At 37.0% G+C, this 72089-nt stretch overlaps 1 pseudogene; it reads left to right on the top strand.

Moving 5' to 3' along the window:
• The first annotated feature begins 59427 nt into the window (after positions 1-59427).
• On the top strand, positions 59428-60622 carry LOC133242884 (actin-related protein T2-like; annotated as a pseudogene).
• Positions 60623-72089: the final 11467 nt, after the last annotated feature.

The raw sequence follows: 72089 nt of genomic DNA, 5'->3' as shown, positions 1-72089 counted from the left end.
AATTTGATCTCTGATTCCTCTGCTTTTTCTAAAACCAGCTTGAACATCTGGAATTTCATGGTTCATGTGTTGCTGAAGCCTGGCTTGGAGAATTTTCAGCATTATTTTATGAGCATGTAAGATGAGTGCAGTTGTGTGGTGGTCTGAACATTCTTTGGCATTGTCTTTCTTTGGGATTGGAATGAAAATTGACCTTTTCCAGTCCTGTGGCCACTACTGAGTTTTCCAAATTTGCTGACATATTGAGTGCATCACTTCCACAGCATCATCTCTTAGGATTTGAAATAGCTCAACTGGAATTCCATCACCTCCACTAGCTTTGTTCGTAATGATGCTTCCAAAGTCCCACTTGACTTCACATTCCAGGGTGTCTGGCTCTAGGTGAATGATCATACCGTCATGATTACCTGGGTTGTGAAGATGTTTTTTGTACAGTTCTTCTGTGTATTCTTGCCACCTCTTCTTAACATATTCTGCTTCTGTTAGGTCCATACCATTTCTGTCCTTTATTGTGCCCATCTTTGCATGAAATATTCCCTGGTATCTCTAATTTTCCTGAAGAGATATGTAGTCTTTCCCATTCTATTGTTCTCCTCTATTTCTTTTTAGGTATATGCTAACACTATTTCAGTAACTCTGTGAGATAGGTATTATTCCCTTTTTATAGATAACAAAAAATGAGGCTCTCAGAAATGTCAGCAAATAGTTCATGACCAAACATCTAGTAAATGACGTTGATAGAATTCAAAACCAAACTTGGCCATCGTTCACTCTGTCCTTTGATTTTCACATACTAATAATTATTCTGCCATTAACTCAGTATTTTTGTGTAAGGTACTCTCCCACTTCCAATCCTTTATTTTTTATATGACAATATAAGTTTGAATTGCATCACTGATATCCTACTTTCTAAAAATTGCATAGAAACCCCAATTTTATTTAAAATCTTACACAAAACTATTATACATATAAATAGTAGAAAAAATAATTAAACAAGCTCTCATTGAAGGAAACCTCTAAGATTTTGCTCATGTTTTTCTCTATTACTTGGCTGCCTTTCTCCATATCCATATGTCTATAAGTTCCCCTCATTCCTCAAAGCCATGTTTAAATGCCACCTCTCTTAGTCTTTCTTGATCTACTGAACCATAAGTAATCATTTAGTTTTCTGAAAGTTTATAGCATTTAATTTGCAGTTTCTTATGCTTGTGTTATTTTCTACCTTATTGTTATTTGTATAAATGTGTTAACTTCTGTGGTTAACCCGCCATTCCTAGAGGGCAGGAACTCTCTCACATTCATTTTTGTATCCTTCATACAATCTAGTATAGTGTCTGACATACTAAATTCAGGGATAAAAAATAAGTTGCAGTTTCTATGCCAACTGTAATTAATTGACAGTTACACTGTGGTGAATAAAGATTCCAACACTGTGCAAGGGTTCATAAAGAATAGTAATAATGCAAAAAAAAAAAAAAAAAGAATAGTAATAATGTAATGCAAGGGAAGCAGGTTCAATCCCTGGGTCAGGAAGATCCCCTGGAGAAGGAAATGGCAACCTAATCCAGGCCTGGAAAATCCCAGGGACAGAGGTGCCTGGCAGGCTATAGTCCATGGGGTAGCAAAGAGACAGACATGACTGAGCAACTGAACACACACACACATGCAATGTGAATTATCATTTAGGAATTTTTATTTGACAAGGGTTTCTTGATGTCCACATGTCTTCTTACTGGTGATGTTAACATTGCTAACTTGATTAAGTTGGTGTCCATTTAGTTTTTCCAGTGTACAGTGATTATCTTTTATTATAGTTGATCAGTATCTTGGGGATGATATTTTGAGACTTAGCAAATTCATATTTTCTTCACACTTGTACCGACTAATTTTAATGTCCATTGGTGAAGCATATCTGCAGAGTCTGTAACTGTGCTGTTTGCCTAATACAGATTCTCTTATCTTTCTCTTTACATGTATTAACTTAATATCTATTGTATGGAAGAATGCTCTCTTGTCTAGCATGTTCAGATGTATTTGTATTAGTGTGAACTAATGGTTACTTAATTTATTCTGTAGGTTAAAATTCAATACTGTAATTATTTTGTTTCTCAATTTGTTCTGTGTTTAGCCATTAGTTTATTTTCTGCTTGTTGCTTGTATTTTGTTTTGCTCTTTTAAATTTAAATATTTATTTTGGAAAAATTATAGGTTCATCCACATGCAATTTTATGAAATAATGTACAGAAATTCCATGGATCCCTCACCCAGTTAACGCCAATGGTAGCATCTTGGAAAAAATATATTACAGTATTATAACCAGGATATTGACATTGAGTTTATTCAGGTTTATGTGTTCTTATTTCAATGACTATATATTTGTATGTTTGTGTACTTTAATTCCATGACATTTTCTCACATGTTTAGGTTTTTGTATTGAGAGTAAAGATACAGGACAGTTATATAATCGTTAAGTTTTCATACATTGCCCTTTTAAGACCTCTCCTGTACATCCAAACATCCTCTCTCAGTAATGCCTATCTACCACTGCTCTGTTTCTATAATTCTGCCATTTCAAGGATGTTAAATAAATAGAATCAAACAGTATGATTTATTTATCTCACCATGCTGCTGCTTATTTATCCCACCGTGCTTTAAGTTGCTTCAGTCGTGTCCAACTCTGTGCAACCCCGTAGACAGCAGCCCACCAGGCTCCTCTGTCCCTGGGATTCTCCAGGCAAGAATACTGGAGTGGATTGCCATTTCCTTCCCCAATGCAAATTGCTTCAGTCGTGTCCAACTCTGTGTGACCCTATGGACAGCAGCCCACCAGGCTCCTCCATCCACAGGATTCTCTAGGCAAGAGTACTGGAGTGCATTGCCATTTCCTTCTCCGTATCTCACCATAGTTTTGTGATTATTCATCTAAGTTGATATATGCATCAGTAATAGTTCCTGCCCCTTTTTTGTTGAAAAGTGTTCTGTGGTATATTAGCCAGAGTTCTTAGTAAACCTACCTATATCAATAATTTCAGCCTGATCCAAATTTATGTTCCTTCCACAGTTATCTCAAACTGCTAACGTCTATCCCTATACATGTTCCCCAGACCTCTGTCTGTAGAAATTAGAAAACTTACATACTTCTTTGGGAATATAGTGCACTTCTTCATGGGTCACACTTTATACCTCACCCTTAGAGACCTGGTAGGAGTTTAGTCTAGTTATCAATCTAGAAGCAAAAAGGAATGTTGCAGATAGGTCCTAAGGAGACACAGCATTATCTTGCATGCTAACTGCTTTTGATAGCCATTAAAGTTTCTTCAGGTGATTCAGGGTTAATCCTATCAGAAGGCAGCAAAAAGGATGCTACTTCTGGGGATAGAGAGGCCTTTCCCACTGGCAGAGAAGACATCAGTATTGAGAGCCTCAGTGTCTCCAGCTTCATCACAAACTTCCCATACATTCTTATCCCACCTCCCAGGATCCTACTCCTCCCAAATCAATGCCCTCACTGTAACAGTAGACAACCTGTGAGGCTGGGAGTTCAACTTCCCTTTTAATTCAGCCAGTCATAGGGTGAGTTTCTGCATTTGATTTTTCGGCAATCTCAGACCTGCAGCTGAAGGAGATATGTGTCGTTTTCAGGGTACATATAGAAGATTTCAAGTAATTTATACAGCACATAAGCTAAGAGTTTAAATCCCCAGCTCATCCTCTTCTTTCCTCACATTATCTAGCAACATTAGGAGAAAACGGCAGTCTTATCATATCCATTAGTTTAAGAAAATTGTCCAAAAGTATCATATACACAGTTATGCAGATCCTTTTGTAATTTATAAGTGGTTGATTAGGAGTATCCAAAGGTGATATTTTGCATGCCTCCATTGCTAGAGTACATCATGGACTATCAGTATTTTCTTAACTACTGGAAATTGTTATTATCATCTTATAGTTAATGAAATTAGAATGACAATTCCAGAACCGCAGAACCAATTTAGGGAGCTCATTCTTAAAATTATCTTCCTCTGGAACCACTCTTCATACTAAAATGTATATTAGTCAAAGCTCACCAGAGAAACAAAAACAATAGGATATACTTACCTATTACATACTTACTTATTATAAAGGATTGGCTAATGCAGTTAAAGGAGTTAAAAAGTATCAAAATGTGAAGTCCACAAGCTCATCCAAGTTTGAAGACCTATAAACTCAGAGGCGTAATGACATAGTTTCAGTCTGAAGCCCTGTGTCCTGGAGAACCATGAAGAGTCAATGTTTCTGTCTAATTCCAAAGGCAGGAAAAAATCACTATTACATCTCAAATACAGTCAGGCAAGAAGAATTGCCCCTTACTTGTGGGAAGGTGAGCCTTTTTGTTTTACTCAGGTTTTCAATTGGTAAGATGGGCTCAACCACATTAGAGTGGGCAACCTGCTTTAATTAATCTGTTTATTGAATGCTTAATCTTATTCAGAAACATCTTTATTTAAACTCAGAATAAGGTTTGAACAAACATAATCAACATTTTTGGTTTTCTTTTATATTTTTTTAATTTTTATTTTTTTATTAATTTATTTATTTGAATTGAAGGCTAATTACTTTGCAATATTGTAGAGGTTTTTGCCATACATTGACATGAATCAGCCATGGCTGTACATGTGTTCCCCGTCCTGAAACCCCCTTCCACCTCCCTCCCAACCCCATCCTTCAGGGTCATCCCAGTGTGCCAGCCCTGATCACCCTGTCTCATGCATCGATTTTGGACTGGTGATCTGTTTCACATATGATAATATACAAGTTTCAATGCTATTCTCTCAAATCATCCCACCTTCACCTTCTCCTACAGAGTCCAAAAGACTGTTCTTTACATCTGTGACTCTTTTGCTGTCTCGCATATAGGGTTATTGTTACCATCTTTCTAAATTCCAAATATATGCGTTAGTATACTGTATTGGAGTTTTCTTTCTGACTTGCTTCACTCTGTATAATAGGCTCCAGTTTCATCCACCTCATTAGAACTAATTCAAATGCATGCTTTTAAATGGCTAAGTAATATTCCATTGTGTATACGTACCACAGCTTTCTTATCCATTCATAGGCCAATGGACATCTAGGTTGCTTCCATATGCCAGCTATTGTAAACAGTGCTGCAATGAACATTGGGGTACATGTGTCTTTTTCAATTCTGGTTTCCTCAGTGTGTATGCCCAGAAGTGGGATTGCTGGATCATATGGCACTTCTACTTCCAGTTTTTAAGGCATCTCCACACTGTTCTTCATAGTGGCTGTACTAGTTTGCATTCCCACCAACAGTGTAAAAGGTTTCCCTTTTCCCGCACCCTCTCCAGCATTTATTACTTGTAGACTTTTGAATAGCAGCCATTGTGACTGGCGTGAAATGGTACCTCATTGTGGTTTTGATGTGCATTTCTCTGATAATGAGTGATGTTGAGCATCTTTTCATGTGTTTGTTAGCCATCTGTATGTCTTCTTTGGAGAAATGTCTGTTTAGTTCTTTGGCCCATTTTTTGATTGGGTCGTTTATTTTTCTGGAATTGAGCTTCAGGAGCTGCTTGTATATTTTGAGATGAATTTTTTGTCAGTCGCTTCATTTGCTATTATTTTATCCCATTCTGAAGGCAGTCTTTTCACCTTGCTTATAGTTTCCTTCATTGTGCAAAATCTTTTAATTTTAATTAGGTCCCATTTGTTTATTTTTGCTTTTATTTCCATTATTCTGACAGGTGGGTCATAGAGGATCCTGCTGTGATTTATGTCAGAGAGTGTTTTGCCTATGTTTTCCTCTAGGAGTTTTATAGTTTCTGATCTTACATTTAGATCTTTAATCCATTTTGAGTTTATTTTTGTGTATGCTGTTAGAAAGCATGTTGATGTATGGCAAAACCAATACAATATTTTTTTTTTTTTTTTTTTTTTTTTTTTTTATTATTCAAATTTTATTTTATTTTTAAACTTTACATAATTGTATTAGTTTTGCCAAATATCAAAATGAATCCGCCACAGGTATACATGTGTTCCCCATCCCGAACCCTCCTCCCTCCTCCCTCCCCATACCATCCCTCTGGGCCGTCCCAGTGCACCAGCCCCAAGCATCCAGCATCATGCATCGAACCTGGACTGGCAACTCGTTTCCTACATGATATTTTACATGTTTCATTGCCATTCTCCCACATCTTCCCACCCTCTCCCTCTCCCACAGAGTCCATAAGACTGTTCTATACATCAGTGTCTCTTTTGCTGTCTCGTACACCGGGTTATTGTTACCATCTTTCTAAATTCCATATATATGCGTTAGTATACTGTATTTATGTTTTTCCTTCTGGCTTACTTCACTCTGTATAATAGGCTCCAGTTTCATCCACCTCATTAGAACTGATTCAAATGTATTCTTTTTAATGGCTGAGTAATACTCCATTGTGTATATGTACCACAGCTTTCTTATCCATTCATCTGCTGATGGACATCTAGGTTGCTTCCACGTCTTGGCTATTATAAACAGTGCTGCGATGAACATTGGAGTACACGTGTCTCTTTCCCTTCTGGTTTCCTCAGTGTGTATGCCCAGCAGTGGGATTGCTGGGTCATAAGGCAGTTCTATTTCCAGTTTTTTAAGGAATCTCCACACTGTTCTCCATAGTGGCTGTACTAGTTTGCATTCCCACCAACAGTGTAAGAGGGTTCCCTTTTCTCCACACCCTCTCCAGCATTTATTATTTGTAGACTTTTGGATCGCAGCCATTCTGACTGGTGTGAAATGGTACCTCATAGTGGTTTTGATTTGCATTTCTCTGATAATGAGTGATGTTGAGCATCTTTTCATGTGTTTGTTAGCCATCTGTATGTCTTTTTTGGAAAAATGTCTATTTAGTTCTTTGGCCCATTTTTTGATTGGGTCGTTTATTTTTCTGGAGTTGAGCTGTAGGAGTTGCTTGTATATTTTTGAGATTAGTTGTTTGTCGGTTGCTTCATTTGCTATTATTTTCTCCCATTCTGAAGGCTGTCTTTTCACCTTGCTAATAGTTTCCTTTGATGTGCAGAAGCTTTTAAGGTTAATTAGGTCCCATTTGTTTATTTTTGCTTTTATTTCCAATATTCTGGGAGGTGGGTCATAGAGGATCCTGCTGTGATGTATGTCGGAGAGTGTTTTACCTATGTTCTCCTCTAGGAGTTTTATAGTTTCTGGTCTTACGTTTAGATCTTTAATCCATTTTGAGTTTATTTTTGTGTATGGTGTTAGAAAGTGGTCCAGTTTCATTCTTTTACACGTGGTTGACCAGATTTCCCAGCACCACTTGTTAAAGAGATTGTCTTTAATCCATTGTATATTCTTGCCTCCTTTGTCGAAGATAAGGTGTCCATATGTGCGTGGATTTATCTCTGGGCTTTCTATTTTATTCCATTGATCAATATTTCTGTCTTTGTGCCAGTACCATACTGTCTTGATAACTGTGGCTTTGTAGTAGAGCCTGAAGTCAGGTAGGTTGATTCCTCCAGTTCCATTCTTCTTTCTCAAGATCGCTTTGGCTATTCGAGGTTTTTTGTATTTCCATACAAATTGTGAAATTATTTGTTCTAGCTCTGTGAAGAATACTGTTGGTAGCTTGATAGGGATTGCGTTGAATCTATAAATTGCTTTGGGTAGTATACTCATTTTCACTATATTGATTCTTCCAATCCATGAACATGGTATATTTCTCCATCTATTAGTGTCCTCTTTGATTTCTTTCACCAGTGTTTTATAGTTTTCTATATATAGGTCTTTAGTTTCTTTAGGTAGATATATTCCTAAGTATTTTATTCTTTCCGTTGCAATGGTGAATGGAATTGTTTCCTTAATTTCTCTTTCTGTTTTCTCATTATTAGTGTATAGGAATGCAAGGGATTTCTGTGTGTTGATTTTATATCCTGCAACTTTACTGTAGTCATTGATTATTTCTAGTAATTTTCTGGTGGACTCTTTAGGGTTTTCTATGTAGAGGATCATGTCATCTGCAAATAGTGAGAGTTTTACTTCTTCTTTTCCAATTTGGATTCCTTTTATTTCTTTTTCTGCTCTGATTGCTGTGGCCAAAACTTCCAAAACTATGTTGAATAGTAATGGTGAAAGTGGGCACCCTTGTCTTGTTCCTGACTTTAGAGGAAATGCTTTCAATTTTTCACCATTGAGGATAATGTTTGCAGTGGGTTTGTCATATATAGCTTTTATTATGTTGAGGTATGTTCCTTCTATTCCTGCTTTCTGGAGAGTTTTTATCATAAATGGATGTTGAATTTTGTCAAAGGCTTTCTCTGCATCTATTGAGATAATCATATGGTTTTTATTTTTCAATTTGTTAATGTGGTGTACAATATTGTAAAGTAAAATAATAATAATAATAATAAATTTTAAAAAAGAAAGTGTTCTAGTTTCATTCTTTTATAAGTGGTTGACCAGTTTTCCCAGCACCACTTGTTAAAGAGATTATCTTTTCTCAATAGTATATTCTTGCCTCCTTTGTCAAAGATAAGGTGTCCATAGGTGTGTGGGTTTATCTCTGGGCTTTCTACTTTGTTCCAAAGATCTATGTTTCTGTCTTTGTGCCAGTACCATACTGTCTTGATGATTGTGGCTTTGTAGTAGAGCCTGAAGTCAGGCAGGTTGATTCCTCCAGTTCCATTCTTCTTTCTCAAGATTGCTTTGACTATTCGAGGTTTTTTTATTTCCAAACAAATCATGAAATTGTTTGTTCTAGTTCTCTGAAAAATAGCATTGGTAGCTTGATAGGGATTGCATTGAATCTATAGATTGCTTTGGGTAGTATGCTCATTTTCACTTTATTTATTCTTCCAATCCATGAACATGGTATATATCTCCATCTATTTGTGTCATCTTTGATTTTTTTTCATCAGTGTTTTATAGTTGTCTATATATAGGTCTTTTGTTTCTTCAGGTAGATTTATTCTTAAGTATTTTATTTTTTCCATCACAATGGTGAATGAAAGTGTTTCCTTAATTTCTCTTTCTGTTTTCTCATTGTTAGTGTATAGGAATGCAAGGGATTTCTCTGTGTTAATTTTATATCCTGCAGCTTTGCTATATTCATTGATTAGCTCTAATAATTTTCTGGTGGAGTCTTTAGGGTTTTCTATATAGAGGATCATGTCATCAGCAAACAGTGAAAGTTTTACTTCTTCTTTTCCAATCTGGATTCCTTTTATTTTCTTTTCTTCTCTGATTGCTGTGGCTAAAACTTTCAAAAGTATGTTGAATGGTAGTGGTGAGAGTGGGCACCCTTGTCTTGTTCTTGACTTTAAGGGAAATGCTTTCAATTTTTTCACCATTGAGGATAATGTTTGCTGTGGGTTTATCACATATGGCTTTTATTATGTTGAGGTATGTTCCTTCTATACCTGTTTTCTGGAGAGTTTTTATCATAAATTGATGTTGAATTTTGTCACAGGATTTCTCTGCATATATTGAGATAATCATATGGTTTTTATCTTTCAATTTGTTAGTGTCTTGTATCACATTGATTGATTTGCAAATATTGAAAAATCCTTGCATCCCTGGGATAAAGCCCACTTGGTCATGATGTATGAGCTTTTTAATATGTTGTTGGATTCTGTTTGCTAGAATTTGTTAAGGATTTTTCATCTATGTTCATCATTGATATTGGCCTGTAGTTTTCTTTTTATGTGGCATTTTTGGTTTTGGTGTTAGGGTGATGGTGGCCTCATAGAATCAGTTTGGACGTTTACTTTCCTCTGCAATTTTCTGGAAGAATTTGAGTAGGATAGGTGTTAGTTCTCTAATTTTTGGTAGAATTCAGCTGTGAATCCATCTGGTCCTAGGCTTTTGTTTGCTTGAAGATTTCTGGTTACAGTTTTAATTTCCATGCTTGTGATGGGTTAAAATTTTCTGTTTCTTCCTGGTTCAGTTTTGAAAAGTTATACTTTTCTAAGAATTTGTCCATTTCTTCCAAGTTATCGATTTTATTTGCATATAGTTGTTGATAGTAGACTCTTGTGATCCTTTGTACATCAGTGTTGTCTGTTGTGATTTCTTCATTTTTATTTCTAATTTTACTGATTTGATTCTTCTCCCTTTTTTTCTTGATGAGTCTTGTTAGTGGTTTGTCTATTTAATTTATTTTCTCAAAAAACAGCTTTTCACTTTGTTGATTTTTGCTGTGGTCTTCTTTGTTTCTTTTTCATTTATTTCTGCCCTAATTTTTATGATTTATTTCCTTCTACTAACACTGGGGTTCTTCATTTCTTCTTTTTCTAGTTGCTTTAGGTGTAGAGTTAGGCTATTTATTTTATTTCTCTTCTGTTTCTTGACATAAGCTTGTATTGCTATGAACCTCAGCTTAGCACTGCTTTTACTGAATCCCATAGGTTTTGGGTTGTTGTGTTTTCATCTTCATTCATTTCTATGCATATTTTGATTTCTTCTGTGATTTATTGGTTATTCAGAAGTGTGTTGTTTAGCCTCCATATGTTTGTATTGTTAACAGGTTTTTTTTTTTTTAATCTGTAATTGACATCTAATCTTACCACACTGTGATAAGAAAAGATGCCTAGGATTATTTCAATTTTTAAAAAATATACCAAGGCTATTATGGCCCAGGATGTGATCTGTCCTGGAGAAGGTTCTGTGTGTGCTTGAAAAAAAGGTGAAATTCATTGTTTTAGGGTGAAATGTCCTATAGATATCAATTAGGTGTAACTGGTCCATTATATCAGTTAAAGTTTCTGTTTCTTCGCTAATTTTCTGTTTAGTGATCTATCCATAGGTGTGAGTGGGGTATTAAAGTCTCTCACTATTATTGTGTTATTGTTAATTTCCTCTTTCATACATGTTAGCATTTGCCTTACATGTTGGGTGCATATATATTTATATTTGTTATGTCTTCTTATTGGATTGATCCTTTGATCATTATGTAGTGTCCTTCTTTGTCTCTTTTCACAACATTTATTTCAAAGTCTATTTATCTTATATGAGTATTGCTACTCCTGCTTTCTTTTTGTCTCCATTTGTGTGAAATATCTTTTTCCAGCCCTTCACTTTTCTGTATGTGTCCCTTGTTTTGAGGTGGGTCTCTTGTAGACAGTGTATATAGGGTTTTGTTTTTGTATCCTTTCAACCAGTCTTTGTCTTTTGGTTGGGGCATTCAACCCATTTACATTTAAAGGAATAAGAGCAGATCAGATACTGCAGAAGAAAAGGTTAGTAAATGTGATAACACAGCAATTCATTAAGGCATTTATTCAAAAATTAACCTTTGAGGCTTTACTTTACTTAAATATTCAATTCCTTCTTCTCCTGACCACTTAACTCCATGTCCCTGCCTAAGCTGTTTTTTTTTTTCTTTAGTACTTACCCCTACCTAACATATCACATAGTATACTGATCTTTATTTTTTATCTCCCACTAATGTAAGTTGAATGAGGGTAGAAATTATGCCTTCTTTTTCCATCAATGCATGCAGGGCCTAGGAAAATGCCTGGTACAATCAAATATTTGTTGAAGAAAGAACGAAATATATAATAAAGATAACTAAAAGGGACAGATTAAAAGATTAGTCACAAGATTAAATAATTTCTTAAGAAATTTTTAATAAATATGTAATAATGAGAAAAAAAAATAAAGTAATTATAGATATGTATGATCCCGTTGCCATTTACTTTGTTGTTTTCGGTTCAAGTTTATACACCTTTTCTGTGTTTCCTTTCTAGAAAAGAACCTTTAGCATTTGTTAAAGACTGGTTTTTCAGAGAAGGCAATGGCACCCCACTCCAGTACTCTTGCCTGGAAAATCCAATGGATGGAGGAGCCTGGTAGGCTGCAGTCCATGGGGTTGCTAAGAGTCGGACACGACTGAGCAACTTCACTTTCACTTTTCACTTTCATGGATTGGAGAAGGAAACCCACTCCAGTGTTCTTGCCTGGAGAATCCCAGGGATGGGGGAGCCTGGTGGGCTGCCGTCTATGGGGTCACACAGAGTCAGACACGACTGAAGTGACTTAGCATTAGCAAAAGACTGGTTTGGTGATGCTGAATTCTCTCAGATTTTCTTGTCTGTAAAGCTTTTGATTTCTCCTTTATGCTTGAATGAGGTCCTTGCTGGGTACAGTAATCTGGGTTTTAGGTTTTTCTTTTTCATCACTTGAAGTATGTGATGAAATGTGAAGGAAATATCAGCTGTTATCCTTATCGGAATCCCCTTGTGTGTTACTTGTTATTTTTCCCTTGCTGCTTTTAATATTTGTTCTTTTTCTTTGATCTTCATTAATTTGATTAATATGTTTCTTGGGTGTTTCACCTTGGGTTATCCTGTTTGGGACTCTCTGGGTTTCTTGGACTTGGGTGGCTATTTCTTATCCCATTTTAGGGAATTTTTCAACTATTATCTCTTCAAGTATTTTTTCATGGCCTTTCTTTTGTCTTCTTCTTCTGGGACTCCTATGATTCGAATGTTGGGGTGCTTGAAATTGTCCTAGAGGTCTCTGAGATTGTCCTAATTTCTTTTAATTATTTTTTTCTTTTTTCCTCTGTGCTTCATTTATTTCCACCATTCTGTCTTCCACCTCACTTATCCTATCTTCTGCCTCAGTTATTCTACTGTTAGTTCCCTCCAGAGTGTTTTTGATCTCAGTTACTACATTATTCATTATTGATTGACTCCTTTTTATTTCTTCTAGGTCTTTGTTAAACATTTCTTGCATCTTCTCAATCCTTGTCTCCAGGCTGTTTATCTGTAACTCCATTTTGTTTTCACGATTTTGGATCATTTTTACTATCATTATTCTGAATTCTTTTTCAGGTAGACTCCCTCTCTATTCCTCTTTTGTTTGGTTTGGTGGGCATTTATCATGTTCCTTTACCTGCTGAATATTTCTCTGCCTTTTCATCTTACTTAGATTGCTGTGTTTGGGGTGGCCTTTCTGTATGCTGTAAGTTTGTACTTCCTCTTTATTGTGGAAGTTCCTCCCTGTTGGTGGATTTGGATGAGTGGCTTGTTAAGTTTTCTTGGTTAGGGAAGCTTGCATTGGTGTTCTGGTGGGTGGAGCTGTATCTCTTCTCTCTGGAGTGCAATGAAGTGTCCAGTAGTGAGTTTTGAGGTGTCTATGGTTTTGGTGTGACTTTTGGCCACCTGTATTTTAATGCTTAGGTTTATGTTCCTGCATTGTTGGAGAATTAGCTTGGTATATCCTGCTCTGGAACCTGTTGACTCTTGGGTGGAGCTTGGTTTCAGTGTAGTTATGGAGGGTTTTGAATGAGCTCTTATTGATTAATGTTCACTGGAGTCAGGAGTTTTCTGAAGTTCTCTAGTTTTGGACTTAAGCCTCTTGCCTCTGGTTTTCAGTGTTATCCTTACAGTAGCTTCAAGACTTCTCCATCCATACTGCACCAATGATAAAACATCTAGATTAATGGAAAAATGATTCTCCACAGTGAGGGACACCCAGAGAGGATTGCAGAGTTACCTGGAGAAGAGAAGTGGGAGGAGGGAGATAGAAGTGACCAGGAGGAGAAGAGGGGCAATCAAAAGGGGAGAGAGCAATCTAGCCAGTAATCAATTCCCTATGTGCTCTTCACAGTCTGGAACACCCAGAGAGGTTCACAGAGTTCCATAAAGAAGAGAAGAGGGACGAAGGATATAGAGTGACCAGGAGAGGAAGAGAAGAGGGGAAATCAAAAGGAGAGAGGCAGATCTAGCCAGCAATCAGTTCCCTAAGTGTTCTCCACAGCCTGGAATACCCGAAGAGATTCATAGATTTGGGTAGAGAAGAGAAGAGGGAGGGAGGAAACAGAGGTGACCTGGGGGAGAAAAAGGAGAGTCAAAAGGGGGAGAGGGCAATCAAGCCAGTAATCACACTAGTAAGTAAAAATGGGTACTGAAGATTGGATTCTTAAGGGTACAAAATTGATAACAAATACCAAAAAGCAAAGATTAAAAATCTAGAATTTAGACTCTCAAAAATACAATATTAAACAAACAAAACAAAATCACAATAGTTATAAAAAACATGCAGACATTTTTCTTTAAAAATAGGTTCTTTTTTGCAAGGTAATATTAGGTTACAAAAATGAAAATAAAATTAGTAATAAAGAACTTAAAAATAAAAAGAAATTTTAAAAATTTAAAAATGGTAATAGTAAAATATATCTCGGAATTTCTCTGGAGCTGTTGAGGGCAGTGTGGGGTCAGTTCAGTTTCAGATATATCCTTGTTTCAGCTTATACTCCTTCTTAAGGTCTGTAGGCCCCTTCCAATTTAGTTGGTGCTAACTACAGTGTTTTAATCTGTTGCACCTGTCACTTCCAAAGCAGTTCCCTCTTCTTTGTTTATTTTGGCTTCCTCTGTTTGCAAGTCTCTTCAGTGTCTAATTTCCACCCTGACAAAAGGGGGCAAGGGTGGTCACTTATTTAGGCTCACTTGTTCAGTCGTGCTGTGTGGAGGGAGGAACCCTGCAAACTAATATCACTGGCCTGTGTGGGGAGTGTTCCCAGTGTCTCAGCCACACTGGGTTTTCCCCCGCTCATGGCGTGTGTGCTTTCCTGGTCTACCCTGCTCAGGCTCCAGGTTGCTCTCAGGGGAACTGTCTAACACAGGCCCTGGGTTGTGTGCACTTCCCAGGTCTAAGCCGCTCAGGTTCAGGTTCTCAGGTACTCCCCAAAGGCACAGAATCAGTTGGGCCTGAGTTTTGTGCCCTTCCCAGGTCTGAGCAGCTCAGTTGACCAGGTGCTTGGTGAGCTCACTCTCCCTAGGTGGGTGGTGAGTTATCACCTCCCTGGTCCCAGCCACTTGGTTTCCTGTGTGCACAGCAGGAGCACCATCTCAGGTGTGCCATGTATCTCCTCTGGGGAGCTGATCTCTGGCTGTGGCCCGCCTGGTGATGTCAACCACCCAGTATCCCAGGAAGACTTGGTTAGCAACTGGGAGCCTGCTCGCAGTTTGGTGGAGGATGCCATCTCTGGGGCCAAGATTGCCCCTTGCCTTCTAGCTCTGGCTGTTGCCCACCTGCCTCCCTGCCTCTGGCGGGGGATGGGCTGGTCCACAGCTGGCTAGCTCTCTTCTGGTATTCACTCAGTCCTTTGTTCTGTGAGCAGGCCTGGCAGTGCCTTAGGTTAGAGCTTTTCCTGGGAATGTGCTCTCTATCTTTCTCTCTATCTCTTTTTTTTTCTGTCTCTGGCTACCCCACAGTTTGGGTTGCTATCTCATGTTAGCTCCCTCAGATTGTCCTCCGGGCATTCAGGCCCAGTCCTTACCCTAAGCAATGCAGCCCGCGCCTCCCTGTTCAGCCCCCGCTTGCTGATGATGGATGCGAGAGTCTGGGCTACTTCTCTGCTGGGAGTTGTGGTTAGGAATGTAATCTGTGGGCTTTTATTTTTTTCTTCCCTGTTGTGCTACCCTCTGAGATTCCAAAACTTCCCACAGACCCGCTGGTGAGAGGGTTTCCTGATGTTTGGAAACTTCTCCGCCTTCACGACTCCCTCCCCTGGACAAGTCTCTGTTCCTAACTCTTTTGTCTCTCTTTTTATCTTTTGTATTTTGTCCTACCTCCTTTCAAAGACAATGGGCTACTTTTCTGGGTGCCTGGTGTCCTCCACCAGCATTCAAAATTTGTTTTGTGGAATTTGCTCAGTGTTCAAATGATCTTTCAATGAATTTGTGGGGGAGGAAGTGGTCTCCCTATCCTATTCCTCCACCATCTTAGGACCGCCCCCCACTATTTTTTTGATTGAGCCATTCTCATAAATATTTACTGGAGTCTAATTTTTGTTTTAATTTGCACTTTCTTTTACCAATGATATTAGAAATCTTTTCATCTTATTTGCCACCTGTAAATCTTTTTTGGTAGAATATGTTTTTATGCCTTCTGCCCATTTTCTAATTAGTTCATTTGCTTACTGTTTATGCCATTCTTTATATATTCTGATTATTAAATAATTCCTTTATTGAATATGTAATTTGAAAATAATGCTCCCAGTATTCCGCTTGTCTTTTCATCTTCTGTACAGATTCTTTCACAGAGGAAAATTAATTAATCTTGATGAGTTCCAAGCTATCATTTTTTTCCATTTTAAAGGCCATATTTTTGCTGTCAAATCTAAGAAGTCTTAACAAAGCTCTAGTTCCCTGAGATATTTCTCCTATGCTTTTTACTAAAAGTATTTTTATTTCAGCCAATGGATGGCCATAATCATTTTGCTAAAAAGGTCATCCTTTATTCACTTAATGCATTTTTCCTTTTTTTCCAAAATTGGTTGGACATATTTTTGTGGGTAAATTTCTGTTTTTTGTTGTTTCATTTATTTATGTTTTATTCCTCTATAATATACCACACTGTTTTAGTTTCTGTAGCTATACAGTAAGCCTTAATATTGGGGAGAGTTATTCCTCCCATATTATTCTTTATCAAGATTATTTTAGTTATTCTAGCTTCCTATATAAATTTTAGATTAGTTTGTCTATATCTACAAAGGCCCTGCTAAATTTTGATAGTTGCTTAATTCAACATATCGATTTATTTGGAGCGAATTCACATGTTCCAATCCAATAATATGGTATGTTAGTCATATTATTTTAGTATTCTTTGGTTTCTTTATTGTGTCTTCAGCGGCTCAGTTGTGTCCAACTCTGCAGCCCCATTGACTGTAGCCCACCAAGCTCATCTGTGCATGGGATTTCCCAGGCAACAATATTGGAGAGGGTTGCTATTTCCTGTTCCAGGGGATCTCCCTGACCCAGGGACGGAAACTGTGTCTCTTGCATCCCCTGCATTGGCAGGCAGATTCTTTACCACTAGTGCTGCATAGGAAGGCCAGTTTTTTATTATCAGTTTACAATTTTTAGCATGTATATTCTTTGCATGTTTTGTGTTGTTTAAAGCTATTAACTTGCTTCTGGAAATTATAAATAGTATAATATTTTAAATTCTTATTTTTATATGCTAATTGTGGATACATGGAAGTGCAATTGATTTTTGCTTGTTGATCTTGTATCTTATTACATTGTTGTATTCACTTGTTAGTTCTAAGAACTTTTCATAATTTGAGATTTTCTACGTAGATAATCATGTCAAATACAAACATAATAGTTTTGTTTCTTTACAATCTGTGTGCTTTTCATTTATTTTTCTTACTGTATTGCTGTGGCTAGATAAAATTGGTGAAAGGGCATGATTGGCAGTGGTGGCACAGCTATTTCTTCCAAACATACATCAAGTGTTGAAATAAGAAGAACATTGAGAATTCTATTTAAACCTGTAGTTGCTGCTAAGAAAATAAAGATGCAGACTCAAAATCAGTGGTTTATACATTCTTCATGCAATAGTAATTCACTGGAGGGGAGTCTCAAGCTGTGTTAATCAGTGACTTTGGTAAACACTGAGAAAGCTGCAACAAATTTGCAGATGATACACAACTGCTTAGCTTAGACAATGTGATGAAAATATATCATTTATAGGTTGAAAAGTCTAAAATAAATAATAGATACATTGATAGTATGCTTCACAAGAATACCAACTAGCAACCAAAAGGTGTGTATAGAATGAAATGCCTCAAAATCATAAAGGCCCTATATGACAAGGCAACAGCTAACATCATACTCAGTGCTCCTCTGTCATGAGATTCTCCAGGCAATAATACTGGAGTAGGTAGCCATTCCCTTCTACAGCAGCACTTCCCTACCCAGGGATCGAACCTGAGTTTCCCGCATTGCAGGCAGATTCTTTACCATCTGAGCCACTAGAGAAGCCCCAAAATATTGAAATCTTTCCCTCAAAGATCAGAAATAAGATAAGAGTGCCCACTCTTACTACTTCTATTTAACACAGTACTGAAATTCCTACCCAGGGTAATCAGACAAGAAAAAGAAATATAAGGCATTTAAATTGAAAAGTTAGAAGTAAAATTGTCTCTATTTGCAGATGATGTGATACTTTATTGAGAAAATTCTAAAGACACCACCAAAACAATTTAAATTAAACAAATTCAATAAAATTTCATGATACAAGATTCATATACGAAAATCAATTTCATTTCTATATGACAATGATGAACTATCTGAAAAATTTAAAAAAGCCCTTCAAAGGTGAAGAAATAATTTGGAATAAAATTAACCAAGCAGGTGAAAGATTTATACACTGAAAACAAAAGACTTTTATAAAAGAAGCTGAAGACACAAATAAGTGGAAAAGTATTATGTGTTCATGGGTCACAAAAATTCATATTAATAAAATATCCTTTAAACTCAAACCATGTATATGTTCAATGAAACCTCTATCAAAATTTCTATGGTTGAATAAGTGTCATGTGATCATAGTATATATTTCTTTTCTCCATTGAGGAATTCAATTAACTGATTTTTTTGAACATTTTTGGAATAAAGGATGTAAGAGATATTGATTTGTATTTTTATATTTTTGTATTGTTTGTGTCATTTTGCTATTGGAGTAATACTGGTTTCATAAAATGAGCCAAAAAGTGTCCTCTTCTATACTCTGGGATAGATTATGTAAAATTGGTGCTAATTTTTCTTCAGATGTTTAGCAGAATTCTCTATAGAAACTGAGTCTCTAGATTTCATTTATATGAGATACTTGCTGCTAAGTAGCTTCAGTCATGTCTGACTCTGTGCGACCCCATAGACGGCAGCCCACCAGGCTCCCCCGTCCCTGGGATTCTCCAGGCAAGAACACTAGAGTGGGTTGCCATTTCCTTCTTCTCCAATGCATGAAAGTGAAAAGTGAAAGTGAAGTCGCTCAGTTGTGTCCGACTCTTAGCGACCTCATGGACTGCAGCCCACCAGGCTCCTTTGTCCATGGAATTTTCCAGGCAAGAGTACTGGAGTGGGGTGCCATTGCCTTCTCCTATGAGATATTTCGTTTTTAACTCAAAATTATGAATGATAATAGGACTACTCATAAAATTCATCTTGCTTGTATTTTGGCAGTTTGATATGTTGGGATAATTGGTTTATTTCTTCTAAGTTGTTGAATTTATGAACACATTGCTGTTCACAATATTCACTTATACTTTCAATGAGTACAACATCTATCATGATATCTTCTATTTAATTCTTGATATTGATATTTTTGGTCTTTTTTTTGTGAATTTTTTTCAGTTTTTCTGCAGGTTTATTCATTGTATTAATTTTTACAACTTACATTTTGTTTTATTGATTTCCCCTATTATTTTCCTAATTTGAGTATCATTGATTTTTACTCTATTCTTTATTTCCTCCCTTTTGATTGTATTGGGTTAATGTTCCCCTTCTTATTCTAATGTTTTGAGGAAGATTACTGATTTGAGGACCTTCCTCTTTTAATATAAGCATTTAATGCTAAAAAGAATTCCGTTACCACTGCTTTAGCTGTATCCCACATATTTTAATATTTTATATTTTAAAATGCATTTAGTTCTGTATATTTATTTTTAATTTCATTTGATACTTGCTCCTTGACCCATAAATAATTTAAAAATGTTAATTTCCAAGTGTTTCATGATTTTCCAGTGCCCTTCTGCTATTGATTTCCTATTGGATTTCTTTATGCCAGAGAACATTTTGTATAATTTAAATACACACACACACACACACACACACAGACAGACGCAGTATGGTTTATATTTGTGAATGTTCCACGGGCATGTAAAAAGTTTAATTATCTGTTCTTGTTGGGTAGAGCGCCCTATATTTCAATTATATCATGTTGGTTGATGCCATTTTTCATATCTTCTATAACTTTGTGTGGTAAGTTAGAGAATTTCAGAGTAGATCAGGATGGAGATACAACCATGAGCAACAGTGGCACATAGGAAGATTTATTATGCAATACTTGGACAAGGTTCAACAAGAAACTACATAAACAGTGGTGCAAGGCTACCATACAGAAGGGGGGTGGTACAAAGGATTTCTCAGGAGAGAACAAAAGATCGGAGAGGGGACTTTTGCTAGTTCATGCCACTCAACTGTAAATAGAACATCTCTGGGCTAGAGAGCTGCAAAAGGCAACAATAGTTTGGATTTTTTTTTTTAAACAAATATAATGTTTTTCTTATCTATGGTTAGCAGATGTTTTGTGTAATCCACAAGGACTACAAAGTAGGTAAGCTCTAAAAGGGGCTTCCTTGGTGGCTCAGTGGTAAAGAATCTGCCTGCCAGTGTATGAGATAAGGGCTTGATCTCTAAGGTCCGGAAGATCCCATGGAGAAGGAAATTGACAACCCACACCAGTATTTCTGCCAAGGAAATCTCATGGATAGAGGAGCCTGGCGGGCTGCAGTCCATGGGGTCACAAATGAGTCAGACATGACTTGACAACTAAAACAACAACAACAAGCTCTAAGTAAATAAAACTATATTTATTTAGTTATATTTAAAGCAATTGGATATGTAGAAATTTAAGTCTGGCATTGGTGGACTTTGTGCTATCTTATATAGAGGTAAGCAGCATAGTGGCCATTTTGAGCCAATACACAGAAGACAATTCTTGCCCATTGATTTAACACTTTGCTGATTATCTAACTAGTAGTTCTTTCACTTTCTTTGAGTGTATTTTGAAGTTCCCAACTACAATTGAGTATTTCTCTATTGCTTCTTTCAACTCTAATAGATTTTGCTTCATTTATTTTGAGGTTCTATGGTGCATACACAGCATGATAATCATAGCTTCCTGGTGGATCCAAACCTTCATCTTTATGTAATGTCTCTATCTCTAATAAATTCCTTTGTATTGTATTCTACAGTTTTCAACTGTTATATTAGGGGGCTTTCTGTGGCTCAGTGGTAAAGAATCTGCCTGAAATTCAGGAGCCACAGGAGATGCAGGTTCAATCCCTGGGTCAGGAAGATCCTCTGGAGCAGGGCCTGGAAATCCACGCCAGTATACTTGCTTCAAGAATCCCATGGACAGAGGAGCCTGATAGGCTATAGTCCATAGGGTCACAAAGAGTCAGACACGATTGAAGCAACTTAGCACACATGCACTGGGTCATATTTGAATCTTTAGTTTAGCAAGCAGTTTAGGTTTAGAACATGGGTTATTATTTATTTGGTGGGCTGTGGTTCTAGTGAAAATTAATCTTTTTGTTGTTAGTCGCTAAGTTGTGTCTGACTCTTCTGTGACCCCATGGATTGTAGCCTGCCAGGATCCTCTATCCATGGGATTTCCCAGGCAAGAATACTGGAATGAGTTGCCATTTCCTTCTCCAAGGGATCTTCCTGACCCAGGAACTGAACTCACATCTCCTCTATTGGCAGGTGGATTCTTTAGCACTGAGCCACCAGGGAAGCCTACTACTCATTGTTACAGGGATTTAATTATCTGCAATCTCTATTTCCTTATTATAGTTACATCACTTACTTTCTACTCCAGTTCCTTAAGTGTGATTATATAATTTATAAATAATCATTTATTTTAATTTGTGGGTGTTTGAATTCTATTTGAATACCACCTCATAATCCTGGTTGGTTTTAATATTTTTCATATGTTTAGCATAGGAAGTGTATTTGAAGCATTAATATTGTGGCAAGATTCAGAGTTTCTAAAAAGTGCCATTTATCCTAATATCTGCTACACAATTCCAATCCCTTCTTGCCACTTATTTCCCACCTTCCATGTGAAGGTAACCAATTTATTTAGTTTCTAGTATCTTTCTTAAACAAATGACCAGATATACGTTCATTTTTATATCCCCTATTTTTTACACAGAGTAAGATCCTTTTTCAGAGAAGGCAATGGCACCCCACTCCAGTACTCTTGCCTGGAAAATCCCATGGATGGAGGAGCCTCGAAGGCTGCAGTCCATGGGGTCGCTGAGGGTCAGACACGACTGAGCGACTTCACTTTCGCTTTTCACTCTCATGGATTGGAGAGGGAAATGGCAACCCACTCCAGTGTTCTTGCCTGGAGAATCCCAGGGACGGGGGAGCCTGGTGGGCTGCCGTCTATGGGGTCGCACAGAGTTGGACACGACTGAAGTGACTTAGAAGTAGTAGCAAGATCCTTTTTGAGCTTGGATATTTTCATGTTATGTTCTGGAAATCACTCCATATTAGTTTATAGATTTTTTTCATAGTTAGAAAAACTTTCCCTGCGTATAACTTAAAGGATAGCTTACTCATTTTCTAGTAGCATTTGTTTTAATTTTTTTTACATTTAGATCTCTACTACATTTTGAATTTATACTTGTACGTATTGTAAGATATGATGTCACTTGTCTCTGCACTATTTATTTAAAAGCCTGTCTGCAGTAATTTGAGATGTGGTAGCTCATTTTGAAGAGCTGGTAAGTAGCTTGTGACTTGAAAACCAATGAACCATATTATCTCAAAATGATGCAGAGTGCACACACACACACACACACACACACAGAACTCTAAATTATGTGACCACAGGAGGGAGTAGGAAGTCAGAGTTATAAGTTGTGATCTGGTTAAGTCTAAAATTTGAAGTCCGAGACATGAACCTAAGAAGATTTGGTTTGAGGAAGTGACATAGGCAAGAGATTGAAGGAAATGGCTCTAGGAGTGATTTTATTAATAGCAATGTTTTAAAGCCTCCATGAAATTAAAAAGATATATAGTTGTATGAACATTTTTGTGCATGTGGACATCATTGTTGTAAGTTTTTTGAAGTAGAGAACATGAATAAGAGAGCAAGATATATGATGTAATTTTGCTTTGTAAACTCTGAATTTGTGATTTTATTTCATGAACTTCCATTACATGGCACTTTATGATCATAATAATCATGTAGCTAATGTTCTATAATTCAATTATTGCACTGTTGTGAACATTAACAATCATGTAGCAGATCTGAAGAGTAGTGGTACAAACAGGCAATATTCATCTTTCAGTTAGTTACAGCCTATTGCATAATTACTTAAGTTGCCATTTGCACAACACATAACATTGGCATTGAAATGCAACAATTAATTATTTGACTAGTGCATAGTCTTGGAGATTGTAGGAGGCAACTAATGGGAATTTATGGAACAAATGAAGATATATATCTTGCCAGCAATCATCACAAAACAAACAAAAAAAAATAGTGTTTGCAAAATTTTAAGGTAAAATTATATCTCTTTCTTGACTATATTTACAATTCTGCTGCAATGTGTATATTAACTCTGTATTTCAGGGATGGTTTGTTGTAATCTAGAGTGCCGGGAGCCAGCACAGGAGTTCCCACCCATGACAAGGTCATGTGGGAGAGCCCTGACGGGCAAGGTGAGTCAGGGCTCAAGGGCACCACCACCCCCCCCCCGGATCTGCCTGAGCATCTACCCCAAAACAGAATCTGTCTGTTTTACTATTTTATGACTTTCACAAACTCTTCTGAAATTAACGGGGGGCTATCCCCGACCACCTTTCTCTGTAAGAAAATCAACTTAAAACTCTAGTTAATAAGTCTCTTGGGCGTAATAGGAGTGTTTCAATTCAAACCCCTCTGATGACTTTCTAGCTTGCCTGACAGGTTTGTTCAGATTCACAGCCTCCCAACCACGAGAGGCACGGGAAGCTTAGGATATTCTAACAGTGCAGAGCTTCTCAGAGAGTTAAAATTGTTAAAATAGAACTAGTAGAGGATTTTTTTGTTGAGCTAATGTTTGCTGCCAAGTTTCCATATCCCTTACCTACTGTGTCCCTGGGAGTGTATTGATCAATATAGTTGGTGTATAGAAATGTAAGTAGTAGCTTTAATGTTTGTAATCTTGGACCCTTGAGTTAATTCTTTTCTTGTTATAACCCACCACACTTTTGCCCTATAGGAATGCAACTTTATCTAATGCTTTCAGAGGGTGGCACCTGACTTTAGAATAATCACCTTTAGAGAAAAATAAGTTTTCTGAAGAAAGGGTCATAAAATGTTAACAGGCCTCCTGGCCAGAAGATGATGTAAATCACCTAACACTTTTGCATATGATAAGTTTGCAGAAAGAAAGCCTGGCTTCGATAAGGATCAAGGACTGCTGACCTTGCATGACTCTACCCCTTCCCCCATTATCCTCTATGCACAACTTAAGGTATAAAAACTACTTTGGAAAATAAAGTGTGGGCCTTGCTCACTGAAGCTTGGTCTCCCCATGTCGTTCTTTCTCTTTCCTTTTCCTTTTCAGGCTGATCCCCTGGAGCGCAGGGGCCCTCTGCATTCACTTTCCTGCCTGGGCTTCTAAGACCCACTCGAGAAGGTGCCCAGGGTGGGGCACCTTCCTCAATTTGAGAGGGTGCCTGCAGCCTATGTGAACAGAGCAAGTCCCGTGCTGGGGCTTTATTGGCTTTCGGAGTAAGCCAAGGAATATCAGCCTCTTTTCTCTCCTCTATTTTCTTAACTGCAAAATTCTTTCCTTATCTCTTTCACTATTTCTATACTTTTCACCAACGCGGTCCTCCCGAGGGAATCCCTGGATCCAGCCGGGACTGGACCCCAGTACTAGAGTAAAATATCATCCACTCTGACATATGGTTATCATGATAGACCTAGAGGATACTCTTCTTCCTTAATTCATATAATATTTAGCTGGAGAAAGCTATGTTTACTTTAAATGAGCTTGTGAACTAAGCATTAGTTGTTAAAGGAATCTGTTTTTTCCACTAAGATTTTTTTAAAAATTTAAATTAATATCTTTTAGAAAACATTAAGCTTTAATTGTGTTGAGAAATGATGTATAGTAAATTTCTGAAATAAACTTGAATATATTAGCTATATAATCTACAAAGTTTGTATTTCATTAATGCACCTTTTGATGTACTGTTAGGTGTGCATATTTAATTCCAGAAAAAGATAACTTTGTTGTCTAGATATTTATTCACTCCAGTTCAGTTCAGTCGCTCAGTCGTGTCCGACTCTTTGTGACTCTGTGAACCACAACACACCAGGCCTCCCTGTCCATCACCAACTCCCGGAGTCCACCCAAACCCATGTCCATTGAGTCAGTGATGCCATCCAACCATCTCATCCTCTGTCATCCCCTTCTCCTGCCCTCAATCTTTCCCAGCATCAGGGTCTTTTCAAATGAGTCAGCTCTTCGCATTAGGTGGTCAAAGTACTGGAGTTTCAGCTTCAACATCAGTCTTTCCAATGAACACCCAGGACCCATCTCCTTTAGGATGGACTGGTTGGATCTCTTTGCAGTCCAAGGGACTCTCAAGAGTCTTCTCCAACACCACAGTTCAAAAGCATCAATTCTTCTGTGCTCAGCTTTCTTTATAATCCAACTCTCACATCCACACATGACCACTGGAAAAACCATAGCCTTGACTAGATGGACCTTAGGAAAATATAAGTTGCATTGAACCATTATAATCTCTTATTTTTATATTATATATTTCCAGCTACTAAATGTGGATATATTTTTATAAATGTGTTGAATTACTCTGAAAGTGTAATTCTAGTTTTATCCTGAAAAGTATATAGATAATAAACTTCCATGAAAGATGGTTTTTCTCTTGTTAGTCCAGAATCAAAAGTAGTCCCAATTGAGTCATAGTTAAGTTATAATAGAGAATGGTCTATTGGTCACACAATATCACTTGAATGACTGTCTCCTATTAGTATGGATTTTAGTATTATATTCATACTTTTTTATAACACCCAGAGCACCTAACACAATGCAGTGTACACAGCAGATTCTCATTAAATTCTTATTGGTTGATTATGGGGTAAATCTGCATTAGATGACTTGAGGTTGTTATAAGGAAGATGAGAATAGATAAAAGCACTTTGTAAAAGGTCTAAGTGCACCTCAATAAAAAGTATCATTACAATAACAATACTCCTGATAGAATGTTAAAGAAAAGTAAAGGTTATTCTTTATATTTTGTCTTCATGTAATTTGATGCCTTAATGATTTTTTAATATTGGTCCAATGATAATTGGAAAGAACCGATGTATCATATAAAAAAATTAAAGCTCCAATCATAATGGCTCCATTAGTGATCTTATCTGACCTCTTCTGTTTGAGTTAACCATAAGGTATTGTGAACATTGCTTACAATGCGTTTGGAAGGGATCTTATGACACCACTTCAGAGAAAGTTATTTAAATTCATATATAACCATGGTTCATTACTCATTGAGACATGTACCTTCTCACCCACTTTGGAATCCTCTGGAAATAAAGATAATTGAAAGATTGACATAGCAGGCTGTTTATAAATAAATGTGCATTATTAAAATTTTAAATTAATATTCATATTTTAAAATAAACCTGGAGAATGTATAGGGGCTTAGGAAGAAACTCCTAAGGTAATAAAATTGAAGTTAGATTTATTAGACTAAAATCCAAATGTAGATGCTACATTATGCTAAAGGGTAAACTGAGTAAAATTTGTTTAAGTACTTTCTCTATATTGCTTGTTTTTGTTGGATGAAACACATAAAAATAATTTTACAACTAAGGTGGTTGTTCCAGGACAACCTGATTGTTAGTCTTCCTGGAATCATTGGTTAACAGAGCTCACTACCTAATAACTAACTATAAATATTAATTATATCATTAAATTATGCTTTCCATTTTATATTAAGAAACATTTTATGTTTTGAATATCCTAACCCCTAGCCTAAGAGTCAATTCCTATGACTGAAATCGTGAATAAAGAGAGAAAGAAAATCACAAAGCTTACCCCCTTTTATTGGGGCTTTAGTATAGAATTAAAAAAACATTTATTCAGCAATTGTTTCATAAAAACTTCATATATTTTGACCCTGAGCTTGTATTTGAATATACAGAAATAGAAATCACATGCCTTTGCTAGGGAAGAGAGATGCTAAAACAATAAGCAAGATATGCAATGGAATGACACAGAGGACCTTGAAAACATTTTGAAGTCTAAAATGTTTGCAAAATGTCTTTCTAAGAAAAGATTGTTACATTCTGTCAAATTTAGTAATACCTTTCCAAGCACTTGATGTGGTCCTCTTGTTTGGGTACCTACCTTCGCACTAAATCATTCAGCTGTTGGCTTTGCTGAAGTAATGTTTAAATTTATAGATGAGTGTTTTGCTTGGCTCCACCTTATCCACCTATTATGCCCGCCATGAAAATCCATGAAGTAACACTTATTGAGGTGAAAGAATGCATAATAGCCTGTAGGAAGTCAGCCCTGATCATATTTCTTGAGAAGCTAAGGGAGAAAAAAATCACTAATTAAATGCAAGGTTTTATTAGAAATGAATACCAGCATTTCAATCCCTATTGGAATGTGTCCATAGAGTCTAGGCTTGATTAGAGATATAGCACAGGGGGCAATCATATGGGAAAATATCAGAGGACACCATACTCAAATTCCTCACTCTTGAAAACTATAGAAGGAGAAATTTAGACTTGTTACTATCTCTGTGTTAAATATCACACAGGGTATAAGATAAGTTTGGAGACTGTAGGCTTGGAGCAACTATTGCAGTATGAAGCAAAGGAACACACCACAATGCTCTGAAATGTAGATAAAGCACTCAAGAGAATAATTCTGTGTCAAATGCCAATTCCCGCCCATATCAAACCCTAAAATCTAGACAACAAGCCTGAGTGGCATTTTGATTAAGAATATTACTGCAAGCTTTCAGAGCAGACATCTCAGGGGTGGTTGTTTTCAGTCAATAAGTCATGTCTGACTCTTTGTAACCCCATGAGCTGCAGCATGCCAGACTTCCCTGTCCTTTCCCATCTCTTGGAGTTTGCTCAAACTTATATCCACTGAGTTGATGATGCCATCTAAACATCTCAGGCTCTGTTGCCCCATTTTCCTCCTGCCCTCGATTTTTTTCCAGCATCAGGCTCCTTGGTGTTTCTTCTTTCTGACTTACTTTGCTCTGTATAATAGTCTCCAGTTTCATACACCTCATTAGAACTGATTCAAATGCATTCTTTTTAATAGCTGAGTAATACTCCATCTTGTATATGTACCACTGCTTTCTTATCCATTCATCTGCTGACGGACATCTATGCTTCCATGTCCTGGCTATTGTAAACAGTGCTGTGATGAACACTGGGGTACATGTGTCTCTTTAAATTCTGGTTTCCTCCATGTGTATGCCCAGCAATGGGATTGCTGTGTCTTATGACTGTGTGGATCACAATAAACTGTGGAAAATTCTGAAAGAGATGGGAATACTATACCAGCTGACATTCCCCTTGAGAAACCTGTATGCAGGTCAGGAAGCAACAGTTAGAACTGGACATGGAACAACAGACTGGCTCCAAATAGGAAAAGGAGTACGTCAAAGCTGTATATTGTCACCCTGCTTATTTAACTTCTATGCCGAGTACATCATGAGAAACACTGGGCTGGAAGGAGCACAAGCTGGAATGAAGATTGCTGGGAGAAATATCAATAACCTCAGATATGCAGATGACACCACCCTTATGGCAGAAAGTGAAGAGGAACTAAAAAGCCTCTTGATGAAAGTGAAAGTGGAGAGTGAAAAGGTTGGCTTAAAGCTCAACATTCAGAAAATGAAGATCACAGCATCTGGTCCCATCATTTTATGGGAAATAGATGGGGAAACAGTGGAAACAGTGTCAGACTTTATTTTGGGGAGGCCCCAAAATCACTGCAGATGGTGACTGCAGCCATGAAATTAAAAGATGTTTACTCCTTGGAAGGAAAGTTATGAACAACCAAGATAGCATACTGAAAAGCAGAGACATTACTTTGCCAACAAAGGTCCGTCTAGTCAAGGCTATGGTTTTTCCTGTGGTCACATATGGATGTGAAAGTTGGACTGTGACGAAAGCTGAGCACCAAAGAATTGATGCTTTTGAACTGTGGTGTTGGAGAAGACTCTTGAGAGTCCCTTGGACTGCAAGGAGATCCAACCAGTCCATTCTGAAGGCGATCAGCCCTGGGATTTCTTTGGAAGGAATGATGCTAAGCTGAAACTCCAGTACTTTGGCCACCTCATGTTAAGAGTTGACTCATTGGAAAGATTCTGATGCTGAGAGGGATTGGGGGCAGGAGGAGAAGGGGACAACAGAGGATGAGATGGCTGGATGGCATCACTGACTCGATGGACATGAGTCTGAGTGAACTCTGGGAGTTGGTGATGGACAGGGAGGCCTGGTATGCTGCAGTTCATGGCATCACAAAGAGTCAGACATGACTGAGCAAATGAACTGAACTGAACTGATGGCAATTCTATTTCCAGTTTTTTAATGAATCTTCGCACTGTTCTCCATAGTGGCTGTACTAGCTTCCATTACCACCAACAGTGTAAGAGCGTTCCTTTTTCTCCCCACCCTCTCCAGTATTTATTGTTTGTAGACTTTTTGATAGCTGCCATTCTGACTGCGTGAAATGGTACCTCATTGTGGTTTTGATTTGCATTTCTCTGATAATGAGTGATGTTGAGCATCTTTTCATGTGTTTGTTAGCCATCTGCATGTCTTCTTTGGAGAAATGTCTGTTTAGTTCTTTGGCCCATTTTTTGATTGGGTCATTTATTTCTCTGGAATTGAGCTGCAGGAGCTGCTTGTATATTTTTGAGATGATTTCTTTGTCAGTTGCTTTGTTTGCTATTATTTTCTCCTATTCTGACAGCTATCTTTTCACCTTGCTTATAGTTTCCTTCATTGTGCAAAAGCTTTTAAGTTTAATTAGGGCCCATTTGTTTATTTTTGCATTTATTTTCATTACTATGGGACGTGGGTCATAGAGGATCCTGCTGTGATTTACGGTAGAGAGTTTTTGCCTATGCTATCCTCTAGGAGTTTTATAGTTTCTGGTCTTACATTTAGATCTTTAATCCACTTTGAGTTTATGTTTGTTTATGGTGTTATAAACTGTTCTAGTTTCATTCTTTTACAAGTGGTTGACTAGTTTTCCCAGCACCACTTGTTAAAGAGAATGTCTTTTCTCCATTGTATATTCTTGCTTCCTTTGTTAAAGATAAGGTGTCCAGAGGTATGTGGATTTATCTCTGGGCTTTCTATTTTGTTCCATTGATCTATGTTTCTTTCATTATGCCAGTACTATACTGTCTTGATGACTACTACAGAGCCACTCTGTAGTAGAGCCTGAAGTCAGGCAGGTTGATTCCTCCAGTTCCATTTTTCTTCCTCAAGATTGCATTGGCTATTTGAGGATTTTTGTATTTCCATACAAATTATGAAATTATTTGCTCTAGTTCTCTGAAAAATACTGTTGGTAGCTGGATAGGGATTGCATTGAATCTATAGATTGCTTTGGGTATATATGAGTAATATATATATAGTATAGTAATATATATATAGATTACTCATTTTGGGTATAAATGAGTAGATTACTCATTTTCACTATATTAATTCTACTGATCCATGAACATGGTATATTTCTCCATCTATTTGTGTCATCTTTGATTTTTTTCACCAGTGTTTTATAGTTTTCTATATATAGGTCTTTTGTTTCTTTAGGTAGATTTATTCCTAAGTATTTTATTCTTTTCCTGACAATTGTGAATTGAATTTTTTTCTCAATTTCTCTTTCTGTTTTCTCATTGTTAGTGTATAGGAATGCAAGGGATTTCTGTGTGCTAATTTTATATCCTGCAAATTTACTATATTCATTGATTAGCTCTAGTAATTTCCTGGTGGAGTCTTTAGGGTTTTCTATGTAGAGGATAATGTCATCTGCAAACAGTGAGAGTTTTACTTCTTCTTTCCCAATCTGGATTCCTTTTGTTTCTTTTTCTTCTCTGATTGCTGTGGCTAAAACTTCCAAAAATATGTTGAATAGTAGTGGTGAGAGTGGGAACCCTTGTATTGTTCCTGACTTTAGGGGAATTGCTTTCAATTTTTCACCATTGAGGATAATATTTGCTGTTGGTTTATCTTATATGGCTTTTATTATGTTGAAAGTGAAGTTGCTCAGTCATGTCTGACTCTTTGCAACCCCATAGACTTAGCCTACGAGGCTTCTCCATCCATGGGATTTTCCAGGCAAGAATACTGGAATGAGTTGCCATTTCCTTCTCTAGGAGATCTTCCCAACCCAGGGATTGATCCAGAGTCTCCCATATTGTAGGCAGATGCTTTACCATCTGAGCAACCAGGGAAGTCCAACATTATTATGTTGAGGTATGTTCATTCTATTCCTGCTTTCTGGAGGATTTTTATTGTAAATGGATGTTGAATTTTGTCAAAGGATTTCTCTGCATCTATTGAGATAATCATATGATTTTTATCTTTCAACTTGTTAATGTGGTATATCACATTGTTTGATTTGCGGATATTGAAGAATCCTTGCATCCCTGGGTTAAAGCCCACTTGGTCATGATGTATGATCTTTTTAATGTTGTTGGATTCTGTTTGCTAGAATTTTGTTAAGGATTTTTGCATCTATGTTAATCAGTGATATTGGCCTATAGTTTTCTTTCTTGTGTGTGGCATCTTTGTCTGGTTTTGGTATTAGGGTGATGGTGGCCTCATAGAATGAGTTTGGAAGTTTACTTTCCTCTGCAATTTTCTGGAAGAGTTTGAGTAGGATAGGTGTTAGCTCTTCTCTAAAGTTTTGGTGGAATTCAGCTGTGAAGCCGTCTGGACCTGGGCTTTTGTTTGCTGGAAGATTTCTGATTACAGTTTCAATTTCCGTGCTTGTGATGGGTCTGTTAAGATTTTCTATTTCTTCCTGGTCCAGTTTTGGAAAGCTGTACTTTTCTAAGAATTTGTCCATTTCTTCCAAGTTGTTCATTTTATTGGCATATAGTTGCTGATAGTAGTCTCTTATGATCCTTTGTATTTCTGTGTCATCTGTTGTGATTTCTCCATTTTCATTTCTAATTTTGTTTATTTGATTCTTTTTCCTTTCTTTCTTGATTAATCTGGCTAATGGTTTGTCTATTTAATTTATCTTTTCAAAGAACCAGCTTTTAGCATTGTTGATTTTTGCTATGGTCTTCTTTATTTCTTTTGCATTTATTTCTGCCCTAATTTTTATGATTTCATTCCTTCTACTAAACCTGAGGTTCTTAATTTCTTCTTTTTATAGTTGCTTGGTGTAGAGTTAGGTTATTTATTTCATTTTTCTCCTGTTTCTTGAGTAAGGCTTGTATTGTTATGAACCTTCCCCTTAGCACTGCTTTTACTGAGTCCCATAGGTTTGGGGTTGTTGTGTTTTCATTTTCATTCATTTCTATGAATATTTTGATGTCTTTTTTTATTTCTTCTATGATTTGTTGGTTATTCAGAAATGTGTTCCATATGTTTGTATTTTTAATAGATTTAAAAATTCTATCCTGTAATTGACGTCTAATCTTACTGCATTGTGATCAGAAAAGATGCTTGAGATGATATCAATTTTTTTTTGAATTTACCAAGGCTAGATTTATGGCCAAGGATGTGATCTATCCTGGATAAGGTTCCATGTGCACTTGAGAAAAAGGTGAAATTTATTGTTTTAGGGTGAAATGTCCTATAGATATCAATTAAGTCTAAGTGGTCCATTGTATCATTTAAAGTTTGTCTTTCCTTGCTAAGGAGCAAGCATCTTCTAATTTCATAGCTGCAGTCATTCTCCACAGTGATTTTGGAACTCAAGCAAAGAAAATCTGCCACTATTTCCAATTTTTCCCCATTTGCCATGAATTGATGGGACTGGATGCCATGATCTTAGTTTTTTGAATATTGAATTTTAAGTAGCTTTTTCCACTCTCCTTTCTCACCTTCATCAAGAGACTCTTTAGTTCCTTTTTGTTTTCTACCATTAGGGTTGTATCATCTGCATAACTGAGGTTGTTGATATTTTCCCCAGCAATTTTGATTCCAGCTTGTGCTTCATCCAGCCCAGCATTTCGCATCATGTACTCTGCATATGATTTAAATAAGCAGGGTGACAATGTACAGCCTTGACGTACTCCTTTCCCAATTTGGAACCAGTCCGTTGTTCCATTTCCAGTTCTAACTGTTGCTCCCTGACCTACATACAAGTGCCTCAGGAGACAGGTAAGGTGGTCTAGTATTCCCATCTCTTTGAGAATTTTCCACAGTTTGTTGTTATCCACACAGTCCCTGGCTTTAGCGTAATCAATGAAGCAGAAGTAGATATTTTTCTGGAACTCTCTTGCTTTTTTCTGTGATCCAACAGATGTTGGTAGTTGAACCTCTTGTTCCTCTGCCTTTTCTAAGTCCAGCTCGTACATATGGACATTCTCAGTTCAAGTACTGCTAAAGTTTAGCTTGAAGGATTTTGAGCATTATCTTGCTAGCATGTTAAATGAGTGCAATTGTGAGGTAGTTTCAACCTTCTTTGGGATTGTCATTCATTGTGATTGAAATGAAAACTTATGTTTTCCAGCCCTGTGGCCACTTCAGTGTTTTCCAATTTTGCTGACATATCGAGTGCAACAATGTAAGAGCATGATCTTTTAGGTTTTGAAATAGCTCAGCTGGATTTCCATCACCATCACTTGCTTTGTTAGTAGTACTGCTTCCTAAGGCCCACTTGTCTTCACACTCCATGATGTCTGGCTCTAGTTGAATGACCACACCTTTGTAGTTATGAAAATCATTACAAATTTTTTGTACAATTCTTCTGTGTATTCTTGTCATCTTTTAATAACCTCTTCTGCTTATCTTAGGTCCTTACCATTTCTGTCCTTTATTGTGCCCATTTTCACATGAAATTTTCCCTCGATTTCTCTGATTTTCTTGAAGAGACCTCTAATCTTTCCCATTCTATTGTTTTCCTCTATTTCTTTGCATTGTTCAAATAAGAAAGCATTCTTATCCCTCCTTGCTATTCTTTGGAACTCTCCATTTAGTTGGGTATACCTTTCCCCTTTCTTCTTTTCTTTTAACTTCTCTTTTTTCTCAGCTATTTTTAAGGCATCCTCAGACAACCATTTTGCCTTCTTACATTTCCTTTTCTTTGGAATGGTTTTAGTCATCACCTCCTGTACAATGTTGCAAACCTTCATCCATAGTTCTTCAGGTACCGTGTCTATCAGATCTAATCTCTTGAATCTATTTGTCAATTTAACTGAACAATCATTAGGGATTTAAGTCATATCAGAATGCATCATTGTTTTCCTTTCTTCAATTTAAGTCTGAATTTTGCCATAAAGAGCTCATCATCTGAGCCACTGTCAGCTCCAGGTCTTGGTTTTGCTGACTGTATAGAGCTTATCCTTCAGCTGCAAAGAATATAATCAAAATGATTTTGTTATTGACCATATGTTAATGTCCACATGTAGAGTCATCTCTTGTTTTTTGGAAGACAGTGTTTGCTATGACCAGCATGTTTTCTTGACAAAATTGTTAGCCTTTGCCCTGCTTCATTTTGTACTCTGAGGCCAAACTTGCCTGCTACACTGGGTATCTCTTGACTTCTTACTTTTTCATTCCAATCCCCTATAATGAAAATGACATCTTTTTTGATGTTAGTTCTAGAAGATCTTATAGATCTTCATAGAACCAGTCTTCATAGAACTGTTTGTATATATTATCATGTGTGAAAACTATGACTACTTTGCCTCTTCTATTCCAACTCTCTTGCTTTTTCAAGATTTTTTTCTATTGGATATGCTTTCTGGTACAATGTTGAAAGGAAGTTTAAATAATTGGAGACATTTTCTTTTTTTTAAGATTAAGCATTTTAAAATTTTATTCAGTTGGTAGATGTTTTTGGATATCTTTTGCATATATTAATTATAGGAATAAAAAGGCTCTCATTATTTTTCCTTTAAATTAGTTGAGAATTATTCTATTTTCTTATACATCAGAATATTTTGTGGAAGATTAGAATTGCTGTGTAAATAATTATTCTTTAAATGGATGCTTAGAAAGTTGTTCCTTAAGTGTTTACTAGTTTTTTGTTGTTCAGTTGCAAAGTCATTTCCAACTCTTTGTGAACCCATGGACTGCTGCTCACAAGGTTTCCCTGTCCTTCAATGTCTCCTCAAGTTTGCCCAAACAAATGTCCACTAAGTCAGAGATGCCATCCAACCATCTCATCCTCTGTCGTCCCTTTCTCCTGCCTTCTATTTTTCCCAGCATCAAGGTCTTTTCCAGTGAGTCAGTACTTCACATCAGGTGGCCGAAGTATTGGAGCTTCAGCTTCAGCATCATTCCTTCCAATGAATATTCAGGACTGATTTCTGTTAGGATTGACTGGTTGGATCTCCTTGCAGTCCAAGGGACTCTCAAGAGTCTTCTCCAACACCACAGTTCAAAAGCATCAATTCTTCAGTGCTCAGCTTTCTTTAGGGTCCAACTCTCACAGTCATACATGACTACTGGAAAAACCATAGCCTTGACTAGATGGATCTTTGTCAATAAAGTAATGTCTCTGCTTTTTAATATGCTGTTTAGGTTGGTCATAGCTTTTCTTCCAAGGAGCAAGTGTCTTTTAATTTCATGGCTACAGTTACCTTTTCTAATTCACCTTACTGAATTAGTCACCTTTTCTAAAATCACCTTACTAATAATCTTTTCTTGCATGTGGTACCTGGTTTATTTAAGATTTTAAATCAGTGATTTAGACTATTGAAAAAGTTTCAAAATTGTGAGATATATTTTATATTAAACGGAGTATTCAAAATATCTATATATATTTTAATAATATTTATAAAATACATCCATATAATCCCCCTCCTAGCTTAATAAATGGAAATTTTGTAACAGTACATAACTATATGAGCTTCTTATATTTTAGCAGATAAGGCAAATATTTTTCTCAAATGTTATGCTAATTTACTTTTGTACAGCAATATATATGAAATCTTTCATTGTTCCACATTTCTATCAACTGATGGTAGTGTTAAGTTTTAAAATTTAATCATGATTGGCCTTTTACATTTATATTTTTAATCTACCTTATGTAGATATTTGTATATAGGGTTATAAACATATACAATTTCACTGTTTTGCCTTGTATATGAATACATAATTACCATGTACCATTAATTGAAAAATGCATCTTTTCACCATTGACCTCAAATACCAGCTCTGACGTTTATCCTGTATGTCTTTGTGTGTGTTCACACATGTGAAAGCACCAGTTCAGTTCAGTTCAGTTCAGTTGCTCAGTCGTGTCCGACTCTTTGTGACCCCATGAATCGCAGCATACCAGGCCTCCCTGTCCATCACCAACTCCCGGAGTTCACTCAGACTCACGTCTATCGAGTCAGTGATGCCATCCAGCCATCTCATCCTCTGTCGTCCCCTTCTCCTCCTGCCCCCAATCCCTCCCAGAATCAGAGTCTTTTCCAATGAGTCAACTCTTAACATGAGGTGGCCAAAGTACTGGAGTTTCAGCTTTAGCATCATTCCTTCCAAAGAAATCCCAGGGCCGATCTCCTTCAGAATGGACTGGTTGGATCTCCTTGCAGTCCAAGGGACTCTCAAGAGTCTTCTCCAACACCCCAGTTCATAAGCATCAATTATTTGGTGCTCAGCCTTCTTCACAGTCCAACTCTCACATCCATATGTGACCACAGGAAAAACCGTAGCCTTGACTAGACGGACCTTTGTTGGCAAAGTAATGTCTCTGCTTTTGAATATGCTATCTAGGTTGTTCATAACTTTCCTTCCAAGGAGTAAACGTCTTTTAATTTCATGGTTGCAATCACCATCTGCAGTGATTTTGGAGCCCCCAAAAATAAAATCTGACACTCTTTCCACTGTTTCCCCATCTATTTCGCATGAAGTGATGAGACCAGATGCCATAATCTTCGTTTTCTGAATGTTGAGCTTTAAGCCAACTTTTTCACTCTCCATTTTCACTTTCATTAAGAGGTTTTTTAGTTCCTCTTCACTTTCTGCCATAAGGGTTAGGGATTTCCAAATACAATTATTTGGTTAAATTGCTTCCCTGTGATAAAACAGCTCTTTCCTAATAATTATCACTTTTAAATTAGTTTGCTATTTTTTGGTAATATTAGAAGTGTATTATTGGAGAATGTTTTAAATGCTTACCAATGGTATGTTAATATTAATTTCTTTGTTTCTTATTTTTCTTTTTTAAATTTCTTATATTTCTTCTTTTATTTCTTCCTATTTTTTAAATTAATTTACTTTTTTACTTTACAATATTGTATTGGTTTTGCCATACATTGACATGAATCCTCCATGGATGTACATGTGTTCCCCATCCTGAACCCCCCTCCCACCTCCCTCCCCATCCCATCCCTCTGGGTCATCCCAGTGCACCAGCCCTGAGCACCCTGTATCATGCGTAGAAACTGGACTGGCGATTCATTTCACATATGCTAATTTACATTTTTCAGTGCCATTCTCTCATACCATCCCGCCCTCACCCTCTCCCACAGAGTCCAAAAGACTGTTCTATACATCTGTGTCTCTTTTGCTATCTCGCATACAGGGTTATCGTTACCATCTTTCTAAACTCACATATGCATTGGTATACTGTATTGGTGTTTTTCTTTCTGGCTTACTTCACTCTGTATAATAGGCTCCAGTTTCATCCACCTCATTAGAACTGATTCAAATGTATTCTTTTTAATGGCTGAGTAATACTCCATTGTGTATATGTACCACAGCTTTCTTATCTATTCATCTGCTGATGGACATCTAGGTTGCTTCCATGTCCTGGCTATTATAAACAGTGCTGCGATGAACATTGGGGTACATGTGTCTCTTTCAATTCTGGTTTCTTTGGTGTCTTTGCCAAACAGTGGGGTTGCTAGGTCATAAGGCAGTTCTATTTCCAGTTTTTTTAAGGAATCTCCACACTGTTCTCCATAGTGGCTGTACTAGTTTGCATTCCCACCAACAGTGTAAGAGGATTCCCTTTTCTCTACACCCTCTCCAGCAATTATTGCTTGTAGCTGCCATTCTGACTGCGTGAAATGGTACCTCATTGTGGTTTTGATTTGCATTTCTCTGATAATGAATGATGTTAACCATCTTTTCATGTGTTTGTTAGCCATCTGTATGTCTTCTTTGGAGAAATGTCTGTTTAGTTCTTTGGCCCATTTTTTGATTGGGTCGTTTATTTTTCTGGAATTGAGCTGCAAGAGTTGCTTCTATATTTTTGAGATTAATTCTTGTCAGTTGCTTCACTTACTATTATTTTCTCCCATTCTGAAGGCTGTCTTTTCACCTTGCTTAGAGTTTCCTTTGTTGTGCAGAAGCTTTTAATTTTAATTAGGTCCCATTTGTTTATTTTTGCTTTTATTTCCATTACTCTGGGAGGTGGGTCATAGAGGATCCTGCTGTGGCTTATGTCGTAGAGTGTTTTGCCTATGTTTTCCTCTAGGAGTTTTATAGTTTCTGATCTTCCATTTAGATCTTTAATCCATTTTGAGTTTATGTTTGTGTATGGTGTTAGAAAGTGTTCTAGTTTCATTCTTTTACAAGTGGTTGACCAGTTTTCCCAGCACCTCTTGTTAAAGAGATTGTCTTTTCTCCATTGTATATTCTTGCCTCCTTTGTCAAAGACAAGGTGTCCAGAGGTACATGGATTTATCTCTGGGCTTTCTATTTTGTTCCACTGATCTATATTTCTGTCTTTGTGACAGTACCGTACTCTCTTTATGGCTGTGGTTTGTAGTATAGCCTGAATTCACACAGGTTGATTCCACCAGTTCCATTCTTCTTTCTCAAGTTTGCTTTGGTGATTCAAGGTTTTTTGTATTTCCATACAAATTGTGAAACTTTTGTACTACTTCTCTGAAAAATACCATTGGTAGCTTGATAGGGATTGCATTGAATCTGTAGATTACTTTGGGTAGTATACTCATTTTCACTATATTGATTCTTCTGATCCATGAACATGGTATATTTCTCAATCTATTAGTGTCATCTTTGATTTTTTTTCACCAGTGTTTTATAGTTTTTTATATATAGGTCTTTTGCTTCTTTAGGTAGATATATTCCTAAGTATTTTATTCTTTTCGTGGCAATGGTGAATGGAATTGTTTCCGTAATTTCTCTTTCTGTTTTCTCATTGTTAGTGTATAGGAATGCAAGGGATTTCTGTGTGTTGATTTTATATCCTGCAACTTTACTATATTCATTGATTAGCTCTAGTAATTTCCTTGTGGAGTCTTTAGGGTTTTCTATGTAGAGGATCATGTCATCTGCAAACAGTGAGAGTTTTACCTCTTCTTTTCCAATCTAGATTCCTTTTATTTCTTTTTCTATACACAGAGATTCACAGAGTTGGGCAGAGAAGAACAGGGGGATGAGGGAGATAGAGGTGACCTGGTGGAGAAAAAGGAGAGTCAAAAAGGGGAGAAAGCAATCCGGCGAGTGATCTCGCTCCCAAGTAAAAATGGATACTGAAGATTGGTTTCTTAACAGTACAAAATTGATAACAAATACCAAAAAGCCAAGATTAAGAATCTAGAGTAGAGGTTAGATTCTCAAAAGTACAATATTAAAAAAAAAAACTCACAAAATTAAAATGTATATATATATATATATATGAAGTTTGCTTTAAAAATAGGGTCTTTTATTTGGCAAGGTAATAGTAGGTTATCAAAATGAAAATTAAAGGAGTAATTGGGGACTTAAAAATTAAAAAAAAAACTAATTTAAAAATTGATAATACTAAAAATATATATAGGACTTTCTCTGGAGCTGTTGCAGACAATGTGGGGTCAGTTCATTTACAGATAGTTCCTTGGTCTTGCTTGTACTTCTCAAGATCTATAGGTCCCTTCCTATAGTTGGTGATAACTACAGGGTTTTAATCTATTGCACCTGTCACTTTCAAAGTGTTTCCCTCTGTTTATTTAGCTTCTTCTGTTTGCTAATCTCTTCAGTGTCTAATTTCTGCCCTGACACAAGGAGGGCGGTAGTGGTCATCTTTTTAGACTCACCTGTTCAATCGTGCTGTGGGGAGGGAGGAACACTGCAAACAAATATCACTGGCATGTGCTTACAGTGATTCAGCCACACTGGGTTTGCCCCCGCTCACAGCATGTGTACTTTCCCAGTCTACACTGCTCAGGCTCTAGGTTGCTCTGCCGGGAACTGTCTGATGTGGGCCTTGGGTTGCATCAACTCCCCAGGTCTAAGCCACTCAGGTTCAGGTTCTCGGGTACTCCACAAAGGCACAAAAACCTGCGTTTTTGTGCCCGTCCCAGGTCTGGGCAGCTCAGGTGACCAGGTGCTTGGCGAGCATAGTCACCCCCAGTTGAAGGCTGTGACTTATTGCCTCCCCCATCCCAGCCGCTTGGTTTTCTGGGTGTACAATGGGTGTGCCTTCTCACATGTGCCGTGTGTCTCTTCTGGGAGCTGATCTCTGGTTGTGACCCTCCCAGTGGATGTCAACCGTCCAGAATCCCAAGAAGTCTTGGTTAGCAATGAGGTCTGCTTGCAGTTTGGTATAGGATGCCTCTCTGGGGCTGCAATTGCCCCCTTCTGGCTCTGGCTGCCCTCGCCTGCCTGTCTCCGACAGGGGATGGGCCAGTCCACAGCCAGCTAGTTCTGCTCAGTCCTTTGATCTGTGAGCAGGCCTGGCAGTGTCTTAGGTTTGGGCTTTTCATGGGATAGGTGTCCCACAGTCTGGGTTGCTATCTCATGCTAGTTCCCTCAGACTGCCCTTGGGGCATTCAGACCCAGTCCTTACCCTAAGCAATGCAGCCCGGGGCTCCCTGTCCAGCACCCACTTGCTAGTGGGGGATGAGAGCGTCTGGGCTGCTGCTCCACTGGAAGTTGCTGTTAGGCACGTAATCTGTCAGTTTTAATCATTTATTTATTTTTCCTCCCAGTTATTTTCCCCTCTGAGATTCCAAGGCTCACCACAGACCCACTGGAGAGAGTGCTTTCTGGTGTTTGGACACCTCTCTTTTTTAAAACTCCCTTCCCGGGACAGATCTCCATTCCTACCTCTTTTGTCTCTCTTTTTATCTTTTATATTTTGTCCTACCTCCTTTCGAAGACAATGGGCTGCCCTTCTGGGTGCCTGATGTCCTCTGCCAACATTCAGAAGTTGTTTTGTGGAATTTGCTCGGTGTTCAAATGTTCTTTTGATGAATTTATGGGGGAGAAAGTGATCTCCCTGTCCTATTCCTCCACCATCTTAGTACTACTTCTTCCTTTCTAATGCTTATACAATTTCTGCTTTAATTGCGTTTATGAAGTCTCACTATTCAGGACCTCATGTACAGTGTTGAAGACAGTTGATCACAGCAGACATCCTTGACTTGTTTTCCAACTCTAAGTTTGTTTTATAGACATTACTCTTACCATGAAAATTTCAAATATATTCTCATCATTATTCATAATACCCTCATGTTGCTTTTTTAATGTAACTTATTTTATTATTTTTTTGACTGTGCTGGGTCTTCATTGCTACACACAGGCTTTCTCTAGTTGCACAGAGTTGGGGCTACTCTCTAGTTGAAATGTTTCTCATTGTGGTGGCATCTCTTGTGGAGCATGGGCTCTAGGGCACTTGGCCTTCAGTAGTTGCAGTGCATGGGCTCAGTAGTTGTGGTGCAAGGGCTCAGTAGTTGTAGCTCATGGGCTCTCAAGCATGGGCTCAGTAGTTGTGGCATATGGGCTTCATTGCCCCAAGGCATGTGGTATCTTCCTGGACCAGAGGTTGAACCAGTGTACCCTGCAGTTCAAGGCAGATTCCACTGGACTACCAGAGAAGTCCTGTGATTTTGTTTTTAAAAATTAAAAACAAAGAATATCAAACTAACCTATGTTTAAAACAATATGATGAACCCTGTACTGCCATTATCCTGTTCTAAGGTTATTAAGATTTTGCCAACTCACTGACCTTATTTTTCTTTTCTTTTCATTGATGAAAAATGTAGAAAATATTCTGACATCATTTTATCCCTATGTATTTTGCAAACCATCTATAAAAATGTAGAATTTTATTTACATAGCCTTTGTGTGCATTATAACACCTAACAATGTAAACATTTTCCTTGGTTTTATCTAACACCCTCGTCATAATCAAATTTGCATAATATTCTCAAACAGTACTTTTGAATTGGTTGTGTTTGAATTCAGATTCAAATTAGCTCCATAATGATATCCTTTATGTCTCACTTAATCTAGAGCAGCCTCCTCTTATTTTTGCTTTAATACCACTGACTAAAGAACAGTAATTCTATAGATTGTTCAGCATTTTGGATATCTGTTTACATTTTTATTATATTATTTAACTTATGAATCTGTGCCTCATGTTTTCAATAAATTATATATATATGTGGTAAGGCTAGATTAGATTCAAATAATGTTTGGTATTATCCTGTTTGGTATGACAATACCTTCCATACTTATATTGAATATTACTTGCTCTAAAAGTGAAAATAGCCATTTTCTAAGAGTCCTTGGTCATTGTTTATTTTGATATAAAAATGTATTTTTAAATTATAATTATTTGTGAGCCAAGGATGCTCATATTGTATGTACGTATGAGTGTATGTATGTACATGTGTGTGTATATATACATACATAATACATTACTATATGTTTATATGTGCACTATAAGCATTATAGATATAGTAGTATAGTAATAGAGTAATAGTTAAAATTATAGAGTTATTGTGATAATTTTATGATTATGTGGTTATCATATTGACTTGCAATGTTCCAAATATAGCAGGATCATGGAGTTACACTTACAGTAGTATAGTAATACTAATATAGATACAGTATTGGAGTAATAGTTATACTATTGTTATAGTGTTTTATTTTAGTTACAGTGTTGGCATTATAATCATAATTTTATATCTGTATGGTTCAAGTTTATTATTTGTAGTTATGGCTTTTAATTATATTGATAATAATTTTATAGTTAAAATGTTATAGCACTATTACATCACTAAGATTATAGCACTAAAATTATATTTACAGTGATAAAATGATTGTAAGGTTTTATAGTAATTAGCAATTATAATGATAGTGCTGTAGATATGCAGTTATAGGTATTAATGATATAGACCTTGTGTCTAGGTTATAGATAGAGTATTAGTAATATGGTTATAGTGTTAGTGTTATAGTTTTCATGGACTTGTTATACTGGTAATGTTACACTTATAAGTATAGTGTTATTTTACTATAGCTATGATCTTATGATCAGAATTAAATTGTTACAGTTATTGTTGTATTTATAAGTTTTGTGATGTGGTTATGGAATCTGGTTACATTTGTAGTCAAAGTTGGAGTTATAGAGTCACAGATTTTGATAAAAGTTTATAGTTTTAGCATAGTGGTCATTATTTAAGATTTATTATTATATTTACAAAGTGTAATATTCCAGTTAAAAGAATATGCTTATAATCATAGTTATCATTTTATAGTTATATGTATAGTACTAGTGTTATAATGCTATAGATGTAGTTATAATGTTATTAATATAGTCATAGTGTTAGCATTATAGTAATAGTATTATAGGTAAAGCATTATAATTATCATTACAATAGTATAGTTGTACTGTTATAGTCATAATCATAGTTTTATGGTTATAGTGATATTCAGACTGTTGTAATGATAGTTTGATTATAGTTATAATGTTATGGTTATAGTTATATGGTAATAGTCCTTTTGTTTGTTTTGTATACTTTAGTATTGTAGCCATAGGGCTATAGTTATAGTGTCATAATTATAAAATTTAATTATAAAATCAAGATTTTATTTGTAATATTTTAGTTATAATGGAGCATGATTATAATTATAATGATATAGTTATACTATTACAGTTATAATTATGTGTATGCAGTTATAGTGATAGTCTTAACATTGTAGTGATTATCTTTTTGTTATATCAATAGTTATGATGTTATGGTTATATTTATATTGTTATGGTTATACAGTTGTGTTATGTTTTAGTATTATAGTATTGGATTGTAGTAAGAATGTTATAAAATTTAGTTATAATTATGAAACTGATGTTATTGTGTTATAAAGTTATAGGGCTATAGTTACATTTAGAGTACTAAATCATAGTTATAGTGATGTCATATAGTTATGATGTTATTAATATAGTGCTGGTATAATTATAATACTGTAACTTTATAATGCTATACATATTATAATAATGATATCATAGTATTTATAGTACTGTGGTTATTTTACTATGTTAAATGCATACTTGTTCATGTTATAGGGCCATTCTATATTAATTGATGCAGACTTGCTATTATGGTTATACTATAGTTATGTGGGTAGTGGTATAGTTATGTTAGATTTAACTAGAGCACTATACTATAAATTTAGCACTAAATGTAGAGAACTATAACTCTAGCAATAACACTAAAAGTGTGTGTTAATGTTAAAGTCATAGAGTATTGCTGAAATAATGATAGTGTTAGACTGATAGTTTTATATTTTTGCTTAGAGTTATAGTTACATTTATAAAGTTTTAGGCATATTGGTCAGGAAGATCCCCTGGAGAAGGGAATGGCTACACACTCAAGTATTCTTGCTTGGAGAATTCCACGGACAGAGGAGCCTGTTGGACTACAGTCTATGGGGTTACCAAGAGTCAGACACGACTGAGTCACTAACACTATATATTACACAAACAGTAATAATTTTATTATGATAGTTATAGTGATAAGGTAGTAATCATAATGCTATAGAAATGAATATGGTGCTAGTGATATACAATGTTCATGTAATAAAGTTCAGTGTTATAGTTGTAATTATGGTGTTATAGTCATAAATATTGTATTATAGTGTATATTATAGTTGTAGTTATAATGGAGGCATACTAGTGAAACAGTTATTGTTTTATAATTAACAACGTAGTGAGAGTGAGAGGGTTATTATATCAGTGGTACAAATAGTATTATGCTCTACTGATAGAAGTAACAGCATAGCTTTCATGTTTTGGACACAATACTCATGACTATCAGTTCAGTTCAGTTCAGTTCAGTCACCAGTCATGTCTGATTCTTTGTGACACCATGAACTGCAGCACTCCAGGCCTCCCTGTCCATCACCAACTCCCGGAGTTCACCCAAACCCATGTCCATTGAGTCGGTGATGACCTCCCACCATCTCATCCTCAGTCGTCCACTTCTCCTCCTGCCGTCAATCTTTCCCAGCATCAGGGTCTTTGCAAATGAGTCAGCTGGTCCCATCAGGTGACAAAAGTATTGGAGTTTCAGCTTCAATATCAGTCCTTCCAACGAACACCCAGGACTGATCTCCTTTAGGATGGAATTGTTGGATCTCCTTGAGTCCAAGGGACTCTCAAGCGTCTTCTCCAACACCACAGTTCAAAAGCATCAGTTCGTTGGCGTTCAGCTTTCTTCACAGTCCAACTCTCACATCCATACATGACCACTGCTAAACCATAGCCTTGACTAGATGGACCTTTGTTGGCAAAGTAATGTCTCTGCTTTTTAATATGCTATCTAGGTTGGTCATAACTTTCCTTCCAAGGAGTAAGCGTCTTTTAATTTCATGGCTGTAGTCACCATCTGCAGTGATTTTGGAGCCCCAAAAAATAAAGTCTGACACAGTTTCCACTGTTTCCCCATCTATTTCCCATGAAGTGATGGGACCAGATGCCATGATATTAGTTTTCTGAATGTTGAGCTTTAAGCCAACTTTTTCACTCTCCTCTTTCACTTTCATCAAGAGGCATTTTAGTTCTTCTTCACTTTCTGCCATAAGGGTGGTGTCATCTGCATATCTGAGGTTATTGATATGCAGATGACATGCAGGTTATTGATATGCAGATATGCAGATATCCTGGCAATCTTGATTCCAGCTTGTGCTTCTTCCAGCCCAGTGTTTCTCATGATGTACTCTGTATATAAGTTAAATAAGCAGGGTGACAGTATTCAGCCTTGACATACTCCTTTTCCTATTTGGAACCAGTCTGTTGTTCCATGTCCAGTTCTACTGTTGCTTCCTAACTGCATATAGGTTTCTCAAAAGGCAGGTCAGGTGGTCTGGTATTCCCATGTCTTTCAGAATTTTCCACAGTTTATTGTGATCCACACAGTCAAAGGCTTTGGCATAGTCAATAAAGCAGAAATAGATGTTTTTCTGGAACTCTCTTGCTTTTTTGATGATCCAGGAGATGTTGGCAATTTCATCTCTGGTTCCTCTGCCTTTTTCTAAAACCAGCTTGAACATCTGGAAGTTCACGATTCACGTATTGCTGAAGCCTGGCTTGGAGAATTTTGAGCATTACTTTATTAGCGTGTGAGATGAGTGCAATTGTGCAGTAGTTTGAGCATTCTTTGGCATTGCCTTTCTTAGGGATTGGAATGAAAACTGACCTTTTCCAGTCCTGTGGCCAATACTGTGTTTTCCAAATTTGCTGGCATATTGAGTATAGCACTTTCACAGCATCAACTTTCAGGATTTGAAATAGCTCAACTGGAATTCCATCACCTCCACTAGCTTTGTTCATAGTGATGCTTTCTAAGGCCCACTTGACTTCACATTCCAGGATGTCTGGCTCTAGGTCAGTGATCACACCATCATGATTATCTGGGTTGTGAAGCTCTTTTTTGTACAGTTCTTCTGTGTATTCTTGCCACCTCTTCTTAATATCTTCTTCTTCTGATAGGTCCATACCATTTCTGTCCTTTATCGAGCCCATCTTTGCATGAAATGTTCCCTTGGTATCTCTAATTTTCTTGAAGAGATCTCTAGTCTTTCCCATTCTATTGTTTTCCTCTATTTCTTTGCATTGATCGCTGAGGAAGGCTTTCTTGTCGCTTTGCTATTCTTGGAATTCTGCATTCAGATGGTTATATCTTTCCTTTTCTCCTTTGCTTTTTGCTTCTCTTCTTTTCACAGCTATTTGTAAGGCCTCCCCAGACAGCCATTTTTCTTTTTTGCATTTCTTTTCCATGGGGATGGTCTTGATCCCTGTCTCCTGTACAATGTCATGAACCTCAGTCTATAGTTCATCAGGCACTCTGTCTACCAGATCTAGTCCTTTAAATCTCTTTCTCACTTCCACTATATAACCATAAGGGATTTGATTTAGGTTATACCTGAATGTTCTAGTGGTTTTCCCTACGTTCTTCAATTTAAGTCTGAATTTGGCAATAAGGAGTTCATGGTATGAGCCACAGTCAGCTCCCAGTCTTGTTTTTGCTGACTGTATAGAGCTTCTCCAGCTTTAGCTGTAAAGAATATAATCAATCTGATTTCAGTGTTGACCATCTGGTGATGTCCATGTGTATAGTCTTCTCTTGTGTTAGGTTGTTTATTTGATATTTTTCTTGTTTCTTGATATGTGATTGTATTGCTATAATGTCTTAGAACAGCTTTTGCTGCATCCCAGAGATTTTAAGTTGGCTTAAAGCTCAACATTCAGAAAACGAAGATCATGGCATCTGGTCCCATCACTTCATGGGAAATAGATGGGGAAACATTGGAAACAGTGTCAGATTTTATTTTTTGGTCTCCAAAATCACATAGCATATTCAAAAGCAGAGGCATTACTTTGCCAACAAATGTCCATCTAGTCAAGACTGTGGTTTTTCCAGTGGTCATGTATGGATATGAGAGTTGGACTGTGAAGAAAGCTGAGCACTGAAGAATTGATGCTTTTGAACTGTGGTGTTGGAGAAGACTCTTGAGAATCCTGTGGACTGCAAAGAATTCCAAGCAGTCATTCTAAAGGAGATCAGTCCTGGGTGTTCATTGGAAAGAGTGATGCTAAAGCTGAAAGTCCAATACTTTGGCCACCTGATGTGAAGAGTTGACTCATTGGAAAAGACCCTGATGCTGGGAGGGATTGGGGGCAGGAGGAGAAGGGGACAGCAGAGGATGAAATGGCTAGATGGCATCACCAACTTGATGCACATGAGTTTGGGTGAACACTGGGAGTTGGTGATGGACAGGGAGGCCTGGCGTGCTGCAATTCATGGGGTCACTAAGAGTCAGACACGACTGAGAAACTGAACTGACTGAACTGAACAGATCTATAACAAATGTAAAAATTCTAGTTTTAAGATCCTTCACCTGGAGGAGGAAATGGCAATCCATTCCAGGATTCTTGCCTGGAAAACCTCATGGACCAAGAAACCTGGCAGTCTACAGTGCACGGGGTCACAAAGAGACAGACACACCTAAAGTGACTTAGCATAGTGCAGCACAGCACACGAGTATATCTAAGTGTAATCACCTAAAAAATTATCACCTACAATTTTGCTTTAAAAATAGTGAAGTGTGCTGAGATTTTTGTATATTCTAATTTATAGGGAATCTTGTGTGTCACTTCAGAATGAATTCAGAATTCATAACTATTGAGGAGATTATTAAAATGTAACAAAAAATTATGCCTCAGAGACAACTATTTTTTTTCAGGAAAGACAATATGATGGCTAGATTGAGACAGGGAAAGAGACACACAGCCAAAAGACATATGATTAAGTTACGAAAATATAGAAGTTAAGTTAAATTCTTTTTCAAAGACCAAAAAATTAAGGCTAAGAAACATAAGGAGCTTGATTAGTAGGAGAATGACTTGGCTGCAGGCTTCACAAAAAGATAGCATGTGTTTCACTCCAGTGAAGTTAATGTGAATACCCATATTACTGAGAAAGCTGTCATATCTTGATTTATTTATTCTCTATTCTCATTCACTACAATCAATTTGGTTCCTCCCCAATGATTCGTAGTAGAGAAGGAAAGAAGAACTCTTAGGATAATAAGTTGATGACAAGAACCATAAGATATTTTTAAGGACCTGCATGTGTGCTAAGTTGCTTCAGTTTTGTCGAACTCTTATGGACCATACCCTGTCAGACTCCTCTGCCCAGGGATTCTCCAGGAAAGAATACTGGAGTAGGTTGCCATGTCCCCGTCCAAGCGATCTTCCTGATCCAGCGATCGAACCCACGTCTCTGATGTCTCCTGCATTGGCAGGCAAGTCCTTTACCTCTAGCACCACCTGCAAAGCCCTTTTAGAGGACAGATTTAAAACACACATATGCACACACACAACCATTGAGAGACTTCCCTGGTCATCCAGTGGCTGGGACTCTGAGCTCCCAGTGCAGGGGTCCCAGGTTCAATCTTTGGTCAGGGAACTGGATCCCACATTCCCCAAGTAAGATACCACATGCCTTAACTGATACCCAGCACAGGCAAATAAATAAATAAAATTAAATAAAAACAACCATTGAGATATAGTTCATATACTGTAAAATTCATCCATTTCAAGTATGCAATTTGATGGATTTCAGTATATTCACGGAGTTGAGTAACCATCAGCCATCACCAAAATAGATTTTAGAACATTGTTACCACCCCAATAAGAAATCTCACAACCTTTACTCATCAAGCCCAATACCTCATTCTCCCAAACTCTAGGAAAATTCTTATATACTCTTTCTCTATAAAGTTCCATGCTTTGGATATTTCATATAAATAGAATTATACACCATGTGATTTTTTTTGTGACAGGCATTTTACTTAGCTTATTTTGAGGTTCATCCATGTTGTAGCATATATCAGCAATTCATTATTTTGAATATACATTGGATATATATATATAATACTTTAAATATATATAATATATATATTCACTTTGAATATACATATATATAATACTCCATTGTATGGATATACCAGTTTTATCCATTTATCATGTAACAGACATTTGGGTTGTTTCCACCTTTTGGCTATTATGAGTAATGCTGCAGCAGACACTAAATAAATAAGTTTTTGTGTGAATTTCTATTCTCATTTCTCTTGGGTATATACTTTGAAATTGAATGACTGAGTCATATGGAATTTCTGTGTAATTTTTAAAGAAACGTTCATGTATATTTCAAAAGTGGATATATTAATTATATTTCTGCAAGCAATTTCTCTATATCCTTTCTAATATTTATTATCATTCTTTTCATTATTACCATTCTTATAGTATCTGGCAGTATCTTATTTTTTTAGATGAGGTAAAACTGGTGTATAACATTATGTTAGTTTCAGGTATACGACATCATAATTGGATATTTATATATACTAGAAAGTGATCACCACAATAAATCTAGCTACCATTTGCCATCCTAAAATTGACTCTCCTCATCCATTTTGGCAGTCCCCAACTCTCTTCTCCACTAGCAATCACCAGTGTGTTCTCTATATGTATGAGTTATGTTTTATTTGTTAATTTGTTTTGTTGTTCAGATTGCACATATAAGTGAAATTATAAAGTATTTGTATTTATTTATCTGACTTATTCACTCAGCATAATACCCTCAAAGTCCATCCATATTGTTGCATATATTAAGATTTCCTTCTTTCTTTAAGAAAACATTTATTTTTGGCTGTGCTGGGTCTTTGTTGATGTACATTGGCTTTCTTTAGTTGTGGCAAGTGGGACTCCTCTCTAGTTGCAGTGCATGGGCTTCTCCTTGTGGTGGCTCCTCTTGTTTATTTCTTGTTAACAGGCTGTAAGTTGTACAGACTTCAGAAGTTGTGGCATATGGGCTTAGTAGATGTGGCACACGGGCTCCAGAGTGCATGGGCTTCAACAGTTGTGGTGCATGGGTTTTGTTGCCCCATAGCATGTGGATTCTTCCCAGAACAGGGATTATGTCCTCTGCATTGGCAGGTGGATTCCCAACCACTAGACCACCAGGGAAATCCAAGATTTCCTTTTCTTATATAGCTATGTAGTATTCCAATTTATATGTGAATTTGTATATGTATATATACATTTGTATCCACTCATCTTTTGATGGATATTTAGATTTCTTCCATATGATTCCATATGTTAGCTATTGTAAATAATGCTGTAGTGAACATTGAGGTGCATATGTCTTTTTGAATTAGTGGTTTTGTATTTTAAATAAATATGCAGAAGTGAAATAGATCATAGTGCAGACCTATTTTAATTTTTTGAGGAATTTCTGTTCTGTTTCCATAATGGCTGCACCAATTTACATTCCCACCAAGAGTTGTATGAAGGTTTCCTTTTCACATATTTTTATCAAGAGCGGTTACTTTTTGACTTTGATAATAGCTATTCTAACAGGTCTGAGGTGATATCTCATTATGATTTTGATTTTAAGTACCCTAATAATTAGCTTTGTTGAAAATATTTTCATGTGAATGTTGGCCATCTGTATGTCTTATTTGGAAAAGTATCTTAAGAACTGCTGTCCGTTTTTTTTTTTTTTTTTCTTTTTTTTCCCCTATTGAGTTTTTTGGGTTCTTTATATTTTTCAGATATTAAACTCTTAATGGATATATAATTTGTAAATATTTTCTCCAATTAAGTAGGTTATCTTTTTATTTTATTGGTGACTTCCTTGGTCATGCATAAGCATTTTAGTTAGATGTACCTTCACTTGTTTACTTTTGCTTTTGTTGCCTTTACTTTGGGAGCCAAACTGCAAAATTAAATGCTAAATCAATGTTAAGAAACTCACCACCTATATTTTCTTCAAAGAGTTTTTCAACTTTAAGATTACATTAAAGTCTATAACCTACTCTAGTTAATTTTTGTGTATGGTGTAAGATAGTGGCCTAGTTTCATTCTTTTGTGTGTGGCTGACCAGTATTCTCAACATAATTTGTTGAAGGAAATATCCATTCCCAATGGTATAGTCCTTCATCTTTTGTTGGAAATCGTTGTTGTTTTTCAGTCGCGAAGTTATGCCTGACTCTAAAGCACGCCAGTTTTTACGCCATTACCATACTGTTTTGACTACTATAGCTTTGTATTTTAGTTTAAAATCAGGGATTGTGATACCTATAGCTTAGTTCTTCTTTCTCAAGATTGTTTTGACTATTTGAGACCTTTTTTTAATCCCATACAAATTTCAGATTATTTGTTCTTCTGTGAAAAATGCCATTGGAATTTTGTCATGGATTGCATTAAATCTATAGATTGCTTTGAACACTATGGACATTCCAACAATATTAATTCTTCCAATCCATGAGCACGAGATATATTTTCATTTGTGTCTTCTTTGATTTCTTCCATCATTTTCTTATAGTTTTCAGTGTAGATATTTTTCACCTTTTTGGTTAAATTTATTCCTAGTTGTTATATTATTCATTTTGATTTAATTATAAATTAATATTTCCCTTAATTTCCCTTTCTGATAGTTTATTATCAGTGTATAGAAATGAAAGATATTCTGTATATTAATCTTGTGTTCAGCAACTTTACTGAATTTATTTATTGATTCTAACAGATTTTTGGTGGAGATTTTAAGGTTTTTAATATATTATGTCATCTGCAAATAGTGACAGTTTTACTTCTGCCTTTCCAATTTGAATGCCTTTTGTTTCTTTTTCTTATCTAATTTCTATTACTAGGAATTCGAATATCATATTGAGTGTAATTGGTATGAGTGGGTATCTTTGTTTTTTTTCCTGATCTTAGGGGGATAGCTTTAAGCTTTTCTCATTTATTAAATTGTTGATGTATTATGTATTGATTATAGCAAAGATGCATCCTCTAAAAAGCCCTTTGTAAATAAAGCACAAGAGATATCTGAGGTTATACCTATGATATTTTATTTTTTTATTCTACAACATTGCTGATACTTTTTGGTGGAGTCCTTTGTATTTTCTATGTGCCAGACCACATTATCTGCAAATACTTAAAATTTCACTTCTTTGCTAATCTGAATATTTTTTAGTTTATTTATTTTTTTAATTTTTTAGTTTATTTGCTTGACTAGTATCCCTAGTTCAGTGTACAGTATAATGTTGAGTAAGAAGGGTGAGAATGGATGTCTCATTCTATTCCCAATATGTGGCAAAGAATCAGTCTGTCACTATTAAGTATAATTGTAGCTGTGAATTTTTTCATAGATGCCCTTTATGAGGGTGAGGAGTTCATTTCTATTAGTTGTTTTTGAATGTTTCTATCATGAAGGATGTTGAGTTTTGACAAATTCTTTTTTTGCTGTCTATTGAGATGATTGTGTGATTTTTGTCCTTTATTCTATTAATATAATTTACTGTACTGATTAATCTCCTCATTTTGAACCAACTGTGCATCACTTTAATAAATTCCACTTGGTCACAATATATAATTCTATTTATATGTGATTTTATTCAGGATAGCAACATGCAAAATAATGAAGTCATATTTTACTTCACACAATATACAAAAAATAAATAAGTATAAATTAGGACCTAAATTTATGATTTAAAATTGTAAAACACAAGAAAACATATGGGTAAATCTTCATGAAATTATATTTGTCAATATATTCTTAGATATGACTCAAATAGCACTAACAACAAAAGGCAAGATAGATAAATTCTAGTTCATCAAGCATACAAATGCTTGTGATTTAAAAGTTACTATCAAGAAATTGAATAGATAGTGCACAGAATAGGGAAATATTTGAAAATCATGTATCTAATAAAATATTTCTATCTAGCATCTATAAAGAACTGTCACTACTCAATAATTAAAATGTAAAATTATCTTAAAATGGACTAAGAAACTGAATATATACTTCTCCAAAGAAAATATACTAGTGGCCAATAAGCAAACAAAATGTTTCATGTCATTAGTTATCAAGGAAATAGAAATCCCAAAAACAGAGATGCCACGTCACACCTGCTATGATGCCTAGAATTTTAAATGTCAGATACTAATTAGTGTTGGGAAGCATATGAAAAATTAGTGACTCTCCTACACTTCTCTTTGCAATGTAAAATGCCTGATATTTTGGAAAACAGACTCAGAGTTCCTGAAATGATTAAAGACAGTTTTACCATGTGACTCAACTTTTTAATTTCTAGTTATATAACCAAGGGAAATGAAAACATAAGTCTTTATGGCTGAATGGATACAAAAACAAGACCCCTATATATGTTGTCTACAAGAGACCAACCTCAAAACAGGAGACACATACAGACTGAAAGTGAAGGGCTGGAAAAAGATTTTCCATGCAAATAGGGACCAAAAGAAAGCAGGAGTAGCAATACTCATATCAGATAAAATAGACTTTAAAACAAAGGCTGTGAAAAGAGACAAAGAAGGTCACTACATAATGATTAAAGGATCAATCCAAGAAGAAGATATAACAATTATAAATATATATGCACCCAACACGGGAGCACCGCAGTATGTAAGACAAATGCTAACAAGTATGAAAGGGGAAATTAACAATAACACAATAATAGTGGGAGACTTTAATATCCCACTCACACCTATGGATAGATCAACTAAACAGAAAATTAACAAGGAAACACAAACTTTAAATGATACAATAGACCAGTTAGACCTAATTGATATCTATAGGACATTTCATCCCAAAACAATGAATTTCACCTTTTTCTCAAGCGCACATGGAACCTTCTCCAGGATAGATCACATCCTGGGCCATAAAGCTAGCCTTGGTAAATTCAAAAAAACTGAAATCATTCCAAGCATCTTTTCTGACCATAATGCAGTAAGATTAGATCTCAAATACAGGAGAAAAACGATTAAAAACTCCAACATATGGAGGCTGAACAACACGCTGCTGAATAACCAACAAATCACAGAAGAAATCAAAAAAGAAATCAAAATTTGCATAGAAATGAATGAAAATGAAAACACAACAACCCAAAACCTGTGGTACACTGTAAAAGCAGTCCTAAGGGGAAAGTTCCTAGCAATACAGGCTTACCTCAAGAAACAAGAAAAAAGTCAAATAAATAACCTAACTCTACACCTAAAGCAACTAGAAAAGGAAGAAATGAAGAACCCCAGGGTTAGTAGAAGGAAAGAAATCTTAAAAATTAGAGCAGAAATAAATGCAAAAGAAACAAAAGAGACCATAGCAAAAAATCAACAAAACCAAAAGCTGGTTCTTTGAAAGGATAAATAAAATTGACAAACCATTAGCCAGACTCATCAAGAAACAAAGGGAGAAAAATCAAATCAATAAAATTAGAAATGAAAATGGAGAGATCACAACAGACAACACAGAAATACAAAGGATCATAAGAGACTACTATCAACAATTATATGCCAATAAAATGGACAACGTGGAAGAAATGGACAAATTCTTAGAAAACTACAACTTTCCAAAACTCGACCAGGAAGAGATAGAAAATCTTAACAGACCCATCACAAGCACGGAAATTGAAACTGTAATCAAAAATCTTCCAGCAAACAAAAGCCCAGGTCCAGATGGCTTCACAGCTGAATTCTACCAAAAATTTAGAGAAGAGCTAACACCTATCCTGCTCAAACACTTCCAGTGAATTGCAGAGGAAGGTAAACTTCCAAACTCATTCTATGAGGCTATCATAGGCCACCTAATACCAAAACCTGACAATGATCCCACAAAAAAAGAAAACTACAGGCCAATATCACTGATGAACATAGATGCAAAAATCCTTAACAAAATTCTAGCAATCAGAATCCAACAATACATAAAAAAGATCATAAACCATGACCAAGTGGGCTTTATCCCAGGGATGCAAGGATTCTTCAATATCCGCAAATCAATCAATGTAATACACCACAGTAACAAATTGAAAAGTAAAAACCATATGATTATCTCAATAGATGCAGAGAAAGTCTTTGACAAAATTCAAAACCCATTTATGATAAAAACTCTCCAGAAAGCAGGAATAGAAGGAACATACCTCAACATAATAAAAGCTATATATGACAAACCCACAGCAAACATTATCCTCAATGGTGAAAAATTGAAAGCATTTCCGCTAAAGTCAGGAACAAGACAAGGGTGCCCACTTTCACCATTACTATTCAACATAGTTTTGGAAGTTTTGGCCACAGCAATCAGAGAAGAAAAAGAAATAAAAGGAATCCAAATTGGAAAAGAAGAAGTAAAACTCTCACTATTTGCAGATGACATGATCCTCTACATAGAAAACCCTAAAGACTCCACCAGAAAATTACTAGAACTAATCAATGATTATAGTAAAGTTGCAGGATATAAAATCAACACACAGAAATCCCTTGCATTCCTATACACTAATAATGAGAAAACAGAAAGAGAAATTAAGGAAACAATTCCATTCACCATTGCAACGAAAAGAATAAAATACTTCGGAATATATCTACCTAAAGAAACTAAAGACCTATATATAGAAAACTATAAAACACTGGTGAAAGAAATCAAAGAGGACACTAATAGATGGAGAAATATACCATGTTCATGGATTGGAAGAATCAATATAGTGACAATGAGTATACTACCCAAAGCAATTTATAGATTCAATGCAATCCCTATCAAGCTACCAACAGTATTCTTCACAGAGCTAGAACAAATAATTTCACAGTTTGTATGGAAATACAAAAAACCTCGAATAGCCAAAGCGATCTTGAGAAAGAAGAATGGAACTGGAGGAATCAACCTACCTGACTTCAGGCTCTACTACAAAGCCACAGTCATCAAGACAGTATGGTACTGGCACAAAGACAGAAATATAGATCAATGGAACAAAATAGAAAGCCCAGAGATAAATCCACGCACATATGGACACCTTATCTTTGACAAAGGAGGCAAGAATATACAATGGATTAAAGACAATCTCTTTAACAAGTGGTGCTGGGAAAACTGGTCAACCACTTGTAAAAGAATGAAACTAGAACACTTTCTAACACCATACACAAAAATAAACTCAAAATGGATTAAAGATCTAAACATAAGACCAGAAAATATAAAACTCCTAGAGGAGAACATAGGCAAAACACTCTCTGACATACATCACAGAAGGATCCTCTATGACCTACCTCCCAGAATAGCGGAAATAAAAGCAAAAATAAACAAATGGGACCTAATTAACCTTAAAAGCTTCTGCACATCAAAGGAAACTATCAGCAAGGTGAAAAGACAGCCTTCAGAATGGGAGAAAATAATAGCAAATGAAGCAACCGACAAACAACTAATCTCAAAAATATACAAGCAACTCCTACAGCTCAACTCCAGAAAAATAAATGACCCAATCAAAAAATGGGCCAAAGAACTACATAGACATTTCTCCAAAGAAGACATACAGATGGCTAACAAACATATGAAAAGATGCTCAACATCACTCATTATCAGAGAAATGCAAATCAAAACCACTATGAGGTACCATTTCACACCAGTCAGAATGGCTGCGATCCAAAAGTCTACAAATAATAAATGCTGGAGAGGGTGTGGAGAAAAGGGAATCCTCTTACACTGTTGTGGGAATGCAAACTAGTATAGCCACTATGGAGAACAGTGTGGAGATTCCTTAAAAAACTGGAAATAGAACTGCCTTATGATCCAGCAATCCCACTGCTGGGCATACACACTGAGGAAACCACAAGGGAAAGAGACACGTGTACCCCAATGTTCATTGCAGCACTGTTTATAATAGCCAGGACATGGAAGCAACCTAGATGTCCATCAGCAGATGAATGGAAAAGAAAGCTGTGGTACATATACACAATGGAGTATTACTCAGCCATTAAAAAGAATTCATTTGAATCAGTTCTAATGAGGTGGATGAACCTGGAACCTATTATACAGAGTGAAGTAAGCCAGAAGGAAAAACACCAATACAGTATACTAACACATATATGGAATTTAGAATGATGATAACAATAACCCTGTGTACGAGACAGCAAAAGAGACACTGATGTATGGAACAATCTTATGGACTCTGTGGGAGAGGGAGAGGGTGGGAAGATTTGGGAGAATGGCATTGAAACACGTAAAATATCATGTATGAAACGAGAAACCAGTCCAGGTTCAATGCACGATACTGGATGCTTGGGGCTAGTGCACTGGGATGACCCAGAGGGATGGTATGGGGAGGGAGGAGGGAGGAGGGTTCAGGATGGGGAGCACATGTATACCTGTGATGGATTCATTTTGATATTTGGCAAAACTAATACAATTGTGTAAAGTTTAAAAATAAAATAAAATTTAAAAAAATTAAAAATAAATACATAAATAAAATAAAAAAAAAACAGCATTGGAAAAACTAAAAAAAAAAAAAAAGAAAGAAAACATAAGTCTTTGTAGAAACATGGCCAAGATTGTTTCTAGTAGAATATTAATTAATTATAAGGTGTGAAAAATCCAAATGTCTATCAACTAACAAATGGATAAACCAAATGTGCTATATCCAAACAATGGGTGAACCTTGAAAACAATATGTAAAATAAAAGACACCAAGCACAAAAGGCTGCAAGTTTATGTTTCCATTTATAAGAAATGTGCAAAAGTGGTAAATCTATAAAGACAGAAAATGTATTAGTAGTTGCTTACGCCTTAGGGGGAATGGTTTGAACACAGGGTGTTGGCCAAGGGTATAACATTCTTTCTGAGGTGATGAGAAAAGTCTAAATTTTTATCTGTGATGTTTGTACATACCAGCAAATATACTAAACACTGTGGTATATATTTTCTTCTTTTTTTATTATTTTTTTAAAATTTTATTTTATTTTTAAACTTTACATAATTTCTTCTATTTTATTTTTCATTTATTTTATTGGAGTATAGTTGCTTTAAATTGCTGTGTTAATTTCTGCTGTACAGCAAAGTGAATCATCTATTTGTATGCATATATTCCTTCTTTTTTGGATTTCCTTTCCATTTATATCATGACAGAGCATTGGTAGAGTTCTCTACGCTATGTAGTAGGTTCTCATTCATTATCTGTTTCATACATAGTAGTGTGTATACGTCAGTCCCAATCTCCTGATTCATTTAATCGCTCCTTTCCCCTCTGGTATCCATGTTTTCAGTGGGCGAATTATACAGGATGTGAAATTTATTTCAATAAATAAGTTTTTTTAATATATAAATTTATTTATTTTAATTGGAGGTTAATTACTTTACAATATTGTATTGGTTTTGCCATACATCAACATGATCTGCCACAGGTATACATGTGTTCCCCATCCTAAACCCCCTGTCCCACCTCCCTCCCCGTACTGTCCCTCTTGCTTGGGGCTGGTGCACTGAGATGACCCAGAATAAATAAGTTTTAAAAATAATTGTAAGGATGGAGAAAAGGACAAATGTACTCTGAACCTATTGGAACTGAGTTGCAGGCATCCCCACTGAGATATAGACCTGTATCTGGTGCTTAGTTTCTCCTCTGCCCAAGGGAAAGGCCTTTTAATCATTTCAGAAACAGTGACTAAATGGAGCAGAGAAATCAGTTCTCTTGACCAAGTCCATGGCTTGGTAGTTTCACTTGGTACTAAAGCCAGGTATCTGTTTCATGTTCACAGACTTATCAAAGCTGTTCATAGATACAATTTGCCTTCTTCTGCTTCATGCTTTACCAAGCAGGGAAGTTTTGTGGCTCAGAGACCCCAGGCTTAAATACCCTGTGATGTTCTCTGAGGACAATTGTTGCATTGGCTAGGTTATTACACAATGGGTAATTATCACTGAGATCACCTCAGCAAGCCCTAGGATGTCTGAAAGGAGACAAGATTCATGGGTTGAGGACTCTATGCACTGGCAACAGCCTTCTAGCTCCACCTGGGTGATAACTTGAGAACTTGGGAATCCTGTGGCTGTTTAAATTCCAAGCAGTGCCTATTGTCTCACAAAATGGCTAAGTGTTCTTTATTTTGTTGAGGTTTGAAAGAGCATGCTGTTGACATGTTCAAATCATATATATTAGATATTCCAGCCTATTATTTTTGACAATGGATCTGGACTCTCCAAAGTAGGCCAGTCTGGAGAGACTGGATGCCATTATTTCCTCATCTCTCTGGTAGGGCATCCGAAATTTAAAATATCTTTGACAAGAGATAATCAGAAAAAGTACTTTGTAGGGGAAGAAGGCTTGTGGAAGTATGAAACCTTGCATTTGTACTACCCTAGAAAGTTATGACCAACCTAGATAGCATATTAAAAAGCAGAGACATTACTTCTCCAACAGAGGTTCAGCTACTTAAAGCTATGGTTTTTCCAGTAGTCATGTATGGATGAGAGATTTGGACTGTGAAGAAAGCTCAGCGCCAAAGAATTGATGCTTTTGAACTGTGGCATTGGAGAAGACTCTTGAGAGTCCCTTGGACTGCAAGAAGATCCAACCAGTCCATCCTAAAGGAGATCAGTCCTGGGTGTTCATTGGAGGGACTGATGTTGAAGGTGAAACTCCAATACTTTGGCCACCTCATGCGAAGAGTTGACTCATTGGAAGAGACCCTGATGCTGGGAGGGATTGGGGGCAGGAGGAGAAGGGGAAGACAGAGGATGAGATGTCTAGATGGCATCACCGACTCGATGGACATGAGTTTGAGTGGACTCCAGGACTCGGTGATGGACAGGGAGGCCTGGTGTGCTACAATTCATGGGGTCACAAAGAGTCGGACACGACTCAGTAACTGAACTGAACTGATTGAACTTGAACTGGTAAGGGGATGAAATGACATGGAGAAACCCTGGAAATAACGTTTTGAGTGGGAACTGGGAGTAAAACCCTTTCAATGACTGTGCTCATGACTGAGCCCTCCTCGAATCCAAGGGAGACTCAAGAGAAGACAACAGAAGTGAAATTTGAGATCTTCAATGTGCCTGCTTTCTGCCTGTCCAAACACACGGTTGTAGCACTCTATGCCTCTGCCTCTGTCACAGGCCTAGTGTTGGACAGTGGGGATGGGATCATTTGCACTGTCCCCATCTTTGAGGGTTATTCCCTGCCTCATGCTGTCACGAAGCTCTACATAGCAGGGAAGGACATCACAGAGCACCTCACCAGACTCCTTACTTGTTCATTGTTGTTGTTCAGTCACTAAGTCATGTCCTGCTCTTTGTGATTCCATGAACTGCAGCACGCCAGGCTGCCCTGTCCTTCACTATCTCCTGGAGTTTGCTCAAACTCATATCCATTGAGTCAGCAATGCCATCTGACTATCTTATCCTCTGTTGTCCCCTTCTTCTCTTGCCCTCAAACCTTACCAGCATCAGAATCTTTTCCAATGACTTGGCGCTTTGAGTCAGGTGTCCGAAGTATTGGAGCTTCAGCTTTAGCATCAGTCCTTCCAGAGAATATTCAGGGTTGATTTCCTTTAGGATTAACTGGTGTGATCTCCTTGCTGTCCAAGGGACTCTCAAGAGTCTTCTCCAGCACCAGTTTGAAAGCATCAATTCTTCGTACTAGCCTTCTTTATAGCCCAACTTTCACATCCATACATGACTAATGGAAAAATCATAGCTTTGGCTATATGGACCTTTGTTGACAAAGTGATGTCTGTGCTTTCTAATACACAGTCTAGTCTTGTCATAGCTATTATTCCAAGGAGCAAGTGTCTTTTAATTTCATGGATACAGTCACAGTTCACATTGATTTTGGAATCCAAGAAAGGAAACCTGACACTGTTTGCACATTTTCCATATCTATTTGCCAAGAAGTGATGAGACTGGCTGCCATGATCTTCCTTTTTTGAATGTTGAGGTTTTTTTTTTTTTTTAATCTTCAGATGAATACACATTTATTTATACCTTGGGCATTCTAGAGATTATATTGTACAGTCACTCTGTAACTAACTTCATAGTATATATCTTTTTTATTTTTAATTTAAATTTATTTATTTTAATTGGAAGCTAATTACTTTACAATACTGTATCAGTTCTGCTACACATCAACATGAATCTGCCATGGGCGTACACGTGTTCCCCATCCTGAACCCCCTCCCACCTCCATCCCTGTACCATCCCTCCGGGTCATCCCAGTGCCCCAGCCCCAAGGATCCTGTATCAAACCTGGACTGGCGATTCATTTCACATATGATAATATACATGTTTCAATGCCATTCTCCCAAATCATCCCAACCTCTCCCTCACCCACAGAGTCCAAAAGACTGTTCTATATATCTGTGTCTCTTTCGCAGTCTTGCATACAGGGTTATCATTACCAAATTTCTAAATTCCATATATATATGCATTAGTATACCATATTGGTGTTTTTCTTTCTGGCTTACTTCACTCTGTATAATAGGCTCCAGTTTCATCCACCTCACTAGAACTGATTCAAATATATTCTTTTTAATGGCTGAGTAATACTCCATTGTATATATGTACCACAGCTTTCTTTATCCATTCATCTGCTGATAGATATCTAGGTTGCTTCCATGTCCTGGCTATTATAAACAGTGCTGTGATGAACACTGCAGTGCACGTGTCTCTTTCAATTCAGGTTTCCTCAGTGTGTATGCCCAGCAGTGGGATTGCTGGATCATAAGGCAGTTCTATTTCCAGTTTTTTAAGGAATCTCCACACTGTTCTCCATAGTGGCTGTACTAGTTTGCATTCCCACCAACAGTGTAAGAGTGTTCCCTTTTCTCCACACCCTCTCCAGCATTTATTGCTTGTAGACATCTGGATAGAAGCCATTGTGACTGGCGTGAAATGGTACCTCATCATGGTTTTGATTTGCATTTCTCTGATAATGAATGATGTTGAGCATCTTTTCATGTGTTTGTTAGCCATCTGTATGTCTTCTTTGGAGAAATGTCTATTTAGTTCTTTGGCCCATTTTTTGATTGGGTCGTTTATTTTTCTGTAATTGAGCTGCAAGAGTTGCTTCTATATTTTTGAGATTAGTTGTTTGTCAGTTGCTTCATTTGCTATTATTTTCTCCCATTCTGAAGGCTGTCTTTTCACCTTGCTTACAGTTTCCTTTGTTGTGCAGAAGCTTTTAATTTTAATTAGGTCCCATTTGTTTATTTTTGCTTCTATTTCCAGTATTCTGGGAGGCGGGTCCTAGAGGATCCTGCTGTGATTATGTCAGAGAGAGTTTTGCCTATGTTCTCCTCTAAGAGTTTTATAGTTTCTGTTCTTACATTTAGATCTTTAATCCACTTTGAGTTTATTTTTGTGTATGGTGTTAGAAAGTGTTCTAGTTTAATTTTTTTACAAGTGGTTGACCAGTTTTCCCAGCACCACTTGTTAAAGAGATTGTCTTTTCTCCATTGTATATTCTTGCTTCCTTTGTCAAAGGTAAGGTGTCCATAGGTGCGTGGGTTTATCTCTGGGCTTTCTATTTTGTTCCATTGATCTATATTTTTGTCTTTGTGCCAGTACCATACTGTCTTGATGACTGTGGCTTTGTAGTAGAGCCTGAAGTCAGGCAGGTTGATTCCTCCAGTTCCATTCTTGTTTCTCAAGATTGCTTTTGCTATTCGAGGTTTTTTTGTATTGCCATACAAATTATGAAATTATTTGTTCTAGCTCTGTGAAAAATACCATTGGTAGCTTGATAGGGATTACATTGAATCTATAGATTGCTTTGCATAGTATACTCATTTTCCCTATATTGATTCTTCTGATCCATGAGCATGGTATATTTCTCCATCTATTAGTGTCCTCTTTGATTTCTTTGACCAGTGTTTTATAGTTTTCTATATATAGGTCTTTAGTTTCTTTAGGTAGATGCATTCCTAAGTATTTTATTCTTTTCATTGCAATGGTGAATGGATTTATTTCCTTAATTTCTCTTTCTATTTTCTAATTATTAGTGTATAGGAATGCAAGGGATTTCTGTGTGTTGATTTTATATCCTGAAACTTTACTGTATTTATTGATTAGCTCTAGTAATTCCCTGGTAGAGTCTTTAGGGTTTTCTATGTAGAGGATCATGTCATCTGCAAACAGTGAGAGTTTTACTTCTTCTTTTCCAATTTGGATTCCTTTTATTTCTTTTTCTGCTCTGATTGCTGTGGCCAAAACCATGTTGAATAGTAGTGGTGAAAGTGCACACCCTTGTCTTGTTCCTGACTTTAGGGGAAATGCTTTCAGTGTTTCACCATTTAGGATAATGTTTGTTGTGGGTTTGTCATATATAGCTTTTATTATGTTGAGGTATGGTCCTTCTATTCCTGCTTTCTGGAGAGTTTTTATCATAAATGGATTTTGAATTTTGTCAAAGGCTTTCTCTACATCTATTGAGATAATCATATGGCTTTTATGTGTATTACATTGATTGATTTGTGGGTGTTGAAGAATCCTTGCATCTCTGCGATAAAGCCCACTTGGTCATGGTGTATGATCTTTTTAATGTGTTGTTGGATTCTGTTTGCTAGAATTTTGTTAAGGATTTTTGCATCTATGTTCATCAGTGATATTGGCCTGTAGTTTTCCTTTTTGTGTGTGGCATCTTTGTCTGGTTTTGGTATTAGGGTGATGGTGGCCTCATAGAATGAGTTTGGAAGTTTACTTTCCTCTGCAATTTTCTGGAAGAGTTTGAGTAGGATAGGTGTTAGCTCTTCTCTAAATTTTTGGTGGACTTCAGCTGTGAAGCCATCTGGACCTGGGCTTTTGTTTTCTGGAAGATTTCTCATTACAGTTTCAATTTCTGTGCTTGCAATGAGTCTGTTAAGATTTTCTATTTCTTCCTGGTTCAGTTTTGGAAAGCTGTACTTTTTTAGAATTTGCCTATTTTTTCCAAGTTGTCCATTTTATTGTCATATAATTGCAGATAGTAGTCTCTTATGATGCTTTGCATTTCTGTGTTGTCTGTTGTGATCTCTCCATTTTCATTTCTAATTTTATTGATTTGATTTTTCTCCCCTTGTTTCTTGATGAGTCTGGCTAATGGTTTGTCAATTTTATTCATCCTTTCAAAGAAGCAGCTTTTGGCTTTGTTTATTTTTGCTATGGTCTCTTTTGTTACTTTTGCATTTATTTCTGCCCTAATTTTTAAGATTTCTTTTCTTCTACTAACCCCGGGGTTCTTAATTCCTTCCTTATCTAGTTGCTTTAGGTGTAGAGTTAGGTTATTTATTTGATTTTTTTTCTTGTTTCTCGATGGAAGCCTGCATTTCTATGAACCTTCCCCTTAGCACTGTTTTTACAGTGTTCTACAGGTTTTGTGTTTTGTGTTTTCATTTTCATTCGTTTCTATGCATATTTTGATTTTTTTAAATTTCTTCTGTGATTTGTTGGTTATTCAGCAGCGTGTTGTTCAGCCTCCATATGTTGGAATTTTTAATAGTTTTTCTCCTGTAACTGAGATCTAATCTTACTGCATTGTTGTCAGAAAAGATGCTTGGAATGATTTCAATTTTTTGAATTTACCAAGGCTAGCTTTATGGCCCAGGATGTGATCTATCCTGGAGAAGGTTCCATGTGCGCTTGAGAAAAAGGTGAAATTCATTGTTTTGTGGTAAAATGTCCTATAGATATCAATTGGGTTTAGCTGGTCTATTGTATCATTTAAAGTTTGTGTTTCCTTGTTAATTTTCTGTTTATTTGATCTATCCATAGATGTGAATGGGGTATTAAAATCTCCCACTATTATTGTGTTATTGTTCATTTCCCCTTTCATACTTGTTAGCATTTGTCTTACATATTGTGGTGCTCCTATGTTGGGTGCATATATATTTATAATTGTTATATCTTTTTCTTGGATTGATCGTTTGATCATTATGTAGTGTCCTTCTTTGTCTCTTTTCACAGCCTTTGTTTTAAGGTCTATTTAATCTGATATGAGTATTGCTACTGCTGCTTTCTTTTGGTCTCTATTTGCGTGGAATATCTTTTTCCAGCCCTTCACTTTCAGTCTGTATGTGTCCCCTGTTTTGAGGTGGGTCTCTTGTAGACAACATATATAGGGGTCTTGTTTTTTTATCCATTCATCCTGTCTTTGCCGTTTGATTGAAGCATTCAACCCATTTACGTTTAAGGTAATTATTGATAAGTATGATCCTGTTGCCATTTACTTTATTGTCTTGGGTTGGAATTTATACACCCTTTTTGTGTATCTGATCTAGAGAAGATCCTTTAGCATTTGTTGGAGAGCTGGTTTGGTGGTGTTGAATTCTCTCACCAAATTCTTTTTACTTGTCTGTAAAGCTTTTGATTTCTCCTTCGTACTTGAATGAGGTCCTTGCTTGGTACAGTAATCTGGGCTGTAGGTTATTTTCTTTCATCACTTTAAGTATGTCCTGCCATTTCCTCCTGCCCTGATGAGTTTCTATTGAAAGATCAGCTGTTATCCTTATGGTAATTCCCTTGTGTGTTATTTGTTGTTTTTCCCTTGCTGCTTTTAATATTTGTTCTTTGTGTCTGACCTTTGTTAATTTGATTAATATGTGTCTTGGGGTGTTTCACTTTGGGTTTATCCTGTTTGGGACTCTCTGAATTTCTTGGACATGGGTGATTATTTCCTTCCTCATTTTAAGGAAGTTTTCAACTATTAGATCCTCAAGTATTTTCTCATGGCCTTTCTTTTTGTCTTCTTCTTCTGGGACTCCTATGATTCGAATGTTAGGGTGTTTAATATTGTCCAGAGGTCTCTGAGATTGTCCTCATTTCTTTTAATTCGTTTTTCTTTTTTCCTCTCTGATTCATTTATTCTACCATTCTATCTTCTACTTCACTAGTCCTATTGTCTGCCTCCCTTATTCTACTATTTGTTGCCTCCAGAGTGTTTTTGATCTCATTTATTGCATTGTTCATTATATATTGACTCTTTTTTATTTCTTCTAGGTCCTTGTTAAACCTTTCTTGCATCTTCTCAATCATTGTTTCCAGGCTATTTATCTGTAGCTCCATTTTGATTTCAAGATTTTAGATCATTTTCACTATCATTATTTGGAATTCTTTATCAGGTAGATTCCCTATCTCTTCCTCTTTTGTTTGGCTTGGTGGGCATTTATCCTGTTCCTTTACCTGCTGGGTATTCCTCTGTCTCTTCATGTTGTTTATATTGCCATGTTTGGGGTGGCCTTGCTGTATTCTGGCAGTTTGTCGAGTCCTCATAATTGTGGAGTTTCCTCTCTGTGGGTGGGGTTGTACGGGTGGCTTGTCAAGGTTTCCTGGTTAAGGAAGCTTGTGTCAGTGTTCTGGTGGGTGGTGCTGGATTTCTTCTTTCTGGAGTGCAGGGAAGTGTCCAGTAAGGAGTTATGAGATGTCAATGGGTTTGGAGTAACTTTGGGCAGCCTGTATATTGAAGCTCAGGGCTGTGTTCCTGTGTTGCTGGAGAATTTGTGTGGTATGTCTTGCTCTGAAACTTGTTGGCCCTTGGGTGGTGCTTGGTTTCAGTGTAGGTATGGAGGCTTTTGATGAGATCCTGTCAATTAATATTCCCTGGAGTCAGGAGTTCTCTGGTGTTCTCAGGATTTGGACTTAAGCCACCTGCTTCTGGTTTTCAGTCTTATTTTTACAGTAGTCTCAAGACTTCTCCATCTATACAGCACCGTTTATAAAACATCTAGGTTAAAGATGAAAAGTTTCTCCACAGTGAGGGACACCCAGAGAGGTTCAAAGATTTACATGGAGAAGAGAAGAGGGAGGAGGGTGTTAAAGGTGACCCAAATGAGATGAGGTGGAATCAAAAGAGGAGAGAGCAAGCTAGCCAGTAATCACTTCCTTATGTGTGCTCCACAGTCTGGACCACTCAGAGATGTTCACGGAGTTATACAGAGAAGAGAAGATGGAGGAAGGAAATAGAGGTGGCCAAGAGGACAAAGGCAGGAATCAAAAGGAGAGAGACAGATCCAGCCAATAATCAGTTCCTTAAGTGTTCTCCACCGTCTGGAACACACAAAGAGATTCACCGAGTTGGGTAGAGAAGAGAAGGGGGAGGGAGGAGATAAAGGCGACCTGGTGGAGAAAAAGGAGAGTCCAAATGGGGAGAGAGCAATCAGGCCAGCGATCTTGCTCCCAAGTAAAAATGGTAATGAAGATTGGGTTCTTAAAGGTACAAAATTGATAACAAATACCAAAAAGCAAAGATTAAAAATCTAGAGTAGAGGTTGGATTTTCAAAAATACAACATTAAAGAAAATAAAAGAAAAAAAGTCACAAAATTATAAATATATATATATATGTATATGAAATTTGCTTTAAAAAATAGGGTCTCTTTTTTTTTTGTAAAGTGATAGTAGGTTATAAAAATGAAAATTAAAGGAGTAATAGAGGACTTCAAAATTTTTAAAAAATTTAAAAAAAAAGAATGATAGTAAAAATAGTAAAAATATATCTAGGACTTTCTCTGGTGGTGTTGTGGGCAGTGTGGGGTCAGTTCATTTTCAGATAGTTCCTTGGTCTGGCTTATATTTCTCAAGATCTATAGGCCCCTTCCTATGTAGTTGGTACTAACTACAGGGTTTTAATCTACTTCATCTATCACTTTCAAGGCGGTTCCCTCTGTTTTAGCTTCTTCTGTTTGCTGGTCTCGTCATTGTCTGATTTCCACCCTGACACAAGGGGGCGGTGGTGGACACTTTTTTAGGCTCACTTGTTCAGTCGCACTGTGGGGAGGGAGGGACACTGCAAACAAATAACACTGGTGTGTGCTCGCAGTGTCTCAGCCACACTGGGCCTGCCTCTGCTCACGGCACATGTGCCCTCCCTGCCCACACTGCTCAGGCTCTAGGTTGCTCACTGGGAACAATTGGAGGCCAGCCCTGGGCTGCACGCACCTCCCAGGTCTAAGCCACTCAGGTTCAGGCACTTGGGTAGTCCTCAGAGGCGCAGACTCGGGTGGGCCTGAGTTTTGTGCCCTTCCCAGGTCCAAGCAGCTCAGGTGATGAGGTGTTTGGCATGCACGGTTGCTGTGACTTATCGCCTCCCCCATTCCTTCATCTCGGTTTTCTGGGTGTACAACCAGTGCACCTTCTCAGGCGGATGTTGACCATCCAGAACCCCAAGAAGTCTTAGTTAGCAAAGAAGCCTGCTTGCAGTTTTGTAGATAATGCCTCTCTGGGGCTGCGATTGCCCCCTTCCAGCTCTGGCTGTCTGTCATCAGAGGGGGATGGTCTGCAGCAGGCTAGCTTTGTTCAGTCCTTTGTTCTGTGAGCAGGCCTGGCGGTTTCTTAGTTAGGGCTTTTCACGTGGTAGCTATCCCACAGTCTGGTTTGCTAGCCCAAGTTAGTTCCCTCAGATTGCCCTCGGGGCGCTCAGGCCTGGTCCTTACTCTAAGCAATGTAGCCCGTGCCTCCCTGCCCAGCCCCCACTTGCTAGTGGTGGTTGCAGGTGTCTGCGCTGCTTCTCCACTGGGGGAGTTACATTTGGGCACGTAATCTGTGTGTTTTAATTATTTATTTTTCTTCACACTTATGTTGCCCTCTGTGATTCCAAGGCTAGCCACAGACTCGGCAGTGAGAGTGTTTCCTGGTGTTTAGAAACCTCTCTCTTTTTAAGACTCCCTTCCCAGGATGGAGCTCCATCCCTACCACTTTTGTCTCTTTTTTTGTCTTTTTATTTTTCCCTACCTTCTTTCAAAGACACTGGGCTGCTTTTCTGGGTGCCTGATATCCTCTTCTAGCATTCAGAAGTTGTTTTGTGGAATTTACTCAGCATTTAAATGTTCTTTTGATGAATTTGTGGGGGAGAAAGTGGTCTCCCCATCCTATTCCTCCACCATCTTAGGAATGCCCCTCCCTGAATGTTGAGTTTTAAGCCAGCTTTTTCAATCTGCTCTTTCACTTTCATCAAGAGGCTCTTTATTTCCTCTCCACTTTCTACCATTAAAGTGGTATCATCTGCGTATTTGAGGTTGTTGATATTTCTCTTGGAAATCTTGATTCCAGCTTGTGATTCATTCAGCGTTTTCCAAGATGTACTCTGCATATAAATTAAATAAGCAGCATGACAATATACTGCCTTTATGTACTCCTTTCTCAATATGGAACCAGTCCATTGCTCTATGTCTGGTTCTAAATTTTTTTTCTTGACTTGTGTACAGGTTTCTTGGATGCAGGGTAAGATTGTATGGTATTTCCATCTCTTTAAGAGTTTTCCAGTTTATTGTGATCCACACAGTCACAGGTTGTAGCATAGTCAATGAAGCAGAGGTAAATGTTTTTTTGGAATTCCTGTGCTTTCCCTACAACCCAACAAATATTGGTAATTTGGTCTCTGGTTCCTCTGACTTTTCTAAATCTAGCTTGTATATCTGGAAGTTCTTCATTCACATACATTTAAAGTCTAGATTGAAGAATTTTGAGAGTTACTTTTCTAGTGAAATAAGCACAATTTTACAGTACTTTGCACATTATTTAGCTTGGTACTTTTTGGGGATTAGAATAAAAACTGACTCCTGTGGCCACAGCTGAGTTTTCTAAATTTACTGACATATTGAGTGCAGCACTTTAACAGCCTTATCTAAGGATTTGAAAGCTCAGCTGAAATTTCATCACCTCCACTGGCTTTGTTCATAGTAATGCTTCCTTAGGTCCACTTAACTTCATATTCCAGGATATCTGACTCTAGACGAGTGACCATGCCATCGTTTTTACCAGGATAATTATCATATTTTCTGTATAGTTTTTCTGTGTATTCTTGAAACCTCTTCTTCATATCTTCTGTTTCTGTTAGGTCCATACCATTTCTGTCCTTTATTGTGCCTATCTTTGCATGAAATGTTCCCTTGATATCTCCAATTTTCTCAAAGAGATCTCTAATCTTTCCCATTCTATTATTTTCCTCTATTTCTTTGCATTGTTCACTTAAGAAGGCTTTATTATCCCTCCTTGCTATTCTCTGGAACTCTGCTTTTAGTTGGTATATATTTTCCTTTCTCCCTTATCTTTCACTTCTCTTCTTTTCTCAGCTATTTGTAAGGCCTCCTCAGACAACCATTTTGCTTTCTTTCCTTTCTTTTTCTTTGTGATGGCTTTGGTCACCACTTCCTGTACAATGTTCTGAACCTCCATCCATAGTTCTTTAGGCACTCCTTCTACCATATCTAATCCCTTGAATATATTCATCACCTCTACTGTATAATCATAAGAAATTTGATTTACGTCATACCTGAATGGCCTAGTGATTTTCCCTGCTTTCTTCAATTTAAACCTGAATTTTGCAATAAGGGATCATGATCTGAGGCACAGTCAGTTCCCAGTTATGTTTCTGCTGACTGTGTAGAGCGTCTCCATCTTCGGCTGCAAAGAATATACTCAATCTCATTTCATTATTAACCATCTGGTGATGTCCATATGTAGAATTATCTCCTGTGTTGTTGGAAGAGGGTGTTGGCTATGATCAGTGCATTCTCTTGACAAAACTCTGTGAGTTCGTGCCTTGCTTCATTTTGTATTCCAAGGCAAAACTTGCCTGTTTTTCCAGGTATCTCTTGACTTCTTACTTTCACATTCCAGTCCTCTATGATGAAAAGGACTTTTTTTTTTTTTTTTTTTTAGTATTAGTTCTAGAAGGTCTTAGGTCTTCATAGAATTGGTCAGCTTCAGCTTCTTTAGCAATAGTGTTTGGGGCATAGACTTGGCTTACTGTGATGTTCAATGGTTTGTCTTGGAAATGAAATGAGATCATTCTGTCATTTTTGAGATTTCACCCAAATACTGACTTTGCCAATAAAGGTCTGTCTAGTCAAGGCTATGGTTTTTCCAGTGGTCATGTATGGATGTGAGAGTTGGACTATAAATAGAGCTGAGCACCGAAGAATTGATGCTTTTGAACTGTGGTGTTGGAGAAGACTCTTGAGAGTCCCCTGGCCTGCAAGGAGATCCAACCAGTCCATCCTAAAGGCGATCAGTCCTGGGTGTTCACTAGAAGGATGGATGTTGAAGCTGAAACTCCAATACTTTGGCCACCTCATGCGAAGAGTTGACTCATTGGAAAAGACCCTGATGTTGGGAAAGATTGGGGGCAAGAGGAGAAGGGGATGACAGAGGATGAGATGGCTGGATGGCATCACCGACTCGATGGACATGGGTTTGGGTGGGCTCTGGGAGTTGGTGATGGACAGGGAGGCCTGGTGTGCTGCGATTCATGGGGTCACAAAGAGGCGGACACGACTGAGTGACTGAACTGAACTGCCTTTGAGACTCTTCTGTTGACTATTAAGCCTACTCCATCTCTTCTTGCCCACAGTGGTAAATATGGTCATCTGAATTAAATTCACCCATTCCAATCAATTTTAGTTCGCTGATTCCTAAGATGTTGATATTCACTTTTGCCATCTCCTGCTTGATCATGTCCAATTGACCTTGATTCGTGGACCTAACATTCCAGGTTCCTGTGCAATTGTTATTTATAGCATCAAAATTCACTTTCACCACCAGACACATCCATGACTAAGGAATGTTTCCTCTTTGGCCCAGCTGGTTCATTTTTTCTGGAGCCATTTCTCCGGTCTTCACCAATGGCATGTTGGACACCTACTAACCTGGGGAGCTCATCTTTCACTGTCATATCTTTTTGCCTTTTCATGCTGTTCATGGGGTTCTTAGGACAAGAATACTGGAGTGGTTTGCCATTCCCTTCTTCAGTGAACCACATTTTGACAGAACTCTCCACCCGTCCAACTGTGTGACCCTACTCAGCATGGCTGATAGCCTCATTGAGTTATA

Source organism: Bos javanicus, chromosome X, assembly GCF_032452875.1.
Source record: "Bos javanicus breed banteng chromosome X, ARS-OSU_banteng_1.0, whole genome shotgun sequence".
NCBI classification, from domain to species: Eukaryota; Metazoa; Chordata; class Mammalia; order Artiodactyla; family Bovidae; genus Bos; species Bos javanicus.
The sequence above is the reverse complement of the archived record's forward strand: the minus strand, read 5'-3'. Positions and strand labels throughout refer to the sequence as shown.